General features: G+C 52.4%; 1 protein-coding gene across 2 annotated transcripts; it reads right to left on the reverse strand.

The window, feature by feature from the left end:
• Positions 1-18,871: 18,871 nt before the first annotated feature.
• otub1b (OTU deubiquitinase, ubiquitin aldehyde binding 1b) lies at positions 18,872-42,245 on the reverse strand. Of its 2 annotated transcripts, XM_078536842.1 has the most exons (8): positions 42,129-42,242; positions 36,499-36,576; positions 33,651-33,712; positions 30,980-31,078; positions 28,508-28,626; positions 25,376-25,460; positions 24,136-24,330; positions 18,872-19,217 (listed from the first exon to the last, which is right to left on the reverse strand). In XM_078536842.1, the coding sequence occupies exons 1-8, from the start codon at positions 42,169-42,171 to the stop codon at positions 19,020-19,022; spliced, it is 879 nt and encodes a 292-aa protein (XP_078392968.1). In that variant the 5' UTR covers positions 42,172-42,242; the 3' UTR covers positions 18,872-19,019. The 2 variants fall into 2 exon arrangements, with proteins under 2 accessions (XP_078392968.1, XP_078392969.1); XM_078536843.1 differs by lacking the exon at positions 36,499-36,576 and having other exon boundaries at positions 42,129-42,245.
• Positions 42,246-61,152: the final 18,907 nt, after the last annotated feature.

Here is a 61,152-nt window from a genome sequence, read left to right on the forward strand (position 1 = left end):
GAGCAGATCAGTTTGTAAACACTCTCTGCAATGGAAACTATTGAAAATTTCATGAGTCCTTTAGTCGCACCGTGTCATTCAAAGCAGAAATAGCGCCATCTCCACTCCATTAACATCTGATTCCTACTCGCAAAAGGGACTTTCCTGTGGTGTCCTGGGCCAACAAATAATCCCACAAACAACATCACCAACAGCTTTAACTGGATCAGGATCTTACGCTGTACAAATTGTGTTTCCTACACAATAACAACACTTTAAAAGCATTTTGAGACATCCTGAGATCAAAATTGTTGCTTATATATAAATGCATGTCCCCCTTTCATCAAAGCCCATGACCGAGTGAGGCAGGGACAGTTTTATTAAAAAGTCTCCTTTATAAAGCTACTTTAACATACTAAAGGCACCTCAATGCAGGTTCATCAGAAATGGGTCAGATAGAGGGAGACAGAAGGAGCTATTAGGACAGGTGACCATCTAAAGAGAGGACAGGTGGAAAGGTTTGCTAACTCCACCTTCTAAACTGCCTGCCCACTCTAACTGGTTGATTAATTTTCAAATTTCATAGCACACTGCCTGGTGTTAAGTGAATATCTCAGCATTACAGGCCAGCCTCTCTATTACTACACGCTGTGTTGATCTGGGCTCAGTGGGATCTGGAAAGCAGCTGGTGCTGGTCTCCCAACTTCAGCTTTATTACCTGTTCTGTTTGAAGAAATGTTCCTCTGGTGTGTTCTCACCTCCTTCCCTGTAAATTCTAACTTTCCCTGTGAGGTTACAATGTTCCTCTACATGTATATTAACCACAGGGCCATCACATCAAACCTCGAATAGTACACAATCCCCAATGGACCCAAACCCCTTCCCGTTCACTCCCACTGTCCACAATCCCCAATGGACCCAAACCCCTTCCCGTTCACTCCCACTGTCCACAATCCCAATGGGCCCAAACCCCTTCCCGTTCACTCCCACTGTCCACAATTCCAATGGACCCAAACCCCTTCCCGTTCACTCCCACTGTCCACAATCCCAATGGACCCAAACCCCTTCCCGTTCACTCCCACTGTCCACAATCCCCAATGGACCCAAACCCCTTCCCGTTCACTCCCACTGTCCACCATCCCAATGGACCCAAACCCCTTCCCGTTCACTCCCACTGTACACATTCCCAATGGACCCAAACCCCTTCCCGTTCACTCCCACTGTCCACAATCCCAATGGACCCAAACCCCTTCCCGTTCACTCCCACTGTCCACAATCCCAACGGACCCAAACCCCTTCCCGTTCACTCCCACTGTACACAATCCCAATGGACCCAAACCCTTTCCCGTTCACTCCCACTGTCCACAATCCCAATGGACCCAAACCCCTTCCCGTTCACTCCCACTGTCCACAATCCCAATGGACCCAAACCCCTTCCCGTTCACTCCCACCGTACACAATCCCAATGGACCCAAACCCCTTCCCGTTCACTCCCACTGTCCACAATCCCAATGGACCCAAACCCCTTCCCGTTCACTCCCACTGTCCACAATCCCAATGGACCCAAACCCCTTCCCGTTCACTCCCACTGTCCACAATCCCAATCCCCTTCCCATTCACTCCCACTGTACACAATCCCAATGGACCCAAACCCCTTCCCGTTCACTCCCACTGTACACAATCCCAATGGACCCAAACCCCTTCCCGTTCACTCCCACCGTACACAATCCCAATGGACCCAAACCCCGTCCCGTTCACTCCCACTGTACACAATTCCAATGGACCCAAACCCCTTCCTGTTCACTCCCACTGTACACAATCAGAATGGACCCAAACCCCTTCCCAGTCACTCCCACTGTCCACAATCCCAAAGGATCACACCCAATCCCTGGGGAGTATTACTGCTCTCAGAATGACCTTTGCCCCTGCAGTAACAGCAGGAATAGAGGCCTTTCAAGTAAGAAAGACTGATTGTCGAGCGTAAGGGAATGTGGGCTTAGCACCGAGGCCGTTGTTTAGTGTCTGAGCGCCATGCCCTAAGACAGGGAAACTGCCAGCCACTCAGCATTTATCAGATTTATTATTCCTAAACTAAGATGACAAACGCTGACCACATTACGTCACCTGTCATTCCTGTGACTACCAGGGATTAAACTTTCCACTCCAGGGCTTGACAGTAAGTAATGGAGCCATGAGAAAGCATCGGCTACAATCCCCAGCCAAACCCATGCTGAATTAGCCAGTGCTGGGGGACGGTGGTGGTGGTTTCTAAATGGTCTCGGACATCCTTGGCTTTGGGGGTTGTGGGGGAGAGGGGAGTGTCAGCCCTGAGTTTCTGATGCTAATTGTTATCCCGGTTGACTCCTTTTGTCAGTTTGAGAGCACACTGACTCAGGACAGCAGCAGCCAGGAGCACCCTCATGAATTGCTGCCTGCCAACTCCCACCATTTAGGGACACAGATCAGTGACCCCAGAGAACAAAACAGTAAACTTTTCACTCTGAACTCCGGGCTGCACGGTCATGTTGAGATGAGCACATAGCTATTTATGGAAGAGAGAGAAAGGCTGGTAGTAAGGTGGAGAGAGGTTTAGTGGAGGGGAAATAGACTGGGACAGAGTGACCAAGATAACTGTGAGGAGGAAAAATAGAAGAAATGTGAAAGAAGGGATTTGTTTGTCCTGGAATTTTAATTAAAAACAAAAATGTAAGTGAACTCCCTCCTCCTCAAGTGGATCTCGCACGATGGGATTTAGGCAAGTGAGACAGAAAATTTATTCACCAGATTTCTGTTATATAGAGATCCAGAAAAAAAGCAACAGTCAGAAACAAACACCCACAAATGCAGGAACTCAAGTCAACAGGAAAGAGCAACTATTTGTACAGAGGGAGAACAACTGACACACAGGACTCAAAACTCCCGGACTCCGGAATCATTTCACTCCCAGTTCCCCTACACCATTTAACTCCCGGTCTCTCTCAACACCATGTGCTGCTTCTGGCCTGTCATTTATTAAAAATCTGTCGCCACAAAGCATTTCCTGTCACCTTTTTTTTCCAGTACGAAGTTATCCTGCTTGAATTACACTCCAGTTCCCGCGAGTGGGAAATATTACAGCGCCACTACTTGTATGAAGGCGTAACTACAGCGTGACATGTTTACATAGGCAGTTTCCATTATAAATATGGGCATAGGAATCTTTAATGGAAAGGTAAATATAAGGACATCTAAACTGAGGACCAGGTTTGTCAGGATGGCTGGGTTAGGGAGTGAATAAAATAGAAATACTTACAGGATCCAAATAAATTCAGCCATCACCCCGTCACAGATTAGGAGCAATGGTTAGGGGGTTGCAGTCGGGTGGAGCTGATTCTTACAGCCAGTGGTGTAACGGTGCACTAGGCTAGAGGGAAAACTCTGATGCAGCCTGTTTAAGCCGCATAGGAACCAAGTACAGAAACCACAGCCACCTCCTGCTGGTTTGCTGGGAGCCAGTTATGCAAATATAATTCCAGAGCCAACAATGAAGCAACGTAACCCTCCCATTCTCACCAAAATACTGCTTTAATTTTAACAACTGGCCCATCAACACTTCCCACTAAACTAACAAATCTACAGACAGTGACGGGAATCATCCCAGGGACAGCTGAGCACTGGAAAATCATGGTGGGTTTTGTTTGAAGACTTCCATTACCTGGAGATGCTATCGCTGTGACTTTTCTCTGGGTGATTTTTCTGTGAATTTTATGCTCCATTTAGAAGTCGTCAGGTTTCACTCAATCTCTTCAGCTCTGCATCATTCAGCAGGAAACAGCTCCCTCCAATGGCTCATGGCAGAAATGCACAGAAACCTGTTCATTGCAATCAACACCCTGACTGATATCTCAAAACCTGACTAACCTCACACACCCTGACTAATCTCACACTGACTAACCTCACACACTGACTAACCTCTCACTCTAAAGATAGCCTGCCTTTTGATTCTTCCTACCAAAGTGCATGACCTCACACTTTCCAACATTAAACTCCATCTGCCAAGTTTTTGCCCACTCACTCAGCCTGTCTATATCCTCTTGCAAATTTCTTATGTCCTCATCACAACACGCCCTCCCACCTATTTTTGTATCGTCAGTAAATTTGGATACATTACACTCTGCCCCCTCCTCTAAGTCATTAATATAGATAGTAAATAATTGAGGCCCTAGGACTGATCCTTGTGGCACTCCACTAGTTACGTCTTTCCAACCTGAAAAAGACCCATTAATCCTGATTCTGTCTTGTGTGTTAACAATCCTCAATCCATGCTAATACATTACCCCCAATACCGTGAGCTCCTATCTTGTGCAATAACCTTTTATGTGGCACCTTATCGAATGCTTTCTGGAAATCCAAATACACTCCATCTACCGGTTCCCTTTTATCAACTCTGCTTGTTATATCCTCAAAGAGCTCTGGCAAATTTGTCAAACATGATTTCCCTTTTGCAAAACCATGTTGACTCTGTTTGATCGCGTTAAGCTTGTCTAAATGTCCTATTTCTTCTTTAATAATGGACTTTTAACATTTCCTCAACCACAGATGTTAGGCTGACTGGCCTATAGTTTCCTGCTTGTTGTCTCCCTCCCTTCTTGAACAGGGGTGTCACATTAGCAGTTTTCCAATCTGCTGGGACCCTCCCGGAATCCAGTGAGTTCTGGAATATTTCGACCAATGCCTCCACTATCTCTGCAGCTACTTCCTTTAAAACCTTTGGATGCAGATCATCAGATCCTGGAGACTTGTCTGCCTTTAGTCCCATTAATTTCTCAAATACTTTGTCCCTCGTGATAGAAATTGTTACAAGATCTTTCCTCCCATTAGCTCCTTGTCTATCTGATATTTTTGGAATGTTTATAGTGTCCTTCACCGTGAAGACCAATGCAAAATATTGGTTTAAATTATCTGCCATTTCCCTGTTTCCCGTTATCAATTCTCCACTCGCATCCTCCAAGGGTCCCCACGCTCGCTTGAGTCACTCTCTTTTTATATACCCGTAGAAGCTCTTGCTGGTTGCTTTTATATTTCTTGCCAGTTTACTTTCATAATCAATTTTCTCCCACTTTATTTGCTTTTTAGTCTCCGCTGCTTGTTCCTAAAACATTCTCAATCCTCTGGCCTATCACTACTTTTCACCACTTTGTATGCCTTAGTTATTGATTGGATACTCTCCTTGACCACCTTTGTTAACCATGGGTGGTTCATCATTCTTATCGAGTCCTTCTTTTTGACTGGGATAAGTTTTTGCTGAGTATTATGAAATATCTGCTTGAATGTCTGCCACTGCTCATCCACTGACCTTCCCCTTAGTCTATTTTCCCAGCCCACTTTAGACAACTCTTTCTTCATACCTCTGTAATTGCCCTTATTTAAGTTGAGGACACTGGTTTGAGACCGGAGTTGCTCACCCTCAAACTGAATTTGAAATTCTACCATGTTGTGATCGCTACCCCCGAGAGGATCCTTAACTACGAGATCTCTTATTAATCTCACCTCATTACACATTACTAAATCTAAAATAGCCTGTTCCCGCATGGGTTCTGCAATGTATTGCTCTAAGAAACAATCCCTGATGCACTCTACAAATTCATCTTCTATGTTACCCCTGCCAGTCTGATTTGTCCAGTCAATATGCAGATTAAAATCACCCATGACAATTATAGCACCTTTCTTACACACCTCCATTATTTCCGGATTCATACTTTGTCCTACAGTGAGGTAACTCTTCAGGGGCCTATAGACGAATCTACCCGTGACTGCTTCCTCTTGCTATCCCTTATTTCCACCCAAACTGATTCCACATCACGATCTATTGCACCTATGTCACTACTCACCACCGCGCTGATACCTTTCTTTATTAACAAAGCTACCCCACCTCCTTTTCTTTTCTGCCTATTTTTCCGGAATGTCAAGTGAATATTGAGTTCCCAGTCTCGGTCACCCTGCAACCAAATCTCTGGAATACCTATCAAGTCATATTCATTTATTTCTATTTGTGTCGTCAGCTCATCTATCTTGTTGCAAATGTTGTTTGCATTCAGATAAAGAGCTTTGACTTTTTATCATTGTTACTCATTCTGGTTCTAATTTCTGCTGCACTCTTTTGCCCCTTTCTATCACACTTTATCGTTCACCTCTTCACTACCCTGCACCTCTGCTCTCTTGTTTCTTTTTGATTTTTTAAACTTCCCTTCAATTGATCCCTCCCCACCCCCACCACCCCCACTAATTAGTTTAAAGTTCCAACTCTCACTAACCTCACATGGTAAATGCTGAGTTGTTCACTCCCAAAGGGAAACTTGAAACAACTGCCACAACTTGTTTTGCAATTTGTACAAATTTCGAGGTGCCTGCCTTAAATTCAGTAGTAATAAGACCATCAAGTCTTACAGGTTTTTACAAAACTAGATTAAACATTTATTAATAAGAAATTATTTTAAACACATACATAGATGTACAAATTACATCTAAATCCCCTACTTAATCTGACTCCCAGTTATACTTTTGTAAAGGCAACAGTAAGAGACGTAGATTTTAAAAGCCCCAGGCAGGGTGACGCACAATAGCCTGAACCAGTCCAGTTCAAACTGAGTTTTCTTCACTTCAGTTCTTTGAAAACAGCAGCTTGAGGCACAGATTCTGAAGGCTTTTCACACTTGTTAGATTTTAAAAATGCCCACCCTTACACACAGCCTTTGCTCCTTTATACATATTTTCCCCTTGAAAAGCAAATTCCCATTGTTTCACTGTGTCTTTGGACTTTACCTTTCTGATAATAAAAATCTCTCATAGCACTAAGTTTTACCAGTAATCTTTGGGAAAAATAAACACACTGTTTCTAAACTTCACCTGACTAGGTGACACATTTCACCCCTCCTTTGAAAACAATCTAGTTTGGTTTATTAAAAAATGCAAATGTCCTTTTACACCTTATATTCTAAACATCCCCCATGTTTACCATGTTTACATCAAAGCCTTCAGACCAGATCCAATTTAATCCAAGTAAGTCACACACACACAGGCCACTATTTTATGATAAATTCCAGTAACATTGAGAATTATTATATCTCTCTGACAACACATACTGATCAACCTCACACATGCCAACAAATGGAAACACACAATTACAAACACTCAATCAAAAACACCTACAAACACAGCCACATTTCACAACGCGCACACACTAACATTCCCAAGTCACCACTAAACACACAGCTCATGAACGCACAGACACACCCACAAACACCCTCAGTGCATGAACATAAACATAGACACTCACCACAATCAAATACCCATTCAGAGACATGCATAATAATGTGTGTACACATACATACACTCTCTTACTCAAGTACATTATGACCAGGTTTGGAGGGGCAAACTTACTCCTCTCTTTGTCCCACTATTTGGTTGGTTATAACAGAGTTTGAATTTAAAAAGGAAAAAAGAATTGGAAAAAAGAATTCACGGATTGTCCAATCCTTGTTCACTTCAGAAGGGTCATTTTCCACAGAAGCTGCTGGTTCTTGGGTTTCTCGCTGGACCAGTTGCCCTGCACTGGTAGCTGGTTGATTCTCATTTCTCTAGGAGACAGTGACGTTGATTTGGAATCCTCCTGTCAGAGCTCTTGGTTTGCAGCAATGTGGTCTTCTGGTAGGTTTTCATATCACAAACAGCTCAGCTTTGATGAGAGGCTTCAGAGGAAGGGAGGAAGGCTGTTGTCCCTCTGGCAGTCTCTCTGACTGAATTTAAAATCAAGTATATTTTACATCCAAAAGCTGGGCCAGGTAACCTCTCCCTGGTTTCAATTTGGGCTTCAGTGCGTCAGAACTCCCCTGACTGTGTATCCATAAAGCAGCCTATGTCCTTCACAAATGCAACCAGGCAGCTGCTGTAGGCCAGTGTCCTTATTAAAAGATATTAGAAGTGTTCTTTACAAAAAGTTTTATATATATTTATATATATATATTCACGAGCAGCTGATCACATTTTAAATGAATATTCTATAGAACACATCTTTCTAACATACACACCCAATGTGCAAAGACACACAGGCGCATCACGAAGCTTCTACAGTTGATTTCCACCTGACTTGAAGAGCAGATCTGAGCCCAGCTCCCTCTCCTGAAGGGTAAACTCCAGTTGGGGTGTCCCACAGAGTGTCACCAGCATCAGAGTCATTGGGGCTGTTTCACATGCAGGATTTTGGCTGCAGAAGAAATCACAGCCTGTCCCCGGACCCCGGGCCCCATCCCTGGACCCCGAACCCCAAGCCCTGTCCCCGAGCCCCGTCCCCGGGACCCCGAGCCCTGTCCCCGGACACCGAGCCCCGTCCCCGAACCCCGAGCCCTGTCCCCGAGCCCCGTCCCCGGACCCCGAGCCCCGTCCCCGGACCCCGAGCCCCGTCTCCGGGACCCCGAGCCCTGTCCCCGGGACCCCGAGTCCCGTCCCCGGACCCCGAACCCCAAGCCCTGTCCCCGAGCCCCGGACCCCGAGCCCCGTCCCCGGGACCCCAAGCCCCATCCCCGAGCCCCGTCCCCGGGACCCCGAGACACGGGACACCGAGCCCCGTCCCCGGGACCCCGAGCCCCGTCCCCAGACCCCGAGCCCCGTCCCCGGGACCCTGTCCCTGGGACCCCGAGCCCCGACCCCGGGACCCCGAGCCCCGTCCCCGGGACCCCGAGACCCGGGACACCAAGCCCCGTCCCCAGGACCCCGAGCCCCGACCCCGGGACCCCGAGCCCCGTCCCCGGACCCCGAACCCCAAGCCCTGTCCCCGAGCCCCGTCCCCGGGACCCCGAGCCCCGGGACTCCGAGCCCCGTCCCCGGGACCCCGAGACCCGGGACACCGAGCCCTGTCCCCGGGACCCCGAGCCCCGAGCCCCGTCCCTGGGACCCCGAGACCTGTCCCCGGGACCCCGAGCCCCGTCCCCGGACCCCGAGCCCCATCCCCGGGACGCCGTCCCTGGGACCCCGAGCCCCGACCCCGGGACCCCGAGCCCCGTCCCCGGGACCCCGAGACCCGGGACACCGAGCCCCGTCCCCAGGACCCCGAGCCCCGACCCCGGGACCCCGAGCCCCGTCCCCAGACCCCAAGCCCCGTCCCCGGGACCCCGAGCCCTGTCCCCGGGCCCTGCAGTGTAGATGATTATTCAGCCTTGCCAATAAGCTGATAATGTTCAGGGTGACCGGACTGTGCGGAATCAGGGTTGACACTTGGAGGTTTATGCTGCAAGGTGACATTTTTCAATTGTAAAATTCACTGAAGCAGCAAGTGAGGAGAGCGGATTCCTTCCACACATCAAGGTCCAGACTCTTCCCCAGCCAATCTCTCTCCCCAGCTGATTCTCTGTTCTCCTTTCCAATCATCTCCATGGAGCAGAGGAATTGTCCTCTGGGGCTCAGAGGGAATTCTGCGGTGAGTAACTCACCTCCTGACTCCCCAAAGCCTGTCCACCATCTACAAGGCACAAGTCAGGAGTGTGATGGAAAACTCTCCACCTGCCTGGATGAGTGCAGCTCCCACAACACTCAAGAAGCTCGACATCATCCAGGACAAAGCAGCCCCGTTTGATTGGCACATCCACAAACATTCACTCCCTCCACCACCGACGCACATTGGCGGCAGTGTGTACCATCTACAAGATACACTGCAGGAATTCACCAAGGCTCCTTAGACAGCACCTTCCAAACCCACAACTACTACCATCTAGAAGGACAAGGGCAGCAGATAGATGAGAACACCACCATCAGGAAATTCCCCTCCTGTCACTCACCATCCCAACTTGGGAAATATATCGGCCGTTCCTTCACTGTCGCTGGGTCAAAATCCTGGAACTCCCTCCCTAACAGCACTGTGGGTGTACCTACACCACATGGACTGCAGCGGTTCAAGAAGGCAGCTCACCACCACCTTCTCAAGGGGCAACTGGGAATGGGTAATAAATGCTGGGCCCAGCCAGCGAAACCCACACCCCGTGAACAAAAGAGGAAAAGAGAAAGCTGCTCAGCTTGGATTTTGGGAGCGGTTCAGTGTTAACTGTCCCTCCCACTGAAGCTGCCAGCTCAGCTCACAATGCAACTCAGATCTCACCCGCGTGACCATTCCTCAGGCTCAAGGCTGGATAGTGAGGGCTCCTGGGCTATTAGGCCATGGCAGGCATCGCAACCAACCACAAGCATCCTGTTTGCGCCATACATCACCCCCCCCACCTCCCTTCCTGTTACAATGGAGGTGAGGGGGCGAAATGGAGGAACCAGATGGCGGGGGGGTAGTGGGCGGCGGGGGTGCCGGGGGCAGTGGGAAGCCCACTGACAGAGCTGGGAACAGTGACGCACTGACCCAGTGGAAAAGCTGGGAACAGTGAAGCAGTGACCCAGTGGCAGCACAGGGAACAGTGAAGCAGTGACCCAGTGGCAGAGCCATGAACAGTGAAGCAGTGACCCAGTGGCAGAGCCATGAACAGTGAAGCAGTGACCCACTGGCAGAGCTGGGAACAGTGAAGCAGTGACCCAGTGGCAGCACAGGGAACAGTGAAGCAGTGACCCAGTGGCAGAGCCATGAACAGTGAAGCAGTGACCCAGTGGCAGAGCCATGAACAGTGAAGCAGTGACCCACTGGCAGAGCTGGGAACAGTGAAGCAGTGACCCAGTGGCAGAGCCATGATCAGTGAAGCAGTGACCCAGTGGCAGAGCCATGAACAGTGAAGCAGTGACCCAGTGGCAGAGCCATGAACAGTGAAGCAGTGACCCACTGGCAGAGCTGGGAACAGTGAAGCAGTGACCCAGTGGCAGAGCCATGAACAGTGAAGCAGTGACCCAGTGGCAGAGCTGGGAACAGTGAAGCAGTGACCCAGTGGCAGAGCTGGGAACAGTGAAGCAGTCACCCAGTGGCAGAGCTGGGAACAGTGAAGCACTGACCCAGTGGAAAATCTGGGAACAGTGAAGCAGTGACCCAGTGGCAGCACAGGGAACAGTGAAGCAGTGACCCAGTGGAAGAGCCAGAACAGGGAAGCACTGACCCAGTGGCAGAGCTGGGAACAGTGAAGCAGTCACCCAGTGGCAGAGCCATGAACAGTGAAGCAGTGACCCAGTGGAAGAGCTGGGAACAGTGAAACAGTGACCCACTGGCAGAGCTGGGAACAGTGAAGCAGTGACCCAGTGGCAGAGCTGGGAACAGTGAAGCAGTGACAGAGTTGGGAACAGTGAAGCACTGACCCAGTGGAAGAGCTGGGAACAGTGAAGCACTGACCCAGTGGAAGAGCTGGGAACAGTGAAGCACTGACCCACTGGCAGAGCTGGGAACAGCGAAGCAGTGACCCAGTGGCAGAGCCATGAACAGTGAAGCAGTGACCCAGTGGCAGAGCTGGGAACTGCGAAGCAGTGATCCAGTGGCAGCACAGGGAACAGTGAAGCAGTGACCCAGTGGCAGAGCTGGGAACAGTGAAGCAGTCACCCAGTGGCAGAGCCGGGAACAGTGAAGCAGTGACCCAGTGGCAGAGCTGGGAACAGTGAAGCAGTGACCCACTGGCAGAGCTGGGAAGTGAAGCAGTGACCCAGTGGCAGCACAGGGAACAGTGACGCAGTGACGCAGTGGCAGAGCTGGGAACAGGGAAGCAGTGACCCAGTGGCTGAGCTGGGAACGGTGAAGCAGTGACCCAGTGGCAGAGCTGGAAACAGTGAAGCAGTGACCCAGTGGCAGAGCTGGGAACAGGGAAGCACTGACCCAGTGGCGGAGCTGGGAACAGTGAAGCAGTGACCCAGTGGCAGAGTTGGGAACAGTGACCCAGTGGCAGAGCTGGGAACAGTGAAGCAGTGACCCAGTGGAAGAGCTGGGAACAGGGAAGAAGTGACCCAGTGGAAGAGCTGGGAACAGGGAAGCACTGACCCAGTGGCAGAGTTGGGAACAGCGAAGCACTGACCCAGTGGAAGAGCTGGGAACAGTGAAGCACTGACCCAGTGGCAGAGCCATGAACAGTGAAGCAGTAACCCAGTGACAGAGCTGGGAACTGCGAAGCAGTGATCCAGTGGCAGCACAGGGAACAGTGAAGCAGTGACCCAGTGGCAGAGTTGGGAACAGTGAAGCAGTCACCCAGTGGAAGAGCCGGGAACAGTGAAGCAGTGACCCAGTGGCAGAGCTGGGAACAGTGAAGCAGTGACCCACTGGCAGAGCTGGGAAGTGAAGCAGTGACCCAGTGGCAGCACAGGGAACAGTGAAGCAGTGACGCAGTGGCAGAGCTGGGAACAGGGAAGCAGTGACCCAGTGGCAGAGCTGGGAACGGTGAAGCAGTGACCCAGTGGCAGAGCTGGGAACGGTGAAGCAGTGACCCAGTGGCAGAGCTGGGAACAGTGAAGCAGTGACCCAGTGGCAGAGCTGGGAACAGTGAAGCAGTGACCCAGTGGCAGAGCTGGGAACAGTGAAGCAGTGACCCAGTGGCAGAGCTGGGAACAGTGAAGCAGTGACCCAGTGGCAGAGTTGGGAACAGTGACCCAGTGGCAGAGCTGGGAACAGTGAAGCAGTGACCCAGTGGAAGAGCTGGGAACAGGGAAGAAGTGACCCAGTGGAAGAGCTGGGAACAGGGAAGCACTGACCCAGTGGCAGAGCCATGAACAGTGAAGCAGTGACCCAGTGGCAGAGCTAGGAACTGTGAAGCACTGACCCTGTGCAGAGCTGGGAACAGGGAAGCAGTGACCCAGTGGAAGAGTTGGGAACAGGGAAGCACTGACCCAGTGACAGAGCTGGGAACAGTGAAGCAGTGACCCAGTGGCAGAGCTGGGAACAGTGAAGCACTGACCCTGTGCAGAGCTGGGAACAGTGAAGCAGTGACCCAGTGGCAGAGCTGGGAACAGTGAAGCACTGACCCAGTGACAGAGCTGGGAACAGTGAAGCACTGACCCTGTGGCAGAGCTGGCAACAGGGAAGCAGTGACCCAGTGGCAGAGCTGGCAACAGGGAAGCAGTGACCCAGTGACAGAGCTGGGAACAGGGAAGCAGTGACCCACTGGCAGAGCTGGGAACAGAGAAGCAGTGACCCAGTGGCAGAGCTGGGAACAGTGAAGCAGTGACCCAGTGGCAGAGCTGGGAACAGTGAAGCAGTGACCCAGTGGCAGAGCTGGGAACAGGGAAGCAGTGACCCAGTGGAAGAGCTGGGAACAGGGAAGCACTGACCCAGTGGCAGAGCTGGGAACAGTGACCCAGTGGCAGAGCCATGAACAGTGAAGCAGTGACCCAGTGGCAGAGCTGGGAACTGTGAAGCACTGACCCTGTGCAGAGCTGGGAACAGGGAAGCAGTGACCCACTGGCAGAGCTGGGAACAGTGAAGCAGTGACCCAGTGGCAGAGCTGGGACAGTGAAGCAGTGACCCAGTGGCAGAGCTGGGAACAGTGAAGCAGTGACCCAGTGGCAGAGCTGGGAACAGTGAAGCAGTGACCCAGTGGCAGAGCTGGGAACAGTGACCCAGTGGCAGAGCTGGGAACAGGGAAGCACAGGCTGGTGAACCCAAAGCAGCAGCAAGTAACCAATACATCGTCCGCTCATTGGGCATAATGCACTTCAAGATCTCGAGGGTCCGATCTGCAGCGAGGTCAGTAACCGCAGAATTGGGGTGTGGGAGCGTGGGGTGATGTCCAGATCTTGGGGAGGGATGAGGTTTGGAGGAGAGTTAACAGATTGAGTGTCTAAGTCTCAGAGTGAGCGGGGGTAGGGGTTCCACATCACTGCCTCCTGACTTCTACAACGTCTCTATTGTGTCGAGCTCAGAGCAACTCCACATGGTCTACCTTACCCCACCCCCCCCCAATACCCCCATCCCCCAACTCCTCATGGTCTACCTTACCCCACCCCCCCAATACCCCCATCCCCCAACTCCTCATGGTCTACCTTACCCCACCCCCCCAATACTCCCACCCCCCAATTCCTCATGGTCTACCTTACCCCACCCCCCCAATACCCCCATCCCCCAACTCCTCATGGTCTGCCTTACCCCACTCCCCCAACTCCTCATGGTCTGCCTTACCCCACTCCCCCAACTCCTCATGGTCTGCCTTACCCCACCCCCCCAATACTCCCACCCCCAATTCCTCATGGTCTGCCTTACCCCAATAACCCCACCCCCCAACTCCTCATGGTCTGCCTTACCCCAACCCCCAATACCCCCCTCCCCCAACTCCTCATGGTCTGCCTTACCCCACCCCCTCAACACCCCCACCCAACTCCTCATGGTCTACCTTACCCGACCCCCCCAATACCCCCATCCCCCAACTCCTCATGGTCTGCCTTACCCCACTTCCCCAACTCCTCATGGTCTGCCTTACCCCACTCCCCCAACTCCTCATGGTCTGCCTTACCCCACCCCCCCAATACCCCCCTCCCCCAACTCCTCATGGTCTGCCTTACCCCACCCCCCCAACACCCCCACCCAACTCCTCATGGTCTACCTTACCCCACCCCCCCAATACCCCCATCCCCCAACTCATCATGGTCTGCCTTACCCCACTCCCCCAACTCCTCATGGTCTGCCTTACCCCACCCCCCCAATACCCCCCTCCCCCAACTCCTCATGGTCTGCCTTACCCCACCCCCCCAATACCCCCAGCCCCCCAACTCCTCATGGTCTGCCTTACCCCACCTCCCCAATACCCCCCAGCCCCCAACACCTCATGGTCTGCCTTACCCCACCCCCCCAATAGCCCCACCCAACTCCTCATGCTCTGCCTTACCCCACCCCCCCAATACCCCCAACGCCCCACCCCCCAACTCCTCATGGACTGCCTTACCCCACCCCCCCCCCCAATACCCCCCACCGCCCAACTCCTCATGGTCTGCCTTACCCCACCCCCCCAATACCCCCACCCAACTCATGGTCTGCCTTACCCCACCCCCCCAATACCCCCACCCGCCAACTCCTCATGGTCTGCCTTACCCCACCCCCCCCCAATACCCCCATCCCCCAATACCCCCACCCGCCAACTCCTCATGGTCTGCCTTACCCCACCCCCCCAATACCCCAATACCCCCCAACTCCTCATGGTCTGCCTTACCCCACCCCCCCAATACCCCCACCGCCCAACTCCTCATGGTCTGCCTTACCCCACCCCAATACCCCCACCGCCCAACTCATGGTCTGCCTTACCCCACCCCAATACCCCCACCGCCCAACTCATGATCTGCCTTACCCCACCCCAATACCCCCACCCCCCCAACTCCTCATGGTCTGCCTTACCCCACCCCCCAACTCCTCATGGTCTGCCTTACCCCATCCCAATACCCCCACCCCCCAACTCCTCATGGTCTGCCTTACCCCACCCCAATAACCCCACCCCCCAACTCCTCATGGTCTGCCTTACCCCATCCCCCCAATACCCCCACTCCCAACTCCTCATGGTCTGCCTTACCCCACCCCCTGACCCCACCACCCCCCAACTCCTCATGGTCTGCCTTACCCCACCCCAATACCCCCACCGCCCAATCATGATCTGCCTTACCCCACCCCAATACCCCCAACCCCCAACTCCTCATGGTCTGCCTTACCTCCCCACCAATACCTCCACCCAACTCCTCATGGTCTGCCTTACCCCACCCCAATACCCCCACCCCCCAACTCCTCATGGTCTGCCTTACCCCACCCCCCCAATACCCCCACCCCCCAGTTCCACATGGTCTGCCTTACCCCACCCCCCTGACCCCCCACCCCCCAGTTCCTCATGGTCTGCCTTACCCCACCCCCCCCAATACCCCCACCCCCCAGTTCCTCATGGTCTGCCTTGCCCATGTCCCTAACCCTCCATCCTGCACTCCCGCCCCCTCACCAGGCCTCTCGCCCACCCTGCCAGCCCCCAACCTGTCCCCATAAAACAAAACACAGGATCACTGCCATGTTAGAACCCAGCAGATTTATTGAGGGGAAACAGTCACTTTCTGCCCTGTGAAACCAAGAGCATATTTGCAGCAAATCCACCAAAATCCTGTCCAGTGGAAGTAAACCAGGGGCTGTGAAAAGTCAAGGCCTCCGCAAAGGAGCCAAAAAGATCAGCTCTTTACATCAAACTTGACCTTAACTCAGGAGCTGCTGATAACCACTGGGCAACAAGAAGGTTGCATGTTTCCCACAGTTCCAGATGTGGTTAATGCATCAGCACCTTGTGTACAGAGTGTGACCTCCTCCGACTGATTCCACCTCTGTCTGACTCACAATAAAAATACTTTCAACTCCCCAACACTGAGGCCGTCTTCTCCCTCCCGGTTTCCAGGGGTGAAGTGGAAACAATCTCTCTTCTTGCATCTGATCTCCGGCAGGGCAGTTTCCCTCCCTCCAAGTGATGTTTAGCTGCAAACCGGGTTTGTACCCAGTGAGTCGCCCTGTCTGAACAGTTAATCCCAGCAGAAGTTAGAAATTTCAGGCTGCAGCTCAGGAACTGGCTGCTTTCTACTCACCTCCTGGCATCTTAACAAAGTGTGACACCCACAATACAACACTAAATCTACAGCGTACCGGTGCAGAGAGAGAGAGAGACAGAGAAAGAGGAGGGGGAGCGTGTGTGAGGGGCGGGGGGAGAGAGAGACGGAAAGAGGGAGAGAGGGAGAGTGAGAGAGAGAGCGAGGCGGAGAGAGAGAGAGAGAGATACAGACGGAAAGAGGGGGAGGGAGAGTGAGAGAGAGAGCGAGGCAGAGAGAGAGAGAGAGAGAGAGAGAGAGACACAGACGGAAAGAGGGGGAGGGAGAGAGAGAGCGAGGCAGAGAGAGAGAGAGAGAGAGAGAGAGAGAGAGAGACACAGACGGAAAGAGGGGGAGGGGGAGAGGTTCAGGCAGAGAGAGACAGGCTGGAAATCACTAAACTCAAATCACTCTCTAAAGGTTTCCAAACTCCTGAGTGAACGGCCAACCTGTGTGGAGTGGTCCTGGCTAAAGGCAGGACTCTCAGGCCTGTCACCCAGCGTGTGAGAGAGGAGGAGGGAACATGACCCTCTCCGGTGTGGGTGGAGACTGGAGACAGAGGCCGTCAGGAGTGCTTTGTGGGTTTACCCTGTGCTGAGCTGCAGTCAGAGGGACCTTCGGGAGGGAGGATTCTGCAGCCAGTGGAACTGGAGAGGGCTGGGGTGCGGGGGGGCAGACAAGGCAGTGACCCTCACCCTGAATGAACAGGCCACTGGCCCTTGGCAGGTCTCAGCCTGTGTTACTGAGAGAGCCCAAGCTACTAAATGCAGGCGGAATATGGGAGGTGGGGGTGGGGAGGGTGCAGGAAGGAACAGAGAGGGGGGGTAGGGGGGGTAAAGAGGGGGGTTGTGGGGGACGGGAGAGAGAGGGGAATGGGGGGGTAGAGAGGGGAGTGGGGGGGTAGAGAGGGGAGTGGGGGGGTAGAGAGGGGAGTGGGGGGGTAGAGAGGGGAGTGGGGGGTAGAGAGGGGAGTGGGGGGTAGAGAGGGGAGGGGGGGTAGAGAGGGGAGGGGGGGTAGAGGGGGGAGTGAGGGGGTAGAGGGGGGAGTGGGGGGTAGAGAGGGGAGGGGGGGGGTAGAGGGGGGAGTGGGGGGGTAGAGAGGGGAGTGGGGGGGTAGAGAGGGGAGTGAGGGGGTAGAGGGGGGAGTGGGGGGGTAGAGAGGGGAGGGGGGGGGTAGAGGGGGGGTGGGGGGGGGTAGAGAGGGGAGTGGGGGGGTAGAGGGGGGGGTGGGGGGTAGAGGGGGGAGTGGGGGGTAGAGAGGGGAGTGGGGGGTAGAGAGGGGAGTGGGGGGTAGAGAGGGGAGTGGGGGGGGTAGAGAGGGGAGTGGGTGGGGGGTAGAGAGGGGAGTGTGGGGGGTAGAGAGGGGAGTGGGGGGTAGAGAGGGGAGTGGGGGGTAGAGGGTGGAGTGGGGGGTAGAGAGGGGAGTGGGGGGTAGAGAGGGGAGTGGGGGGGGTAGAGAGGGGGAGTGGGGGGTAGAGAGGGGAGTGGGGGGGTAGAGGGGGGAGTGGGGGGGTAGAGAGGGGAGTGGGGGGGTAGAGGGGGGGAGTGGGGGGTAGAGGGGGGAGTGGGGGGGTAGAGGGGGGAGGGGGGAGTGGGGGGTAGAGGGGGGAGTGGGGGGTAGAGGGGGGAGTGGGGGGTAGAGGGGGGAGTGGGGGGTAGAGGGGGAGTGGGGGGGTAGAGAGGGGGTGGGGGGGGTAGAGGGGGGTGGGGGGGTAGAGAGGGGTGGGGGGTAGAGAGGGGAGTGGGGGGGTAGGAGAGGGGGTGGGGGGGTAGAGAGGGGAGTGGGGGGGTAGAGATGGGAGTGGGGGGGTGAGGAGGGTGGGGGTAGAGGGGGGAGTGGGGGGGTAGAGAGGGGGAGTGGGGGGGTAGAGAGGGGAGTGGGGGGGGTAGAGAGGGGAGTGGGGGGGTAGAGAGGGGAGTGGGGGGGTAGAGAGGGGAGTGGGGGGGTAGAGAGGGGAGTGGGGGGGGTAGAGAGGGGAGTGGGGGGGTAGAGGGGGGAGTGGGGGGGTAGAGAGGGGAGTGGGGGGGTAGAGAGGGGGGGGGGGTAGAGAGGGGTGAGAGTGGGGGGGTAGAGAGGGGTGGAGTGGGGGGGTAGTGAGAGGGTAGAGAGGGGAGTGGGGGGGTAGAGGGGGGAGTGGGGGGGTAGAGAGGGGTGGAGTGGGGGGTAGAGAGGGGTAGAGAGGGGAGTGGGGGGGTAGAGAGGGGAGGGGGGGTAGGGGGGGGGGTAGAGGGGAGTGGGAGGGTAGAGAGGGGAGCGGGGGGGTAGAGGGGGGAGTGGGGGGGTAGAGAGGGGAGGGGGGGGTAGAGGGGGGGGTAGAGGGGAGTGGGAGGGTAGAGAGGGGTGTCGGGGGGTAGAGAGGGGAGGGGGGGTGGGGGAGAGGGGAGTGGGGGGGTAGAGGGGAGGGGGTAAGAGAGGAAGTCAGCAGGGAATGTGACAGAGGGTCAGTGACTGATTCCCTTTAATAACATGGCAGCTCATGTAACAAAGGGGAACTGAATGACAATCATCATTTACAACCACGTAACTCTGTACAAGAACTTCTCTTCCTTTTGTCTGTACGTTTTGATCTGTACATCTATTTATAGAGAATGTCATAATGTCCCGGCCTGTACAGGAGGAAGACTCTGGGCTCGGAGCCCTCAGGGAAGATGTGCTGATTGGTTGAGTTTCCCTCTCCTCGGTCCATATACTCCACTCGGATTGAGGTGTCCAGTGCCTGGGCTAATGCGATGATGTGAATGTGGTCACTCTCCTTGGCCATTGGCTCCACTTCCTGAGGACAGGGACAGAGAATGGTAAATAAACTCGAAACAATTCCCCCCACCCCCATCCTTCTCCCCTCCCATTATTCCCCCCCCACCCCATCCCTCCTGATCCTGGTGCCGGGGTTCAGGCCGTGGGTCATTTCCCCACCAGGTGCACATGTTCAGCTACACTATCAGAGGGCCATTGATAAGGGCAGACAATATACTGAGGCCCTGTCTGCCTCTATGGGGGTGGGTGTGATGTTAAAGAGCCCCTCCTGGGGTCCACCAGTTAATGGGCAGCAGTGTGGAATGGCTGCTGTGTATCCTCTCACTGCATTCTGGGGGCGAGGGCATACATCAGCTGCAATATCAAGAGTAGCTTCAAACTCCAAAGCCCCCTCTTCCCCTCAGCCTCCTCACCCCAGTGGTGGGTGGGTCAGTGAACGGCAGCTGATATAACATCAGTGAGCACCAGGATTATAACACGGCAGCTCAGGCCCTCACTGAAAGAAGTCATGTCCAACTTATTACTGAACACAGTGGGACTGGGGGTCTGAAATGCATTTGTTTCAATGCGAGGAGTATAACAGGCAAGGCAGATGAGCTTAGAGCTTGGATTAGTACTTGGGACTATGATGTTATTGCTGTTACAGAGACTTGGTTGAAGGATGGACAGGATTGGCAGATAAACGTTCCAGGATTTAGATGTTTCAGGCAGGATAGAGAGGGATGTAGAAGAGGTGGGGGAGTTGCACTGCTGGTTAAGGGGAATATCACAACTGTATGACAGGAGGACACCTCGGAGGGCTCATGCAGCGAGGCTATATGGGTAGAGCTCCGGAATAGGAAGGGTGCAGTCACAATGTTGGGGGTTTACTATAGGCCTCCCAATAGCCGGCAGGAGATTGAGAAACAGTTATGTAGGCAGATTTTGGAAAGATGTAAAAGCAATAGGGTTGTTGTGGTGGGTGATTTTAACTTTCCCTATATTGACTGGGAATCACTTAGTGCCAGGGGTTTGGATGGTGCAGAATTTGTAAGGTGCATCCAGGAGGGTTTCCTGAGACAATATGTAGATAGTCCAACTAGGGAAGGGGCAATACTGGTCCTGGTATTAGGGAATGAACCCGGCCAGGTGGTCGAAGTTTCAGTAGGAGAGCATTTCGGGAAAAGTGACCATAACTCAGTAAGTTTCAAGGTCCTGGTGGATAAGGATAACAGGAGTCCTCGGGTTAAGGTGCTTAATTGGGGGAAGGCTAATTATAACAATATTAGGCAGGAACTGAAGAATCTAGTCTGGTGGCAGATGTTTGAGGGCAAATCAACAACTGACATGTGGGGGGCTTTCAAACGTCAGTTGATAAGAATTCAGGACCAGCATGTTCCTGCTAGGATGAAGGATAAGCATGGCAAGTTTCAGGAACCTTGGATGACGAAGGATATTGTGAGATTAGTCAAAAAGAAAAGGGAAGCATTCGTAAGGGCTAGAAGGCTGGGAACAGATGAAGCCTGTGGAGAATGCAAAGAAAGTAGGATGAAACTTAAGCAAGGAGTCAGGAGGGCTAAAAGGGGTCATGAAAAGTCACTGGCAACCAGGATTAAGGAAAATCCCAAGGCCTTTTATACATATGTAAAAAGCAAGAGGGTAGCCAGGGAAAGGGTAGGCCCACTCAGGGACAGAGGTGGGAATGTGTGTGTGGAGCCAGAAGAAATGGGAGAGATACTAAATGAATACTTCTCATCAGTATTCACCAAAGAGAAGGACTTAGCGGTTGATTTGTCAAGGGAAGAGTGTGTAGATAGCCTGGATCATGTTGAGATCAAAAAAGAGGTGTTAGGCGTCTTGAAGAATATTAAGGTGGATAAGTCCCCAGGGCCAGATGGGATCTACCCCAAAGTACTGAGGGAGGCAAGGGAGGAGATTGCTGGGGACGTGACAGAAATCTTTGTATCCTCACTGGCTATAGGTGAGGTCCCAGAGGACTGGAGAATGGCCAATGTTGTTCCATTGTTTAAGAAGGGTAGCAGGGATAATCCAGGAAATTACAGGCCGGTGAGCCTTACGTCAGTGGTAGGGAAATTATTGGAGAAGATTCTTCGTGACAGGATTTACTACCATTTGGAAGCAAATGGGCGTATTAGTGAGAGGCAGCATGGTTTTGTGAAGGGGAGGTCGTGTCTCACTAACTTGATCGAGTTTTTCGAGGAAGTGACAAAGATGATCGACGAAGGAAGGGCAGTGGATGTTATATACATGGATTTCAGTAAGGCCTTTGACAAGGTCCCTCATGGCAGACTGGCACAGAAGGTAAAGTCGCACGGGATCAGAGGTGAGCTGGCAAGATGGATACAGAATTGGCTTGGTCATAGAAGACAGAGGGTGGAGTTCCGCAGGGATCAGTGCTGGGACCTTTGCTGTTTGTAGTATACATAAATGATTTGGAGGAAAATGTAACTGGGCTAATTAGTAAATTTGCAGACAACACCAAGGTTGGAGAAGTTGCAGATAGTGAAGAGGATTGTCAAAGGATACAACGGGATATAGATCGGTTGGAGACTTGGGTGGAGAAATGGTAGATGGAGTTTAATCCGGACAAATGCGAGTTAATGCATTTTGGAAGGTCTAATACAGGCAGGAATTATACAGTAAATGGCAGAACCCTTAAGTGCATCGACATGGAGAGGGATCTGGGTGTACAGGTCCACAGGTCACTGAAAGTGGCAACGCAGGTGGATAAGGTAGTCAGGAAGGCATATGGCATGCTTGCCTTCATTGGCAGGGGTATTGAGTATAAAAGCTGGGAAAACCTTGGTTAGGTCACACTTGGAATATTGCGTGCAATTCTGCTCACCACATTACCAGAAGGATATGGAGGTGTTGGAGAGGGTGCAGAGGAGGTTTACCAGGATGCTGCCTGGTCTGGAGGTTATTAGCTATGAGGAGAGGTTGGAGAAACTCTGATTGTTCTCACTAGAGCGACGGAGATTGAGGGGCGACTTGATAGAAGTTTACAAAATTATGAGTGGCATGGACAGAGTAGATAGTCAGAAGCTTTTTCCCAGGGTGGAAGAGTCAATTACTAGGGGACATAGATTTAAGGTGAGAGGAGAAAACTATAGAGGAGATGTGCGGGGCAAGTTTTTTACGCAGAGGGTAGTGAGTGTCTGGAATTGGCTGCCAGAGGAGGTGGTGGAAGCAGGTACGATAGTGATGTTTAAGAGGCAGCTTGACAAATACATGAATAGGATGGGAATAGAGGGATACAGACCCCGGAAGTGCAAAATGTTTTAGTTGACGGGCAATATGATGGGCGCAGGCTTGGAGGGCCGAAGGGCCTGTTCCTGTGCTGTACTTTTCTTTGTTCTTTGTTCTTTATATCGAACCTTGGTTAGACCACATTGGGAGCTGGTTCCATATTATTAAAGCATATAAAAGGGCTGGAGAAGGTGCGGAAAAAAGATTTATCCAAATGATGCCAAAACTGAGAGTTTATACTGACCATGAAAGATTGAACAGACAAGAACTCCCATTAGAACATAAGAACATAATAAATAGGGACAGGAATAGACCATTCGGCCCCTCGAGCCTGCTCTGCTATTCAATAAGATCATGGCTGATCTGTTTGTGTTTCGATTTCCACATTCCCATCTAACCCCGATAACCTTTGATTTCCTTGCCTAACAAGAATCTATCTGTCTCTGTCTTAAAAATATTGTGACCCCGCCTCCACCACCTTCTGAGGCAGAGAGCTCCAAAGTCGCACAACCCTCTGAGAAAAAATTTCTCCTCATCTCTGTCCTAAAAGGGCGACCCCTAATTTTAAAACCGTGCCCCCTAGTTCTGGACTCACCCACAAGAGGAAACGTCCTTTCCACATCCACCTTATCAAGGCCATTCAGGATCTTTCATCCTTCAATCAAATCACCCCTCACTCTTCTAAACTCCAGTGGAAACAAGCCCAGTCTGTCCAACCTTTCCTCATAAGACAACCCACTCATTCCAGGTATCAATCTAGTAAACCGCCTCTGAATCGCCTCCAACGCATTTACATCCTTCCTTAAATAAGGAGACCAAAACTGCACACAGTATTCGAGGTGCAGTGTCCCCAATGCCCTGTATAACTGAAGCATAACATCCTTACTTTCAACCCCTCTCGTATAAAGGATAACATTCCATTAACCTTCTTAATTACTTGCTATACCTGCATACTAACGTTTTGTGACTCGTACTAGAACACCCAGATCCCTCTGCACCTCAGAGTTATGCAGCTGTTCTCCATATAAATATATCTGCAATTTTGTTCTTCCTGCCAAAATGAACAACTTCACATTTTCCCACATTAAACTCCATTTGCCAGATCTTTGCACACTCACTCAACCTATCCATATCCATCTGGAATGTCCCAGATGGGAGAAGGGTGACCTCCTGATAGAGGGCTTTAAAATTAATAAAAGGTTTGATGGAGTAGATGTGGAGATGTTTCCATTTGTTGGGGAGACCAGAACTAGGGGCCCATCGATATAAGACAGTCACTAATAAATCCGATGGGGAATTCAGGAGAAACGTCTTCACCCGGAGAGTGGGGAGAACGTGGGACTCGCTCCCACAGGGAGTGGTCGGGGTGAATAGTATCGATACATTTAAGGGGGAAGCTGGATAAACACATGAGGGGGAAAGGAATAGAAGGGTATGGTGATGGGGGGAGATGAAGAGGGGGTAGGAGGAGGCTCATGTGGAGCCGAAACACCAGATGGGCTGAATGGCCTGTAAATATTTTGTTTCTTCTCAGCACTCTCCAAGTTTCAGTTCCAAAGAGATCCTGGGAGAGCACAGCCACTGGGACTATAAAGCAGCTATCGGGATATACAAGCATTGGGGCCAGCGGGAGAGAGGCAGTAACTTGGAGCAGAACAGGTCAGAGTTGATGAACTGAGGATCCTCACCTGCTGACAGAATTCCTTAACTGTGCGGCCTCCCTCGATGAAATGTTCAAAGAAAGCGGACTCTCGCTGCAGGTAGCCTGAGGTGAGGAGCCGCAGGTAAACCACCAGGTAATCCGATGTGCTCTGATCATTAAACGCTGTCATCAGGTTAGCCAATGAGCCCTGCTTCTCCACCAGGTCAATTACATCCATAAACTACAAATCAAACAGGAAAACAGGCTGTAAACTTCAACCAGGTAACCGTCTGTATCCAAGGTAACACAGTCTACTCCCGCAACAGTCTTAGAGCCAAGAAAATAAAACTGAGATACTTAATGTTGCTGATTCTGAACCGCAACTTAAAATGAACAGGCCCATTAAAACCGCAAAACATTTCCTGAACAAACAATTAAACAACTGAGACTGTATCTGTTTAACCATTAGACCTTTTTACTGGGAAGCAAGAACTTCAAATAGGAACAGGAGGCCATTCAGCCCATCAAGCCTATTCTTCCATTCAGTTAGATTGCAGCTGAGCTGTAGGCATGGCTCGGGCACAGCTTTTCCCAGCTGTTACTCCACACTCCCCCCTCTCCAGTAGCTTGTGGCACTCCCAGAGCAGGGAGAGACAAAACCTCCCTGGGCACTAGATTCACTGGATTGGTCCCTGGGGTGAGGGGGTTGTCCAATGATGAGAGGCTGAGTGAACTGGGTTTCTATTCTCTGGAGTTTAGAAGAATGAGAGGCAATCTCTCCTACAGGATTCTGAAGGGGTTGTGACAGGGCGGACGCTGGGAGATTGTTCCCGCTGGTCGGGGAGTCTCAAACACAGGGGCCCAGTCTCAGTGTAAGGAGCCGATCATTTGGGACTGAGACCAGAGAAATGACTTCAAAGGGTGGTGAATCTTTGGAATTCTCTGCCCCAGAGGGTTGTGAATGCTCCATCGTTGAATACATTTAAGGATGAGAGACTGATAGATTTTTGGTGTCTCAGGGAATTAAGGGATAGGGGGAGCGGGCGGTAAAGTGGAGTTAAAAGCCCAAGATCAGCCATGATGGTGCTGAATGGTGGAGCAGGCTCACAATGGGCCGTGTGATCCACTGCTGCTCCTGTTTCTTGTGTTCCTGTGTTTAATGAGCCTCCACAACGACTGGAGCTGGGATTGGGCCCATTGCCATCCTGGAGGTGGGTGTGGCAGCACATAGTCCAGACCAGCTGCCGTGGCCTAATAGTGAAAAGGTGGATCACAGGCAGACTAACCGTGTTGTGGAAGTCCTCGATTGTGAATTCAGTGAAGCCTTGGGTTACCAAATCCTCTTTGCTTTTGGAGGCGATGGCTTTAAATCTGAAATACAAAATGGGAAAAGTGTTTGGAAAGAATCTACTCAGCTTTTAATTAAAGAAACAGTGTCATTAAATTTTCTCGGACAGAATCGTGCCTGTCTCCACTTCATGTGTAAATAGATAAACAGGCTGCCCAACCCTCGCTGCTGTGAACAGAGTGAATGGTAATGGCTAGTCACTGGTGAGTTAGTGTGGGGGGGGTAGGTGCTCAGTCAGGGCTGGGCTTCTGAGGGAACAAATGAACAAAGAACAAAGAAAAGTACAGCACAGGAACAGGCCCTTCGGCCCTCCAAGCCTGTACCCATCATATTGCCCGTCAACTAAAACATTTTGCACTTCCGGGGTCCGTATCCCTCTATTCCCCACCTATTCATGTATTTGTCAAGCTGCCTCTTAAACACCACTATCGTACCTGCTTCCACCACCTCCTCTGGCAGCCAATTCCAGACACTCACTACCCTCTGCGTAAAAAACTTGCCCCGCACATCTCCTCTATAGTTTTCTCCTCTCACCTTAAATCTATGTCCCCTAGTAATTGACTCTTCCACCCTGGGAAAAAGCTTCTGACTATCTACTCTGTCCATGCCACTCATAATTTTGTAAACTTCTATCAAGTCGCCCCTCAATCTCCGTCGCTCTAGTGAGAACAATCAGAGTTTCTCCAACCTCTCCTCATAGCTAATAACCTCCAGACCAGGCAGCATCCTGGTAAACCTCCTCTGCACCCTCTCCAACACCTCCATATCCTTCTGGTAATGTGGCGACCAGAATTGCACACAATATTCCAAGTGTGGCCTAACCAAGGTTCTATACAGCTGCAGCATGACTTCCCAGCTTTTATACTCAATACCCCTGTCAATGAAGGCAAGCATGCTATATGCCTTCCTGACTACCTTATCCACCTGCGTTGCCACTTTCAGTGACCTGTGGACCTGTACACCCAGATCCCTCTCCATGTCGATGCACTTAAGGGTTCTGCCATTTACTGTATAATTCCTGCCTGTATTAGACCTTCCAAAATGCATTATCTCGCAATTGTCCGGATTAAACTCCATCTACCATTTCTCCACCCAAGTCTCCAACCGATCTATATCCCGTTGTATCCTTTGACAATCCTCTTCACTATCTGCAACTTCTCCAACCTTAGTGTCGTCTGCAAACTTACTAATTAGCCCAGTTACGTTTTCCTCCAAATCATTTATGTATACTACAAACAGCAAAGGTCCCAGCACTGATCCCTGCGGAACTCCACTAGTCACAGCTCTCCATTCAGAAAAGCACCCTTCCAATGCTACCCTCTGTCTTCTATGACCAAGCCAATTCTGTATCCATCTTGCCAGCTCACCTCTGATCCCGTGCGACTTTACCTTCTGTGCCAGTCTGCCATGAGGGACCTTGTCAAAGGCCTTACTGAAATCCATGTATATAACATCCACTGCCCTTCCATCGTCGATCATCTTTGTCACTTCCTTGAAAAACTCGATCAAGTTAGTGAGACACGACCTCCCCTTCACAAAACCATGCTGCCTCTCACTAATACGCCCATTTGCTTCCAAATGGTAGTAAATCCTGTCACGAAGAATCTTCTCCAATAATTTCCCTACCACTGACGTAAGGCTCACTGGCCTGTAATTTCCTGGATTATCCCTGCTACCCTTCTTAAACAATGGAACAACATTGGCCATTCTCCAGTCCTCTGGGACCTCACCCGTAGCCAGTGAGGATACAAAGATTTCTGTCAAGGCCCCAGCAATCTCCTCCCTTGCCTCCCTCAGTACTTTGGGGTAGATCCCATCTGGCCCTGGGGACTTATCCACCTTAATATTCTTCAAGACGCCTAACACCTCCGCTTTTTTGATCTCAACATGATCCAGGCTATCTACACACTCTTCCCTAGACAAATCGACCGCTAAGTCCTTCTCTTTGGTGAATACTGATGAGAAGTATTCATTTAGTATCTCTCCCATTTCTTCTGGCTCCACACACACATTCCCACCTCTGTCCCTGAGTGGGCCTACCCTTTCCCTGGCTACCCTCTTGCTTTTTACATATGTATAAAAGGCCTTGGGATTTTCCTTAATCCTGGTTGCCAGTGACTTTTCATGACCCCTTTTAGCCCTCCTGACTCCTTGCTTAAGTTTCTTCCTACTTTCTTTGCATTCTCCACAGGCTTTATCTGTTCCCAGCCTTCTAGCCCTTACGAATGCTTCCCTTTTCTTTTTGACTAATCTCACAATATCCATTTTTATCCAAGGTTCCTGAAACTTGCCATGCTTATCCTTCATCCTAGCAGGAACATGCTGGTCCTGAATTCTTATCAACTGACGTTTGAAAGCCCCCCACATGTCAGTTGTTGATTTGCCCTCAAACATCTGCCTCCAGACTAGATTCCTCAGTTCCTGCCTAATATTGTTATAATTAGCCTTCCCCCAATTAAGCACCTTAACCCGAGGACTCCTGTTATCCTTATCCACCAGCACCTTGAAACTTACTGAATTATGGTCACTTTTCCCGAAATGCTCCCCTACTGAAACTTCGACCACCTGGCCGGGTTCATTCCCTAATACCAGGTCCAGTATTGCCCTTTCCCTAGTTGGACTATCTACATATTGTCTCAGGAAACCCTCCTGGATGCACCTTACAAATTCTGCACCATCCAAACCCCTGGCACTAAGTGATTCCCAGTCAATATAGGGAAAGTTAAAATCACCCACCACAACAACCCTATTGTTTTACATCTTTCCAAAATCTGCCTACATAACTGTTCCTCAATCTCCTGCCGGCAATTGGGAGGCCTATAGTAAATCCCCAACATGGTGACTGCACCCTTCCTATTCCGGAGCTCTACCCATATTGCCTCGCTGCATGAGCCCTCCGAGGTGTCCTCCTGTCGTACAGCTGTGATATTCCCCTTAACCAGCAGTGCAACTCCCCCACCTCTTCTACATCCCTCTCTATACTGCCTGAAACATCTAAATCCTGGAACGTTTATCTGCCAATCCTGTCCATCCTTCAACCAAGTCTCTGTAATAGACTTGGGGTTCATACTTCTGTAATTCTTTGCTGTCTTCAAGAAGAGCCTCCAGATGTGCAAAACCAAAAGCTCGGTAGAAACAGTTACCATCCGGTCTGGTCTTCCGAATGCAGCAATATCGGTTGTGCAAGTCCTGGGTTAGAAAACAAGGAGGAAGAAATCAATAGGTGCTCAGGCTGCTCTTTATCTGTACCTCTCCTCCCCCCCAAAGCATTCTTTAAAACACATCGTAATAGTTATAAATCTGCAGCACAAGGACATCGCAGCTAGAATCCTGTTCCTGGAATGGATTTCCCAACGGAGCCAGTGCTAAAGCTCCACTTCACTACAGAGACACCAAGCGGAGCAGCGGGAATGGAGACAGGACACGGAATCCCCGAGAGTTCTCACTCCTTAAAACTCACTCAATTCTAGGCCAACGTGATGCCCTGGCAGTCAGTCATACCGAAGCGCTCGCGAGGCAGCAATGTGGTACTACAGAGCCCAGCTACCATCAGAGGCTGCTGCAGGGGTTAGCTCTGTACACACATCCACCTCCAATAATACAGTCAGCTCAGCTCCAACTCCGAGTTCATCTTTCTGTGGTGGGTATCGACTCCCTGCTACATAAACAAAAGGCCATGACCCTGGCTGGCACTCCCAAATACAATTCCACACCGCACTGTCAAAGGGTCAGTACTGAGGGAGCGCCGCACTGTCGGAGGGTCAGTGCTGAGGGAGCGCCGCACTGTCGGAGGGTCAGTGCTGAGGGAGCGCCGCACTGTCGGAGGGTCAGTACTGAGGGAGAGCCGCACTGTCGGAGGGTCAGTGCTGAGGGAGTGCCGCACTGTCAGAGGGTCAGTACTGAGGGAGCGCCACACTGTCGGAGGGTCTGTACTGAGGGAGCGCCGCACTGTCGGAGGGTCAGTACTGAGGGAGCGCTGCACTGTCGGAGGGTCAGTATGAGGGAGCGTCGCACTGTCGGAGGGTCAGTACTGAGGGGGTGCCACACTGTCGGAGGGTCAGTATTAGGGAGCGCCGCACTGTCGGAGGGTCAGTACTGAGGGAGCGCCACACTGTCGGAGGGTCAGTACTGAGGGAGCGCCGCACTGTCGGAGGGTCAGTACCGAGGGAGCGCTGCACTGTCGGAGGCTCAGTACTGAGGGAGCGCCGCACTGTCGGAGGGTCAGTACTGAGGGAGCGCCGCACTGTCGGAGGGTCAGTACTGAGGGAGCGCAGCACTGTCGGAGGGTCAGTGCTGAGGGAGCGCCGCACTGTCGGAGGGTCAGTACTGAGGGAGCGCCGCACTGTCGGAGGGTCAGTACTGAGGGAGCGCCGCACTGTCGGAGCGTCAGTACTGAGGGAGCGCCGCACTGTCGGAGGGTCAGTGCTGAGGGAGCGCTGCACTGTCGGAGTGTCAGTACTGAGGGAGCGCCACACTGTCGGAGGGTCAGTATGAGGGAGCGCCGCACTGTCGGAGGGTCAGTGCTGAGGGAGTGCCGCACTGTCGGAGGGTCAGTGCTGGGGGAGCGCCGCACTGTCAGAGGGTCAGTACTGAGGGAGCGCCGCACTGTCGGAGGGTCAGTACTGAGGGAGCGCCGCACTGTCGGAGGGTCAGTGCTGAGGGAGCGCCGCACTGTCGGAGGGTCAGTGCTGAGGGAGCGCCGCACTGTCGGAGGGTCAGTACTGAGGGAGCGCCGCACTGTCGGAGGGTCAGTGCTGAGGGAGTGCCGCACTGTCAGAGGGTCAGTACTGAGGGAACGCCACACTGTCGGAGGGTCTGTACTGAGGGAGCGCCGCACTGTCGGAGGGTCAGTACTGAGGGAGCGCTGCACTGTCGGAGGGTCAGTATGAGGGAGCGCCGCACTGTCGGAGGGTCAGTACTGAGGGGGTGCCGCACTGTCGGAGGGTCAGTATGAGGGAGCGCCGCACTGTCGGAGGGTCAGTACTGAGGGAGCGCCGCACTGTCGGAGGGTCAGTACTGAGGGAGCGCCGCACTGTCGGAGGGTCAGTACCGAGGGAGCGCTGCACTGTCGGAGGGTCAGTACTGAGGGAGCGCCGCACTGTCGGAGGGTCAGTGAGGGAGCGCCGCACTGTCGGAGGGTCAGTACTGAGGGAGCGCCGCACTGTCGGAGGGTCAGTGCTGAGGGAGCGCCGCACTGTCGGAGGGTCAGTACTGAGGGAGCGCCGCACTGTCGGAGGGTCAGTACTGAGGGAGCGCCGCACTGTCGGAGGGTCAGTACTGATGGGCAGCTGAACTGTGACACTTCCCTCCACCAACTCCCACATTGAGCCAATAGGGAATTATGGTCATGACTTGCCCACAGAACACAGGGACTTGATGAAGTTTAGTATGTGAAAGATGAACCTCCAGATGTAAAGCCCAGGAGGTTCTGGACAGAATGGGTTCAGGAACAGCCTCCCAGTTAATCATTTTCAAAACTCCACTTCCCCACCCCCAACACCCCTCTGCCAAGCTCACCGACCGAAGCAGTAAATGCACTTACCTTGACTTTTAACTGATAGACCTGGTCATCCTCTGCATATTCTTTGTAAAGCACTGACAGGTCTAACTTTTCTGATACCAGTGGATTTGTTGTAGCAATCTGTGGGAGGGAGAGAGGGACATCAGGTCATCTACTGTCTGGCAAATCCAAACCTGCACTCGGACACCAGGGCCCACAATCACAACCCAACTCCCCCTCCCATCAGGCACACAGACATAGGGATCCAGCAACTAGGGAGTGATCTGTACGCTCAACTGCATGGGCAACCACCCTACCACACAGGCTGGGAGGCAGGCAGGGTCACAGGTGTGGGGAATGGACAGGATGTGGGGGTCGGGGAGGGAGAGAGGGAGTTAGGGTGGGGTCACAGGGAGCAACCTGGGGACATCGACAGCTCACACTCCCCAAATTAAATCCAGACATTGAAACGGGGCCAAGAGGAATCACCGGGAGACCGGGCGCTCCGCCTGAATCACAGGGAGACCGGGCGCTCCGCCTGAATCACAGAGAGACCGGGCGCTCCGCCTGAATCACAGGGAGACCGGGCGCTCCGCCTGAATCACAGGGAGACCGGGCGCTCCGCCTGAATCACAGGGAGACCGGGCGGTCCGCCTGAATCACAGGGAGACCGGGAGCTCCGCCTGAATCACAGAGAGACCGGGCGCTCCGCCTGAATCACAGGGAGACCGGGCGCTCCGCCTGAATCACAGGGAGACCGGGCGCTCCGCCTGAATCACAGGGAGACCGGGCGCTCCGCCTGAATCACAGAGAGACCGGGCGCTCCGCCTGAATCACAGGGAGACCGGGCACTCCGCCGGAATCACAGGGAGACCGGGCGCTCCGCCTGAATCACAGAGAGACCGGGAGCTCCGCCTGAATCACAGAGAGACCGGGCACTCCGCCTGAATCACAGGGAGACCGGGAGCTCCGACTGAATCACAGAGAGACCGGGAGCTCCGCCTGAATCACAGGGAGACCGGGCGCTCCGCCTGAATCACAGGGAGACCGGGCGCTCCGCCTGAATCACAGGGAGACCGGGCACTCCGCCTGAATCACAGGGAGACCGGGCGCTCCGCCTGAATCACAGAGAGACCGGGAGCTCCGCCTGAATCACAGAGAGACCGGGCGCTCCGCCTGAATCACAGAGAGACCGGGCGCTCCGCCTGAATCACAGGGAGACCGGGAGCTCCGCCTGAATCACAGAGAGACCGGGCGCTCCGCCTGAATCACAGAGAGACCGGGAGCTCCGCCTGAATCACAGAGAGACCGGGAGCTCCGACTGAATCACAGAGAGACCGGGAGCTCCGCCTGAATCACAGGGAGACCGGGAGCTCCGCCTGAATCACAGGGAGACCGGGCGCTCCGCCTGAATCACAGAGAGACCGGGCGCTCCGCCTGAATCACAGGGAGACCGGGAGCTCCGCCTGAATCACAGGGAGACCGGGCGCTCCGCCTGAATCACAGGGAGACCGGGAGCTCCGCCTGAATCACAGAGAGACCGGGAGCTCCGCCTGAATCACAGCGAGACCGGGCGCTCCGCCTGAATCACAGGGAGACCGGGCGCTCCGCCTGAATCACAGGGAGACCGGGCGCTCCGCCTGAATCACAGGGAGACCGGGCGCTCCGACTGAATCACAGGGAGACCGGGCACTCCGACTGAATCACAGGGAGACCGGGCACTCCGACTGAATCACAGGGAGACCGGGCACTCCGACTGAATCACAGGGAGACCGGGCACTCTGCCTGAATCACAGGGAGACCGGGCGTTCCGCCTGAATCACAGAGAGACCGGGCGCTCCGCCTGAATCAGAGAGAGACCAGGACCTCCGCCTGAATCACAGAGAGACCGGGAGCTCCGCCTGAATCACAGAGAGACCGGGAGCTCCACCTGAATCACAGGAAGACCGGGCGCTCCGCCTGAATCACAGGGAGACCGGGCGCTCCGCCTGAATCACAGGGAGACCGGGCGCTCCGCCTGAATCACAGGGAGACCGGGCGTTCCGCCTGAATCACAGAGAGACCGGGAGCTCCGCCTGAATCACAGAGAGGCCGGGAGCTCCGCCTGAATCACAGAGAGACCGGGAGCTCCGCCTGAATCACAGGGAGACCGGGAGCTCCGCCTCAATCACAGGGAGACCGGGCGCTCCGCCTGAATCACAGGGAGACTGGGCGCTCCGCCTGAATCACAGGGAGACCGGGCGTTCTGCCTGAATCACAGAGAGACCGGGAGCTCCGCCTGAATCACAGAGAGACCGGGCGCTCCGCCTGAATCACAGGGAGACCGGACAGTCTGGAGGAATCGCGGGGGGACCCGGCTGTCCGGAGGGATCGCGGGGGGACCGGAGGGTCTGGAGGAATCGCAGGGGGTCCGGAGGGATCGCGGGGAGGCCGGAGTGTCCGGAGGAATCGCGGGGAGGCCGGAAGGTCTGGAGGAATCGCGGGGAGGCCGGTGGGTCCGGAGGAATCGCGGGGAGGCCGGAGTGTCCGGAGGAATCGCGGGGAGGCCGGAGAGTCCGGAGGAATCGCGGGGGGACCGGGCTGTCCAGGCGAATGATAATTGTCTGTCCTGGACCCTGCTCAATCCAAGACAGCCAGTCTCCCGGGGTAGGTGCGGCTGCACATTGTCAGGTTAAATGGTTACTGAGGCATTGCCTTTGGCCATGAGGCTCACCTCCTGTTGAATCCGGTCCTGTTGAGCCATGATCGCTTCATCGTAAGCCAGGAAGTTAATGGCTGCAGGAAAGCAAGGGAAGAATATTAATACAATACAGACACCCCCTCCCCTTCTGCTAACCCCCCCAGGCTGCTTTGTCCTCTCTAATCCTGCCCGGGTTGTAGGGGTAATCGCAGCCTTACCCTGCTCCACATTCTAACATGCTTTCATTAAATGTTTGAGACTGGACGCGGCTGTGAGTCTTTCTCAGGTAGAATAGCAGAAGAGTAAAAGTCACAAGCATACAGAGCTACTTCCCTCACATCACAGTAGTCACCCCCTGTGCGCGCATGCACACATTCAGAACAAACAGCCGCTTGCATTTAGATAGCACCTTTAACATCATCACACATCCCAAAATGCAACACAGGAGCATAAAGCAGGCACCAAGCCACATGAGGAGACATCAGAACAGATGACCCTAGATTTTTTTAATTCATTCACAGGATGTGGGCATTGCTGGCTGGGCCAGCATTTATTGCCCATCCCTAATTGCCCCTTGAGAAGGTGGTGGTGAGCTGCCTTCTTGAGCCGCTGCAGTCCATGTGGTGTAGGTACACCCACAGTGCTGTTAGGGAGGGAGTTCCAGGATTTTGACCCAGCGACAGTGAAGGAACGGCCGATATATTTCCAAGTCAGGATGGTGAGTGGCTTGGAGGGGAACTTCCAGGTGGTGGTGTTCCCATCTATCTGCTGCCCTTGTCCTTCTCAAGTCTGAGGTCTGAATGTGAAAAATATGCATTATATAACAACAGAGGAACAGGAGGAGGCCATTCAGCCCCTCAAGCCTGTACTGCCATTCAATCAGGTCATGGCTGATCTGAATCTTAACTCTATCTACCCACCTTGGTTGCGTAACCCTCAATCCCCTCACCCAACAAAAGTCTATCAATCTCAGTTTCGACATTTCCAATTGACCCCCAACCTCGGCAGCTTTTTGGTGGGGGAGAGAGTTCCCGATTCCCACTCCCCTCTGTGTGAAGAAGTGCTTCCTGACATCACCCCTGAATGGCCGGGCTCCAATTTTAAGGTTCTGCCCCCTTATTCTGGACTCCAGTACCCCGCACTCCGCTATCCAGGAGAAATAGGGTCGACAGAGAGTAACTATTGAATCCTTTCACCATTTTAAACCCTAACTATTGAATCCTTTCACCATTTTAAACCCCTCGATTAGATCACCCCTTAATCTTCTACACTCACTCAATCTGTCTGCCATAATGTACCCCTTTTATCCCTGGTATCCTTCTGAAGGATCTGCACTGCACCCCCCCCATGGTCAATACCACCTTCACGTTGGCTGCAGCTCGGTTGGCTCTCTCACCTGTGAATCACAAGGTTTCTGGTTCAAGTGCCACTCCAGGGCTTGAGCAGAAAATACAAGGTGAACGCTTCCGATGCAGCACTGAGGGAGCGCCGCACTGTCGGAGGGTCAGTGCTGAGGGAGCGCCGCACTGTCGGAGGGTCAATGCTGAGGGAGCGCCGCACTGTCGGAGGGTCAGTGCTGAGGTAGCGCCGCACTGTCGGAGGATCAGTACTGAGGGAGCGCCGCACTGTCGGAGGGTCAGTACTGAGGGAGTGCCGCACTGTCGGAGGGTCAGTGTTGAGGGAGTGCCGCACTGTCGGAGGGTCAGTACTGAGGGAGCACCGCACTGTCGGAGGGTCAGTACTGAGGGAGCGCCGCACTGTCGGAGGGTCAGTACTGAGGGAGAGCCGCACTGTCGGAGGGTCAGTACTGAGGGAGCGCCGCACTGTCGGAGGGTCAGTGCTGAGAGAGTGCCGCACTGTCGGAGGGTCAGTACTGAGGGAGTGCCGCACTGTCGGAGGGTCAGTACTGAGGGAGCGCCGCACTGTCAGAGGGTCAGTACTGAGGGAGTGCCGCACTGTCGGAGGGTCAGTACTGAGGGAGCGCCGCACTGTCGGAGGGTCAGTACTGAGGGAGCGCCGCACTGTCGGAGGGTCAGTGCTGAGGGAGCGCCGCACTGTCGGAGGGTCAGTACTGAGGGAGCGCCGCACTGTCGGAGGGTCAGTACTGAGGGAGCGCCGCACTGTCAGAGGTACCATCTCTCAGGATGAGACATTAAACCGAGACCCCGTCTGCCCTCTCGGGCAGGTGTAAAAGATCCCACGGCCACTATTGGAAGAAGAGCAGGGGGGAGTTCTCCCCGGTGTCCTGGGACCAATATTTATCCCTCAGCCAACATCACTAAAAACAGATGATCTGGGTCATTATCACATTGCTGTTTGTCGGATCTTGCTGTGCGTAAGTTAGCTGCTGTGTTTCCTACATGACAAGAGTCACTACACGCATGCACTCACCGGCGCGTGCGCGCTCTCATCAACACGTATGCGCGCACTCTCACCGGCGCGCACACACAGACAGCAAACTCCTATGAATGCCTGTACCCCAGTGAAAGTTGGCTTGTAAAGTTATGGTGCCAGACACCATCCAATACCTCATCAAGTAGAGTGCAGGTGCGCTGACCTACTGCAGAATCCATCACAACTGCCGGGAATCCAGTTGTGACCTGCAGGCAGGGGCTGCAGCATGATTCACTTGATATTAATGCACATGCAGAAATCCTGGCCGGGGATCTCACAGTGGACCTGGGGAGTACGGGTTTTATTTCGGGACTCCCACCAGTACCTGTAACCTCAGCAAAGAAAAGGGAGCCAAATCTGGGCTCTGCACAACAACTCCTCAATCATAAACTCATTGTAGCCTTTAAGGAGCGAAGCCACACTACTTCATACCACTCAAAGCAGACACTGCAAAGTCAAATACAGCCGCTTGGTCCAGGTATCTCACCTGCTGATTTAGAGGTTCTGTGGATGGAGACTGGTTGACTTGAGCTGCTGGGCTGACTTACTTCACTCATGTGGATGGCTGTCAAGTGAAGAAAATCCATCACAATGAGTGGACCTTGTGAATCAGCTTCCGAAGGTGCCTGCAGAGTGAGCCATGTCGATATGAGACAGCTCATTATAAAGGCGCCCCTACGTAGCAGTGATCCTAACATGATTGAATTTCAGATCCAGTTTGAGGGAGAGATGAGTGGGTCTAAGACTAGTGTTTTAAACTTAAACAAGGGCTATTATGAGGGTATGAAAACAAAACTGACCAAAGTGAACTGGGAAATTAAGGGCTAGGTCAGTAGAGATGCAGTGACAGACTTTTAAGGAGATATTTCAAAATACTCTGAAAAGATACATTCCAGAAAGAAAGAAAGACTATGGGTAAGACGCACCATCCATGGCCAACTAAAGAAGTTAAAGATAACATCAAATTGAAATAAAGGGTGCATAATTCCATGGTCAGAAGATTGGACAGAATATAAAGAACAGCAAGGAATAACTAAAAGATTTATAAGGAGGGAGAAATTAGAGTATGAGAGAAAGTTAGCTAGAAATATAAAAACAAATAGGAAGGTATTTAAAAAGGAAGATTAAGTAACTTAAGTGCTGGTCTCTAAAGACAGGGTCTAGGGAATTAATAATGGAAAATAAGGAAATGGCGGATGAATTGAGCAGATATTTTGCATCTGTCTTCACTGTAGAGGATGCAAATAACTCTCCAGAAATAGTTGCGAATCCAGAGGTGAGAGGGAGGGAGGGACTTAAATCAATTACAATCAGCAGGGAAAGGGAACGGAGAAAATTATTAGAACTAAAAGCTGATAAATCCCCAGGACCTGATGGACTTCATCCTAGGGTCTTAAAGAAGTGGTTGCTGAGATAGTAGATGCACTGGTTTTAATTTTCCAAAGTTCCCTAGATTCTGGAAAGGTCCCACCTGATTGGAAAATAGCGAATGTGACTCCTCTATTCAGGAAGGGAGGGAGTCAGAAAGCAGGAAACTACAGGCCAGTTAGCTTAACATCTGTCATAGAGAAACTGGTGGAACCTATTATTAAGGTTATAGCAGGGCACTTAGAAAATCTCAATGCAATCAGGCTGAGTCAACATGGTTTTGTGAAAGGGAATTCATGTTTGGCTAATTTATTGGTGTCCTTTGAGGAAGTAACAAGCAATGTGGATAAAGGGGAACCTGTGGACGTGCTGTCCTTAGATTTCCAGGAGGCATTTGAGAAGGTGCCACAAAAAGGTTACTATGCAAAATAAGAGCTCATGGTGTAGGGGGTAACATATTAGCACGGATAGAGGAGTAGGTAGCTAACAGGAAACAGAGCTTGGGCATAAATGGGTCATTTTCAGGTTGGCAAGATGTGGTGAGTGGAGTGTCACAGGGATCGGTGCTGGAGCCTCAACTATTTACAATTTATATCAATGACTTAGATGAAGGGACCAAATGTATGGTTGCTAAATCTGATGACACACAGATAGGGAGGAAAGTAAGTTGTGAAAAGGACGTAAGGAGTCTGCAAAGGGACATAAATGGGTTAAATAAGTGGGCAAAATATTGTCAGATGGGAGCATAATGTGGGGAAATGTGAACCTATCCACTTTGGCAGGTAGAATAGAAAAGCAGTAATTATTTAAATAGAGAGATCACAAAACTCAGTGGTACAGAGGGATCTGGGTGTCCTGGTACATGAATCAGGAAAAGTTAGTCTGCAGGTACAGCAAGTGATTAGGAAGGTAAATGGAATGTTGTTTATTGTGAGGGGAATGGGATATAAAAGTAGGGATGTTCTGCTACAGTTGTACAGGGTGTTGGTGAGGCCACATCTGGAGTGCTGTGTACAGTTTTGGTCTCCTTATTTAAGGAATAAATGTGTTAGAAACAGTTCAGAGAAGGTTCACTCCACTGATAACTGTGATGGGGGGGCGGTTATCTTATGAGGAAAGGCTGGAGCTGTATCCATTGCTCAATATATCAGCCATAACACAGAATGCTCGAGTCAGCTCAGCCCTGTCACCAGGATTCAGGCCTCAGTAACTTGAGTCAGAAACTTGTGGGTTCATGCCCCCAACCCCGAGACCAGGTTCACGTTGTGCAAGTTGAGGGGGCCGAGGGGAGGGGAGAGGTTGGCACAATGTTGAGGGAGGTTTTATTTAAACGGAGGTGCGGTTAAAATAAGCCACAGCACTCACTATTCAAAGAACAGTAAATTCTCCCCAAGCGACTCTGTCCCCCTCCATCTGTTTGCGAGACAGATGTGGTCAGCTATCCAGCTGTGTTTGCCCACATAACAAGGCATTGTGGTCTGGAAGGAATTCATCGCGCATGCTTTGAGATCGAGCACTCAACTAGACAGATCGTTTGCCTCAAACATTATCTTGGAGCTAAAAGCACAATGGATATAAAAAAACATTTTCTGCAACCTCCAACTCTGCCCTCAGACGTCTCATTCAACAGGCCCATTCGCCACCCAACCAGCTCGGACTGCATCCGTGCACACATCCAGAGACCTTGCAGCAGGAATCAAGTACAGCAGGCAGGAGCAGGAACACCGCTAATATTAGAAAGCAACTGCCCTCCCTCTGCCCCCACCTACAAAGAACTGCAGGAACAGGAGCCAGGCCACTTGAATTATCCATAACCCCAGGAATTCTCACTCATCTCCCATGGTCACACTCTGTTCCAAAGTGACAACTTTCCCCAACATTCCAGTCAGCTGAATACATTCCATCAGGTTTTATTCTAAATGTACAAAGTGCTTCCACCTCACTCAGATCTCCTGACAAGGAACAAGAGGCCATTCAGCCCCTCAATGCTGTTCCGTTCTGCAATTAGATCGTGGCTGATCTGTATCTTAACTCCATTTACCTGCCTTGGTTTGGTAACCCTTAATCCCCTTACCCAAATCTACCCGGTTCTGCTTTGACGTTTCCAATTGGCCCCCAGCCTCGACATCTTTTTCGGAGGGGAGAGGGTTCCTGATTTCCACTCCCCCCTTAATCTTCTACACCCGAGGAACACAAGCCCAGTCTGTGTGACCTGTCCTCGTAATGTAACCACTCTTTGTGCAGTTACACAGCTGTAGGTCAGTGATTTATCAGGCTCACGATCGCTTGTTCAGAATGATTTTTGGAGACAAAGACACCATCATGACAATGTGACCCTGCGAACGGATTGAGGGCACAAACATTAACCACCTGTACATATTATTGCATCACGGATCAGGCAGGATTGCTGTCTTTGTGAAGAGAAAAGCTGGTGGGAGTTCAGGGTGGACACCAGAGTGAGCCAGAGGAAAGAAACTCACCCCCAATAGATTTCCAAATGATGCTTTAGGGCCAGAGAAATGTTCATTCTCCAGGGAATTGGCGGGGGTGGGGGGGGTGGAATGAAGCTGAATCCATGTCTCGAACCCCCACCTTATTCCTCACCTCCCCAATCCCCACACACCCCCTTACCCCCATTCCCCACCCCTCCAATCCCCACACACCCCTTACCCACATTCCTCACCCCTCCTACCCCCACACACCCCCCTTACCCCCATTCCTCACCCCTCCTACCCCCACACACCCCCCTTACCCCCATTCCTCACCTCCAATCCCCACACACCCCCCTTACCCCCATTCCTCACCCCTCCTACCCCCACACACCCCCCTTACCCACATTCCTCACCCCTCCAATCCCCACACACCCCCCTTACCCCCATTCCTCACCCCTCCTACCCCCACACCCCCCTTACCCCCATTCCTCACCCCTCCAATCCCCACACCCCCCTTACCCACATTCCTCACCCCTCCAATCCCCACACACCCCCCTTACCCCCATTCCTCACCCCTCCTACCCCCACACACCCCCCTTACCCCCATTCCTCACCCCTCCAATCCCCACACCCCCCTTACCCACATTCCTCACCCCTCCTACCCCCACACACCCCCCTTACCCCCATTCCTCACCCCTCCTACCCCCACACACCCCCTTACCCCCATTCCCCACCCACACACAAGCCCCTTACCCCCATTCCTCACTCCTCCTACCCCCACACAGCCCCCTTACCCCCATTCCTCACTCCTCCTACCCCCACACAGCCCCCTTACCCCCATTCCTCACCCCTCCAATCCCCACACCCCCCTTACCCCCATTCCTCACCCCTCCTACCCCCACACACCCCCCTTACCCACATTCCTCACCCCTCCTACCCCCATACCCCATTCCCCACCCACACACAAGCCCCTTACCCCCATTCCCCACCCCTCCAATCCCCACACACCCCCCTTACCCCCATTCCTCACCCCTCCTACCCCCACACACCCCACTTACCCACATTCCTCACCCCTCCAATCCCCACACACCCCACTTACCCACATTCCTCACCCCTCCTACCCCCACACACCCCCCTTACCCCCATTCCTCACCCCTCCAATCCCCACACCCCCCTTACCCACATTCCTCACCCCTCCTACCCCCACACACCCCCCTTACCCCCATTCCTCACCCCTCCAATCCCCACACACCCCTTACCCACATTCCTCACCCCTCCTACGCCCACACACCCCCCTTACCCACATTCCTCACCCCTCCAATCCCCACACACCCCCCTTACCCCCATTCCCCACCCCTCCTACCCCCACACACCCCCCTTACCCCCATTCCTCACCCCTCCTACCCCCACACACCCCCCTTACCCCCATTCCCCACCCCTCCTACCCCCACACACCCCCCTTACCCCCATTCCTCACCCCTCCAATCCCCACACACCCCTTACCCCCATTCCTCACCCCTCCAATCCCCACACACCCCCCTTACCCCCATTCCTCACCCCTCCTACCCCCACACACCCCCCTTACCCCCATTCCTCACCTCTCCTACCCCCACACACCCCCCTTACCCCCATTCCTCACCCCTCCTACCCCCACACACCCCCCTTACCCCCATTCCTCACCCCTCCTACCCCCACACACCCCCCTTACCCCCATTCCTCACCCCTCCAATCCCCACACACCCCTTACCCCCATTCCTCACCCCTCCAATCCCCACACACCCCTTACCCCCATTCCTCACCCCTCCTACCCCCACACACCCCCCTTACCCACATTCCTCACCCCTCCTACCCCCACACAGCCCCCTTACCCCCATTCCTCACCCCTCCTACCCCCACACACCCCCCTTACCCCCATTCCTCACCCCTCCAATCCCCACACCCCCCTTACCCCCATTCCTCACTCCTCCTACCCCCACACACCCCCCTTACCCCCATTCCTCACCCCTCCAATCCCCACACCCCCCTTACCCCCATTCCTCACTCCTCCTACCCCCACACACCCCCCTTACCCCCATTCCTCACCCCTCCAATCCCCACACCCCCCTTACCCCCATTCCTCACTCCTCCTACCCCCACACAGCCCCCTTACCCACCCACCTTGCCCCTATTCCTCCCCCCTCCCCCAGGTCTCCCCCTCTCACTAACCCGGGAGCGGGGCCTCGGATTCTGATTTCCCCCCTCCCCGGATCTCCGGCTCCATCTCCCGCACTGAGCCGGCTTCCCTCCGGCCTGGGCCCCTCACCCCCTCCGCTGGTACCTTCCACATCGAGCATCGCCGGCTCCTGCTGTTCGGCCGCCATCTTCCACACGCGCGGGGGATGCTGGGAGCCCAGCCGCCACTTCCGGCGCAACGCTTCCGGTGCCTTCCCACCCACTTCCGACACGCTCCCGCCCCATTTCCGGTCCCCTTCTTTTTTTAAAACCCACACTTCCGGTCTTTTGGTAAACACCCTCCACTTCCGGTCCTTTTTGCCCCCACTTCCGGTCCTCCCCTTCCAATGGCCAAGGGGGACAGTCAGCCAATGGGATTTGGGTGGGGAGGGGCATCACCACCTGTAACTCTCCAGGCTGGACTGAGTTCCCAATCTCGGCCGCACTTCCTCATAGTCACAGGAACCCCAGCCCCTCTTCACCCTCCATCGCCAAGTTACCCAGCTCCTGGTCCTCAGGGTCTGGCCTCACGTAGAGAGAGGCCGGAGTTTGGAACGATGGCCGGCTAACCCCCCCCACCCCCGAGACACGGCCCCTGGTAGTCTCGGACTGGGATGGATGGGGAGGGGAGAAGAGAATTAAAAACGAGAGCCCAATCTCTCAGCACGAGAGCTGCGAGAAGATGGGAACCTCGCCCACCAGCAGCAGATGGCACTGGGCATCGCAGCCAATAACTGAGCGCACAGGCGCGAGGTGGAAGTGCCACGTGGGCCTTCCCCGGCGATACACCTTTGCACATATTGAAACAAAAACCAATTTAAAAAGCAGGGACGCACCTGACAACATGGTGAAGGGAACATGGAAAATAGGCCAATTATTAATTTTAAATCGGTTAACAAAACCCATCCAAGTCCAAAGGATACGAGGTAACGGTGGGTATGTAGAATAAGGTTACAGATCAGCCACGTTCTCATCAAATTGTGGAACAGGCTCGGGAGCCTCCTCCTGCTCCCCTCCCACCCCCCACTCCTGCTGGTCCTTGTTGTATGGAGGAACCTGCTCCGAGACGCGAGGCTCCAGCTCCTCTGTGATCCTGGATTGCAGGGTAGTCAACAGGTCAGATCCAGTGCACAAGATCCATTTGAGCAGCGAACTGGGAATTTAATCCAAGGGATGAATGAGGGATTAGCTTCCAACACTCTCAAAGCCTGGGCCCACATCACCACTCCATTGCTGAGAGAGTGACATGTCTCAGCACCATACACAGTCCGACACAGCACACTCACCATACAAGGGTGCGGGTACACTTACTCCCCAGCCACCTCCTCAACAACACACATGATAGACACCAGACATTTTAAATAAGCTTTATTGTAACTGACATCAGCTACAGCATCAATTGACAAAGGAAATGATTAACATCGCAATAAAGAATGGTTCTGAGAGACACAGCTGGAATGTTGATCTCCTGACAGACAGAGCTCAAGGGGAGAGAGAACGGAGGATTAAAGTTTGAGCTTTTGGTTTCTTGGTCAGGCCGCGGACACTCCTTCACTCCCGCTTCTTGTAGTTCTCGATGTGAGCCAGGAACCAGGCTGCAGGGACCAGCATCACAAGTGACATTACACTGAGTCCAATCACCGTCTCCTGTACGAGAAAGAGAGAGACAGACAGAGAGAGGATAATGTATGGGCAGACAGCAAGGTTACAGTGGCACTGAGGGCCACCAGCTGATAGTCTCACCTGGAAAATCCCCTTACACAACAAGAGAGCAAACATGGCACAAAGGGAGCTGCTCACACCCTCATCCCTGTAAACAGCAAAGCTGCCGGTAATGTCCCACTTCAGGTGCAAGTAAAGGGGGCCCGACCCTCCCCGGAGATTCTCTCAGAACCACAAAGCACAGGGGAGTCTGAGCCCCAACAGAACACTGAAGGAGCAGATACGCACAGGACTGAGGGAGGGCTGCACTGTCGGAGGGTCAGTACTGAGGGAGCGCCGCACTGTCGGAGGGTCAGTACTGAGGGACCGCCGCACTGTCGGAGGGTCAGTACTGAGGGAGTGCCGCACTGTCGGAGGGTCAGTACTGAGGGAGTGCCGCACTGTCGGAGGGTCAGTACTGAGGGAGTGCCGCACTGTCGGAGGGTCAGTACTGAGGGAGTGCCGCACTGTCGGAGGGTCAGTACTGAGGGAGTGCCGCACTGTCGGAGGGTCAATGCTGAGGGAGCGCCGCACTGTCGGAGGGTCAGTGCTGAGGGAGCGCCGCACTGTCGGAGGGTCAGTGCTGAGGGAGCGCCGCACTGTCGGAGGGTCAGTGCTGAGGGAGCGCCGCACTGTCGGAGGGTCAGTGCTGAGGGAGCGCCGCACTGTCGGAGGGTCGGTACTGAGGGAGTGCCGCATTGTCGGAGGGTAAGTGCTGAGGGAGTGCCGCACTGTCGGAGGGTAAGCGCTGAGGGAGCGCCGCACTGTCGGAGGGTAAGCGCTGAGGGAGCGCCGCACTGTCGGAGGGTCAGTAGTGAGGGAGCGCCGCACTGTCGGAGGGTCAGTGCTGAGGGAGCGCCGCACTGTCGGAGGGTCAGTACAGAGGGAGTGCCGCACTCTCAGAGGGTCAGTGCTGAGGGAGCGCCGCACTGTCGGAGGGTCAGTACTGAGGGAGCGCCGCACTGTCGGAGGGTCAGTACTGAGGGAGCGCCGCACTGTCGGAGGGTCAGTGCTGAGGGAGCGCCGCACTGTCGGAGGGTCAGTACTGAGGGAGCGCCGCACTGTCGGAGGGTCAGTGCTGAGGGAGCGCCGCACTCTCAGAGGGTCAGTGCTGAGGGAGCGCCGCACTGTTGGAGGGTCAGTGCTGAGGGAGCGCCGCACTGTCGGAGGGTCAGTGCTGAGGGAGCGCCGCACTGTCGGAGGGTCAGTACTGAGGGAGTGCCGCACTGTCGGAGGGTCAGTGCTGAGGGAGCGCCGCACTCTCAGAGGGTCAGTGCTGAGGGAGCGCCGCACTGTCGGAGGGTCAGTGCTGAGGGAGCGCCGCACTGTCGGAGGGTCAGTACTGAGGGAGCGCCGCACTGTCGGAGGGTCAGTGCTGAGGGAGCGCCGCACTGTCGGAGGGTCAGTGCTGAGGGAGCGCCGCACTCTCAGAGGGTCAGTGCTGAGGGAGCGTCGCACTGTTGGAGGGTCAGTACTGAGGGAGCGCCGCCCTGTCGGAGGGTCAGTAGTGAGGGAGCACCGCACTGTCGGAGGGTCAGTGCTGAGGGAGCGCCGCACTGTCGGAGGGTCAGTACTGAGGGAGCGCCGCACTCTCAGAGGGTCAGTACTGAGGGAGCGCCGCACTGTCGGAGGGTCAGTACTGAGGGAGCGCCGCACTGTCGGAGGGTCAGTACTGAGGGAGCGCCGCACTGTCAGAGGGTCAGTGCTGAGGGAGCGCCGCACTGTCGGAGGGTCAGTACTGAGGGAGCGCCGCACTGTCGGAGGGTCAGTGCTGAGGGAGCGCCGCACTGTCGGAGGGTCAGTACTGAGGGAGCGCCGCACTGTCGGGGTGACCCGGTTACTGGGCCTATCCCCGGGCCGGGGCCTCACACTCACCGCGGTGCCGATCTCCCGGGCGGAGGCTTTGCTGCTGAGTCGGGCCCGTTGGCCGAGCAGAGCCGGGCGGAGCGGAGCCGAAAGGCCGAGAATCCCTCTGAGCACAGCGGACATGGCGGCAAGGTGAGCGGAAATGGAGCCGGACACGTGATGGGGCGGAGCCGGAAATGGAGCCTGACACGTGATAGGGCGGGGCTGGAAATGGAGCCGGACACGTGATGGGGCGGAGCCGGAAATTGGGTCGGACACGTGATGGGGCGGAGCCGGAAATGGGGTAGGACACGTGATGGGGCGGGGCTGGAAATGGAGTCGGAAACGTGATGGGGCGGAGCCGGTTATGGAGCCGGGCACGTGATGTGGGGAAGGGTAGCGGGCACGTGATCAAATTGACGCTAACTGGGGCACGTGACAGTATCGGGGCGGGGCCTAGTCGCGCGTCATGAAAGCTGCAAATCCTCTCACCGACCCAATAACATCATCCGCCTGGGTTTAGGATCAAAGTAACACCGGGGTCAGAGTAACACAGGGTCAGAGTAACATCGGGATCAGAGTAACACCGAGATCAGAGTAACACAGGATCAGAGTAACATCGGGGTCAGAGTAACACCGGGGTCAGAGTAACACCGGGGTCAGAGTAATAGCGGGGTCAGCGTAACACAGGATCAGAGATACACCAGGGTCAGACTAACACAGGATCAGAGTAACACCGGGATCAGAGTAACACAGGGTCAGAGTAACACAGGGTCAGAGTAACACCAGGATCAGTGTAACACCAGATCAGAGTAACTCCGGGGTCAGAGTAACACCAGGGGCAGAGTAACGCAGGGTCAGAGTAACACAGGGTCAGAGTAACACCAGGATCAGTGTAACACCAGATCAGAGTAACACCAGGGGCAAAGTAACACCAGGGGCAGAGTAACGCAGGGTCAGAGGTAACACAGGGTCAGAGTAACAATGGATCAGAGTAACATAGGGGTCAGAGTAATACCGAGATCTGAGTAACACAGGATCAGAGTAACACCGGGGTCAGAGTAACACCGGGGTCAGAGTAACACCGGCGTCAGAGTAACCCAGGATCAGAGTACCATCGGGGTCAGAGTAATAGCGGGGTCAGAGTAACACCGGGGTCAGAGTAATAGCGGGGTCAGAGTAACACCAGGGTCAGAGTAACACCAGTGTCAGCGTAACACAGGATCAGAGTAACACCAGGGTCAGACTAACACAGGATCAGAGTAACACCGGGATCAGAGTAACACCAGGATCAGAGTAACACAGGGTCAGAGTAACAGGGTCAGAGTAACACCAGGATCAGTGTAACACCAGATCAGAGTAACTCCGGGGTCAGAGTAACACCAGGGGCAGAGTAACGCAGGGTCAGAGTAACACAGGGTCAGAGTAACAATGGATCAGAGTAACATAGGGGTCAGAGTAATACCGAGATCTGAGTAACACAGGATCAGAGTAACACCGGCGTCAGAGTAACCCAGGATCAGAGTACCATCGGGGTCAGAGTAATAGCGCGGTCAGAGTAACACCGGGGTCAGAGTAACACCGGGGTCAGAGTAACACAGATCAGAGTAACACAGGATCAGGGTAACACAGGATCAGAGTAACACCGGGATCAGAGTAACACAGGATCAGAGTAACATCGAGGTCAGAGTAACACCGAGATCAGGGTAACACAGGATCAGAGTAACACAGGATCAGAGTAACACCAGGATCAGAGTAACACCGGGGTCAGAGTAACACAGGATCAGAGTAACATTGGGGTCAGAGTAACACCGGGGTCAGAGTAACACCGGGGTCAGAGTAACACCAGGGTCAGAGTAACACCGGGGTCAGAGTAACACAGGGTCAGAATAACACCAGGGTCAGAGTAACACCAGGGTCATAGTAACACAGGGTCGGAGTTACACAGGGTCAGAGTAACAATGGATCAGAGTAACATCGGGATCAGAGTAACACCGAGATCAGAGTAACACAGGATCAGAGTAACACAGGGTCAGAGTAACAATGGATCAGAGTAACATCGGGATCAGAGTAACACCGAGATCAGAGTAACACAGGATCAGAGTAACTCTGGGGTCAGAGTAACACCGGGGTCAGAGTAACACCGGCGTCAGAGTAACCCAGGATCAGAGTAAAATCGGGGTCAGAGTAATAGCGGGGTCAGAGTAACACCGTGGTCAGAGTAACACCGTGGTCAGAGTAACACCGGGGTCAGAGTAACACCGGGTCAGAGTAACACCGGGATCGGAGTAACACCGGGATCGGAGTAACACTGGGTCGGAGTGACACCGGGATCAGAGTGACACCGGGTCGGAGTGACACCGGGTTGGAGTAACACCGGGATAAGAGTAACACAGGGTCGGAGTAACATCAGGGTCAGAGTAACATCAGGGTCAGAGTAACGCAGGGTCGGAGTAATACCGGGATCGGAGTAACACAGGGTCGGAGTAACACCGGGATCGGAGTAACACTGGATCGGAGTAACACAGGATCAGAGTAACACCGGAATCAGAGTAACACAGGGTCCGAGTAACACAGGATCAGAGTAACACCGGAATCAGAGTAACACAGGGTCCGAGTAACACAGGATCAGAGTAACACAGGGTCAGCGTAACACCGGGATCGGAGTAACACCAGGGTCAGAGTAAAACAGATCAGAGTAACACAGGATCAGAGTAACACAGGGTCAGCGTAACACCGGGATCGGAGTAACACCAGGGTCAGAGTAAAACAGATCAGAGTAACACAGGATCAGAGTAACATCGGGGTCAGAGTAATAGCGGGGTCAGAGTAACAACGGGGTCAGAGTAACACCAATGTCAGCGTAACACAGGATCAGAGTAACACCAGGGTCAGACTAACACAGGATCAGAGTAACACCGGGATCAGAGTAACACCAGGATCGGAGTAACACCAGGGTCAGAGTAACACCGGGGTCAGAGTAACACAGGGTCAGAGTAACACCGGGATCGGAGTAACACCGGGATCAGAGTAACACCGTGGTCAGAGTAACACCGTGGTCAGAGTAACCCCGGGGTCAGAGTAACACCGGGTCAGAGTAACACCGGGATCAGAGTAACACCGGGATCGGAGTAACACTGGGTCGGAGTGACACCGGGATCAGAGTGACACCGGGTCGGAGTGACACCGGGTTGGAGTAACACCGGGATAAGAGTAACACAGGGTCGGAGTAACATCAGGGTCAGAGTAACATCAGGGTCAGAGTAACACAGGGTCGGAGTAATACCGGGATCGGAGTAACACAGGGTCGGAGTAACACCGGGATCGGAGTAACACTGGATCGGAGTAACACAGGATCAGAGTAACACCGGAATCAGAGTAACACAGGGTCCGAGTAACACAGGATCAGAGTAACACCGGAATCAGAGTAACACAGGGTCCGAGTAACACAGGATCAGAGTAACACAGGGTCAGCGTAACACCGGGATCGGAGTAACACCAGGGTCAGAGTAAAACAGATCAGAGTAACACAGGATCAGAGTAACACAGGGTCAGCGTAACACCGGGATCGGAGTAACACCAGGGTCAGAGTAAAACAGATCAGAGTAACACAGGATCAGAGTAACATCGGGGTCAGAGTAATAGCGGGGTCAGAGTAACAACGGGGTCAGAGTAACACCAATGTCAGCGTAACACAGGATCAGAGTAACACCAGGGTCAGACTAACACAGGATCAGAGTAACACCGGGATCAGAGTAACACCAGGATCGGAGTAACACCAGGGTCAGAGTAACACCGGGGTCAGAGTAACACAGGGTCAGAGTAACACCGGGATCGGAGTAACACCGGGATCAGAGTAACACCGTGGTCAGAGTAACACCGTGGTCAGAGTAACACCGGGGTCAGAGTAACACCGGGTCAGAGTAACACCGGGATCAGAGTAACACCGGAATCAGAGTAACACAGGGTCCGAGTAACACAGGATCAGAGTAACACAGGGTCAGCGTAACACCGGGATCGGAGTAACACCAGGGTCAGAGTAAAACAGATCAGAGTAACACAGGATCAGAGTAACACAGGGTCAGCGTAACACCGGGATCGGAGTAACACCAGGGTCAGAGTAAAACAGATCAGAGTAACACAGGATCAGAGTAACATCGGGGTCAGAGTAATAGCGGGGTCAGAGTAACAACGGGGTCAGAGTAACACCAATGTCAGCGTAACACAGGATCAGAGTAACACCAGGGTCAGACTAACACAGGATCAGAGTAACACCGGGATCAGAGTTACACCGGGTCGGAGTAACACCGGGTCGGAGTAACACCGGGTCGGAGTAACACCGGGATCAGAGTAACACAGGGTCGGAGTAACATCAGGGTCAGAGTAACATCACGGTCAGAGTAACACAGGGTCGGAGTAACACCAGGATCGGAGTAACAACGGATCGGAGTAACACAGGATCAGAGTAACACAGGATCAGAGTAACACCGGAATCAGAGTAACACAGGGTCCGAGTAACACAGGATCAGAGTAACACCGGAATCAGAGTAACACAGTGTCCGAGTAACACAGGATCAGAGTAACACAGGGTCAGCGTAACACCGGGATCGGAGTAACACCAGGGTCAGAGTAACACCGGGGTCAGAGTAACACATGTCAGAGTAACACAGATCAGAGTAACCCAGGATCAGAGTAACATCGGGGTCAGAGTAACATCGGGGTCAGAGTAACATCGGGGTCAGAGTAATAGCGGGGTCAGAGTAACACCGGGGTCAGAGTAACACCAGTGTCAGCGTAACACAGGATCAGAGTGACACCAGGGTCAGACTAACACAGGATCAGAGTAACACCGGGATCAGAGTAACACCAGGATCAGAGTAACACAGGGTCAGAGTAACACAGGGTCAGAGTAACACCAGGATCAGTGTAACACCAGTTCAGAGTAACTCCGGGGTCAGAGTAACACCAGGGGCAGAGTAACGCAGGGTCAGAGTAACACAGGGTCAGAGTAACACAGGGTCAGAGTAACAATGGATCAGAGTAACATAGGGGTCAGAGTAATACCGAGATCTGAGTAACACAGGATCAGAGTAACACTGGGGTCAGAGTAACACCGGGGTCAGAGTAACACCGGCGTCAGAGTAACCCAGGATCAGAGTACCATCGGGGTCAGAGTAATAGCGGGGTCAGAGTAACACCGGGGTCATAGTAACACTGGGGTCAGAGTAACACAGATCAGAGTAACACAGACCAGAGTAACACAGAGCAGAGTAACACAGATCAGAGTAACACAGGATCAGAGTAACATCGCGGTCATAGTAATAGCGGGGTCAGAGTAACACCGGAGTCAGAGTAACACAGGATCAGAGTAACATCGAGGTCAGAGTAACACCGAGATCAGGGTAACACAGGATCAAAGTAACACAGGATCAGAGTAACACCGGGGTCAGAGTAACACCGGCATCAGAGTAACAAAGGATCAGAGTAACATCGGGGTCAGAGTAACACCGGGGTCAGAGTAACACCAGGATCAGAGTAACACCGGGGTCAGAGTAACATCGGGGTCAGAGTAACACCAGATCAGAGTAACTCCAGGGTCAGAGTAACATCGGATCCGAGTAACATAGGGTCAGAGTAACACCAGGGTCAGAGTAACACAGGGTCAGAGTAACACAGGGTCAGAGTACAACCGGGGTCTGAGTAACACCGGGATCAAAGTAACACAGGTTCAGAGTAACACCGGGATCAAAGTAACACAGGGTCAGAGTAACACTGGGATCAGAATAACACAGGGATCAGAGTAACACAGGGTCAGAGTAACAACAGGATCAGACTAAGACAGGGTCAGAGTAACACAGGGTCAGAGTAACACCGGGGTCTGAGTAACACCGGGGTCAGAGTAACACAAGGTCAGAGTAACACGGGGATCAAAGTAACACCGGGATCAGAGTAACACAAGGTCAGAGTAACACAGGGTCAGAGTAACACCGGGATCAGAGTAACACCGGGATCGGAGTAACACCGGGGTCAGAGTAACACCGTGGTCAGAGTAACACCGGGGTCAGAGTAACACCGGGGTCAGAGTAACACCGGGTCAGAGTAACACCGGGATCAGAGTAACACCGGGATCGGAGTAACACCAGGTAGGAGTAACACCGGGATCAGAGTAACACCGGGTCGGAGTAACACCGGGATCAGAGTAACACAGGGTCGGAGTAACATCAGGGTCAGAGTAACATCACGGTCAGAGTAACACAGGGTCGGAGTAACACCGGGATCGGAGTAACACCGGATCGGAGTAACACAGGATCAGAGTAGCACAGGATCAGAGTAACACCGGAATCAGAGTAACACAGGGTCCGAGTAACACAGGATCAGAGTAACACCGGAATCAGAGTAACACAGTGTCCGAGTATCACAGGATCAGAGTAACACAGGGTCAGCGTAACACCGGGATCGGAGTAACACCAGGGTCAGAGTAACACAGGATCAGAGTAACACAGGATCAGAGTAACACCGGGATCAGAGTAACATCGGGGTCAGAGTAATAGCGGGGTCAGAGTAACACCGGGGTCAGAGTAACACCAGTGTCAGCGTAACACAGGATCAGAGTAACACCAGGGTCAGACTAACACAGGATCAGAGTAACACAGGGTCAGAGTAACACAGGGTCAGAGTAACACCAGGATCAGTGTAACACCAGATCAGAGTAACTCCGGGGGCAGAGTAACACCAGGGGCAGAGTAACGCAGGGTCAGAGTAACACAGGGTCAGAGTAACACAGGGTCAGAGTAACAATGGATCAGAGTAACATAGGGGTCAGAGTAATACCGAGATCTGAGTAACACAGGATCAGAGTAACACCGGGGTCAGAGTAACACCGGGGTCAGAGTAACACCGGGGTCAGAGTAACACCGGCGTCAGAGTAACCCAGGATCAGAGTAACATCGGGGTCAGAGTAATAGCGGGGTCAGAGTAACACCGGGGTCAGAGTAACACCGGGGTCAGAGTAACACAGGGTCAGAGTAACAACAGGATCAGACTAAGACAGGGTCAGAGTAACACAGGGTCAGAGTAACACCGGGGTCAGAGTAACACCGGGGTCTGAGTAACACCGGGGTCAGAGTAACACCGGGGTCAGAGTAACACAGATCAGAGTAACACAGATCAAAGTAACACAGGATCAGAGTAACATCGGGGTCAGAGTAATAGCGGGGTCAGAGTAACACCGGGGTCAGAGTAACACAGGATCAGAGTAACATCGAGGTCAGAGTAACACCGAGATCAGGGTAACACAGGATCAGAGTAACACAGGATCAGAGTAACACCGGGGTCAGAGTAACACCGGCATCAGAGTAACACAGGATCAGAGTAACATCGGGGTCAGAGTAACACCGGGGTCAGAGTAACACCGGGGTCAGAGTAACACAGGGTCAGAGTAACAATGGATCAGAGTAACATAGGGGTCAGAGTAATACCAAGATCTGAGTAACACAGGATCAGAGTAACACCGGGGTCAGAGTAACACCGGGGTCAGAGTAACCCAGGATCAGAGTAACATCGGGGTCAGAGTAATAGCGGGGTCAGAGTAATAGCGGGGTCAGAGTAACACCGGGGTCAGAGTAACACAGATCAGAGTAACACAGGATCAGAGTAACATCGGGGGTCAGAGTAATAGCGGGGTCAGAGTAACACCGGGGTCAGAGTAACACAGGATCAGAGTAACATCGAGGTCAGAGTAACACCAAGATCAGGGTAACACAGGAGCAGAGTAACACAGGATCAGAGTAACACCGGGGTCAGAGTAACACCGGCATCAGCGTAACACAGGATCAGAGTAACATCGGGGTCAGAGTAACACCGGGGTCAGAGTAACACCGGGGTCAGAGTAACACCGGGGTCAGAGTAACACCAGATCAGAGTAACTCCAGGGTCAGAGTAACATCGGATCCGAGTAACATAGGGTCAGAGAAACACCAGGGTCAGAGTAACACAGGGTCAGAGTAACACAGGGTCAGAGTAACACAGGGTCAGAGTACAACCGGGGTCTGAGTAACACCGGGATCAAAGTAACACAGGTTCAGAGTAACACCGGGATCAAAGTAACACAGGGTCAGAGTAACACCGGGATCAGAATAACACCGGGATCAGAATAACACCGGGATCAGAGTAACACAGGGTCGGAGTAACACCAGGATCAGAGTAACACAGGGTCAGACTAACACAGGGTCAGAGTAACACAGGGTCAGAGTAACACCGGGGTCTGAGTAACACCGGGGTCAGACTAACACCGGGGTCAGAGTAACACGGGAATCAAAGTAACACCGGGATCAGAGTAACACAGGGTCAGAGTAACACCGGGATCAGAGTCACACCGGGATCAGAGTAACACAGAATCAGAGTAACACAGGATCAGAGTAACACAGGATCAGATTAACACCGGATCGGAGTAACACCGGGGTCAGAGTAACACCGGGGTCAGAGTAACACCGGGGTCAGAGTAACACAGGGTCAGAGTAACACCGGGATCAGAGTCACACCGGGATCAGAGTAACACAGAATCAGAGTAACACAGGATCAGATTAACACAGGATCAGAGTAACACAGGATCAGATTAACACCGGATCGGAGTAACACCGGGGTCAGAGTAACACCGGGGTCAGAGTAACACCGGGGTCAGAGTAACACCAGGGTCAGAGTAACACCAGGATCAGAGTAGCACCGGGGTCAGAGTAACACAGGACCAAAGTAACACAGGATGAGAGTAACACCGGGGTCAGAGTAACACCAGTATGAGTGTAACACAGGATCAGATTAACATCAGGGTCAGAGTAACACAGGATCAGAGTAAGACCGGGGTCAGCGTAACACCAGGGTCAGAGTAACACCGGGTTCAGAGTAACACAGGAGCAGAGTAACACCGGGATCAGAGTAACACCAGGGTCAGATTATCACCAGGGTCAGAGTAACATCAGGGTCAGAGTAACACAGGATCAGAGTAACACCGGGATCAGAGTAACACCGGGATCAGAGTAACACCGGGGTCAGAGTAACACCGGGGTCAGAGTAGCACATGATCAGAGTAACACATGATCAGAGTAACACAGGATCAGAGTAACACTGGGGTCAGAGTAACACCAGTGTCAGCGTAACACATGATCAAATTAACATCAAGGTCAGAGTAACACCAGGATCAGAGTAACACCAGGATCAGAGTAACACAGGGTCAGAGTAACACAGGGTCAGAGTAACACAGGGTCAGAGTAACACAGGGTCAGAGTAACACCAGGATCAGTGTAACACTAGATAAGAGTAACTCCGGGGTCAGAGTAACACCGGATCCGAGTAACACAGGGTCAGAGTAACACCAGGGTCAGAGTAACACCAGTGTCATAGTAACACAGGGTCGGAGTAACACAGGGTCAGAGTAACAATGGATCAGAATAACATCGGGATCAGAGTAACACCGAGATCAGAGTAACACAGGATCAGAGTAACACCGGGGTCAGAGTAACACTGGGGTCAGAGTATCACCGGCATCAGAGTAACCCAGGATCAGAGTAAAATCGGGGTCAGTGTAATAGCGGGGTCAGAGTAACACCGGGGTCAGAGTAACACTGGGGTCAGAGTAACACAGATCAGAGTAACACAGGATCAGAGTAACATCGGGGTCAGAGTAATAGCGGGGTCAGAGTAACACCGGGGTCAGAGTAACACAGGATCAGAGTAACATCGGGGTTAGAGTAACACCGAGATCAGAGTAACACAGGATCAGAGTAACACAGGATCAGAGTAACACAGGATCAGAGTAACACCGGGGTCAGAGTAACACCGGGGTCAGAGTAACACAGGATCAGAGTAACACAGGATCAGAGTAACACCGGGGTCAGAGTAACACCGGCGTCAGAGTAACACAGGATCAGAGTAACATCGGGGTCAGAGTAATAGCAGGTTCAGAGTAACACCGGGGTCAGAGTAACACAGGATCAGAGTAACATTGGGGTCAGAGTAACACCAGATCAGAGTAACTCCGGGGTCAGAGTAACATCGGATCTGAGTAACACAGGGTCAGAGTAACACCAGGGTCAGAGTAACACCAGGGTCAGAGTAACACAGGGTCAGAGTAACAATGGATCAGAGTACAACCGGGGTCTGAGTAACACCGGGATCAGAGTAACACCGGGATCAGAGTAACACCGGGGTCAGAGTAACACTGAGATCAGAGTAACAAAGGATCAGAGTAACACCAGGGTCAGAGTAACACCGGCGTCAGAGTAACACAGGATCAGAGTAACACAGGATCAGAGTAACATCGGGGTCAGAGTAATAGCGGGGTCAGAGTAACACCGGGTTCAGAGTAAAACAGGATCAGAGTAACATCGGGGTCAGATTAACACCGAGATCAGAGTAACACAGTATCAGAGTAACACTGGGGTCAGAGTAACACCGGGGTCAGAGTAACACCGGGGTCAGAGTAACACAGATCAGAGTAACACAGGATCAGAGTAACATCGGGGTCAGAGTAATAGCGGGGTCAGAGTAACACCGGGGTCAGAGTAACACAGGATCAGAGTAACACCGGGGTCAGAGTAACACCGGCGTCAGAGTAACACAGGATCAGAGTAACATCGGGGTCAGAGTAACACCGGGGTCAGAGTAATAGCGGTGTCAGAGTAACACCGGGGTCAGAGTAACACAGGATCAGAGTAACATCGGGGTCAGAGTAACACCGAGATCAGCGTAAAACAGGATCAGAGTAACACCGGGGTCAGAGTAACATCGGGGTCAGAGTAACACCGGGGTCACAGTAACACCAGGATCAGAGTAACACCAGGATCAGAGTAACACCAGGGTCAGAGTAAACCGGGATCAGAGTAACACCAGGGTCAGAGTAACATCAGGGTCAGAGTAACGTCAGGGTCAGAGTAACCCCAGGGTCAGAGTAACATAGGATCCGAGTAACACCGAGGTCAGAGTAACACCGGGGTCAGAGTAACACAGGATCAGAGTAACACAGGATCAGTGTAACACGGGGTCAGAGTAACACATTGATTAGAGTAACACAGGATCTGAGTAACACCGAGGTCAGAGTAACACTGGGGTCGGAGTAACACCGGGGCCAGAGCAACACCGGGGTCGGAGCAACATCGGGGCCGGAGCAACATCGGGATCGGAGCAACATCAGGATCGGAGTAACATCAGGATCGGAGCAACATCAGGACCGAAGTAACGTCAGGATTAGAGTTTCATTACAATCAGAGTAACATCAGGATCAGAGCAACATCAAGATTACAGTAACATCAGGATTAGAATTACATTAGGATTAGAGTTACATTAGGATTACAATCAGAATAACATTAGGATCAGAGTAACATTAGGATTAGAATCACATTAGGATTAGAATAACATTAGGATTAGAATAACATTAGTATTAGAATAACATTAGTATTAGAGTAACATTAGGATTAGGGTAACATTAGGATTAGAATAACATTAGGATCGGAGTAATATTAGGATTAGAACATCATTAGTATTAGAATAACATTAGGATTAGGGTAACAGTAGGATTAGAATAACATTAGGATTGGAGTTATAGAATCATTACTGCACAGAAGGATGTTGTTCAGCCAGTTGTATCTGCACTGGCTGTCGGAATGGGCAATTCACCTAGTGCCATTCTTCCTTTCAATATAACACTCTAATTCCCTTTTGAATACCTCAATTGAACCTGTCTCCACCACACTCTCAGGCAGTGCATTACATACCCTAACCTGTCTCCACCACGCTCTCAGGCAGTGCATTACAGACCCTAACCTGTCTCCACCACACTATAGGGCAGTGCATTACAGACCCTAACCTGTCTCCACCACGCTCTCAGGCAGTGCATTACAGACGCTAACCTGTCTTCAACACACTCTCGGGCAGTGCATTACAGACCCTAACCTGTCTCCACCACGCTCTCAGGCAGTGCATTACATACCCTAACCTGTCTCCAACACTCTCTCAGGCAGTACATTACAGACCCTAACCTGTCTCCACCACACTCTCGGGCAGTGCATTACAGACCCTAACCTGTCTCCACCACGCTCTCGGGCAGTGCATTACAGACCCTAACCTGTCTCCACCACACTCTCGGGCAGTGCATTACAGATCTTAACCACCTGCTACCTGAAAGTTATTTCTCATATTGCATTTGCTTCCTTTGTCATGTTATCTATGGTCTCGTCTGAGATAGTCATTTCCTGACATTTACTTGACAACAAATGTTCTTTACAGACCTAACCATTCCTTTATAGACACATTATCAGATAAACATGCTTACTGTATTTGTTCTCTGGAAATATTATGAATACACGTAATACTCGGCTAGTATTAGCTCATGGAAAAATTGTCATTCTGTATGGCATTGATTCTCATCTATCAATCTAAAAATAAATAGTAGCAAAACATCACCAGCGATTTCTGTAAATTGCAATATTCACTTTACAACCATCCTGATTCACAAATAATAGAAATGCAATAGTTAGATTAGCATTAGAGTTACATTAGGATTAGAGTAACATTAGGATGAGTTAGGTTAGGATTAGGATTAGAGTAACATTAGCATTAGATTACATTAGGATTCAAGCAACGTTAGGATTAAGGTAACAAGCATTAGAGTAACATTAGGATGAGTTAGGTTAGGATTAGGATTAGAGTAACATTAGCATTAGATTACATTAGGATTCAAGCAACGTTAGGATTAAAGTAACAAGCATTAGAGTTACATTAGTGTTAGAGTAACATTAGGATTAGAGTAACGTTAGGATTAGAGTAACGTTAGGATTAGAGTAACGTTAGGATTAGAGTAATGTTAGGATTAGAGTTACAATATGATTAGCATTCGAGTTACACTAGGGTTAGAGTTAGGGATACATTCACTTGTTGTGAAGAAATTACTCTCGAGGGGTCTTGACAGGGTGGATGTGGAGAGGATGTTTCCTCTTGTGGGAGAATCTAGAACTAGGAATCACGGTTTAAAATAAGGGGTCACTCATTTAAAACGGAGTTGAGGAGAAATATTTTCACTCAAGAGGGTCGTGAGTCTCTGGAACTCTCTTCCTGAAAAGGCGGTGGAAGCAGAGTCTTTGAATATTTTTAAGGCAGAGCGAGATAGATTCTTGGTAAGCAAGGGGGTGAAAGGTTATCGGGGGTAGTCGGGATGCAGGTTTCAGATTACTATCAGATCAGCTATGATCCTATTAAATAGCGGAGCAGGCTCGAGGGGCTGAATGGCCTACTCCTGTTCCTTGTTCGTACGTATGTTCGTATGTCCCCATCTCAGTCCAAATGTCCATCCATCATGCTGAGACTGTTCCCCTCTCCAGCCAGAGGTCAACAATCTTCTTCTTTGGCAATGCCTCAGGATAAAGGATGACTTGCAGTCCCATGTCCAAATGCAGCAAGACCTGGACAATATCCAGGCTGGGGCTGACAAGTGGCAAGTAACAGTCACGCCACACAAGTGTCAGGCAATGACCATCTCCAACAAGAGAGAATCCGACCATCGCCCCTTGACGTTCAATAGCATTACCATCACTGAATCCCCCACTATCAACATCCTGGGGGCTACCATTGACCAGAAACTGAACTGGACTAGCCATATAAATACTGTGGCTACAAGAGCAGGTCAGAGGCTGGGAATCCTGCGATGAGTAACTCACCTCCTGACTCCCCAAAGCCTGTCCACCATCTACAAGGCACAAGTCAGGAGTGTGATGGAATACTCCCCACTTGCCTGGATGAGTGCAGCTCCCACAACACTGAAGAAGCTCGACACCATCCAGGACAAAGCAGCCCCGCTTGATTGGCACCCCATCCACAAACATTCACTCCCTCCACCACCGGCACACAGTAGCAGCAGTGTGTGTACCATCTACAAGATGCACTGCAGGAATTCACCAAGGCTCCTTAGACAGCACCTTCCAAACCCACGACCACTACCGTCTAGAAGGACAAGGGCAGCAGATAGATGGGAACACCACCACCTGGAAGTTCCCCTCCAAGCCACTCGCCATCCTCACTACTTGGAAATATATCGGCCGTTCCTTCACTGTCGCTGGGTCAAAATCCTGGAACTCCCTCCCTAACAGCACTGTGGATGTACCTACACCACACGGACTGCAGCGGCTCAAGAAGGCAGCTCACCCACCACCTTCTCAAGGGGTAACTAGGGATGGGCAATAAATGCTGGCCCAGCCAGCGAAGCCCATATCCCATGAATGAATTATTTTTAAAAAATGTTTTAAACTATGCAGAATATTCCAGGTGTTGCCTCATCAGAGAGTAACACTGCAGCAAGGACTTCTGACTCTTGTATTCCAATCTCCTTGCAATAAAACGGTGACATAACATTTGCTGTGACTTTCTAACTGTATCTTCATGTTAACTGTGTGATTCATAGGAACAGGAGTAGGCCATTCAGCCCCTCGAGTCTCCTCCGCCATTCTAGGACAACTCTCTGCACTATCCCCTTAGCCCTTGACGTGGTCGGTATCTAGAAACCTGTTTGTGCACAAGTTCAGACTGCCACTCAGCTCCATGGATTGATTACACCACAGGAGGAAACCATTTCATCTGTAGACACAGGCTCTGCACAAACTCATGACCCTGCATCATTTCACATCGCGTGCTTGTGCAATCTCATTTTGAAAGCCACAGCTGAATCTGCTCCCAGCACATACAGACAAACCGTTCCAGATCCTCACCACTCACTGTGTTCTAAGCTTTATCCCTCCCATCGCCATTGCTTCTTTTTCCAATCACCTCAAACCTGTGCTCTTTGCTTCTCAATCCCTCCACCGAGGGATGGAACAGCTTCTCCCTACTTTCTCTCTGGAGACCCCTCATGATTTTGAGAAAATTGATCCAATTTCTTTAGGAAGCAGCCAGGGGGAAAGAGGGTGAAGAGAACCCAGCTTCTCCAATCTATCCACTCAGCTGAAGTCTCACCCCCGAGCCATTCTCGGAAATCTATTCAGCACCCCTATTTGAATGTTTATTAAAAATAATTTACATAAAACGTTTAAAGATAAAATGTTGATTGTTCCAGTGAATGATTTCTCCCTTCCACATTAGACAGTGCTCAGTCTGCCTACCTGACCCTGGCTGAAACAGTTTCTGTCCCTTTCTAGTTCCTTTGTGTCTGTCTCCCAGCTCCCTTTCCAACCCTGCTCTGTCTGATCAGCCAGACGGAGACACGTTACACACAGTCTCCTCATAAATCACAGATATACTGCAGGTTGTGAATAGCCAAGGCCCAAGCATTGATCCTTTTGGTAGCCCCCTAGTTACTGCTGGTCAGCCTGAGAGTCCCATTTTATCCCCAGGGTTTCCTGTACATGAGCCAATCCTTCCTCTGCACGGATATATTATTACCCCAGTCATCTGGGCCCTAGGTTTCTGCAACAACCTCGAGACTGTTGAAAATCCAAATATACCACGTCCACCAGTTCCCCTTTATCTACCCTGAAGGTCAACACCCTCAAACTCAAATCTAGTTGTAAAATTTAATGTAACTTATTTAAGTGGAAAGAGAACAGCAG

This window comes from Cetorhinus maximus, unplaced genomic scaffold (genome assembly GCF_964194155.1).
Source record: "Cetorhinus maximus unplaced genomic scaffold, sCetMax3.hap1.1 HAP1_SCAFFOLD_1589, whole genome shotgun sequence".
NCBI classification, from domain to species: domain Eukaryota; kingdom Metazoa; phylum Chordata; class Chondrichthyes; order Lamniformes; family Cetorhinidae; genus Cetorhinus; species Cetorhinus maximus.

Bases quoted from the DNA above. Each gene is read 5' to 3' on its own strand.
- otub1b (XM_078536842.1), bottom strand. From the start codon at position 42,171: ATGGCGGCCGAACAGCAGGAGCCGGCGATGCTCGATGTGGAAG. The intron at 33,713-36,498 runs GTGAGATACCTG...GCTTTCCTGCAG, and splicing joins CAGAACCTCTAAATCAGCAG to CCATTAACTTCCTGGCTTAC. The intron at 24,331-25,375 runs GTTAGTCTGCCT...TTTGATTTGTAG, and splicing joins TCGAGGACTTCCACAACACG to TTTATGGATGTAATTGACCT.